Source organism: Lathyrus oleraceus, chromosome 6, assembly GCF_024323335.1.
Source record: "Lathyrus oleraceus cultivar Zhongwan6 chromosome 6, CAAS_Psat_ZW6_1.0, whole genome shotgun sequence".
Classification (NCBI taxonomy): domain Eukaryota; kingdom Viridiplantae; phylum Streptophyta; class Magnoliopsida; order Fabales; family Fabaceae; genus Lathyrus; species Lathyrus oleraceus.
In genome coordinates, this window is record NC_066584.1 from 445,034,566 (window position 1) to 445,106,654 (window position 72,089).

At 36.1% G+C, this 72,089-nt stretch overlaps 1 protein-coding gene and 1 non-coding gene across 2 annotated transcripts; both read left to right on the top strand.

Moving 5' to 3' along the window:
- The first annotated feature begins 13,298 nt into the window (after positions 1-13,298).
- LOC127099718 (small nucleolar RNA R71) lies at positions 13,299-13,405 on the top strand. Its single transcript, XR_007794194.1, has one exon. It is a non-coding gene; the product is annotated as a small nucleolar RNA R71 (small nucleolar RNA).
- A 3,873-nt stretch (positions 13,406-17,278) lies between these two features.
- LOC127096175 (uncharacterized) lies at positions 17,279-52,755 on the top strand. The gene is made up of 2 exons (XM_051034783.1): positions 17,279-17,758; positions 52,627-52,755. The coding sequence occupies exons 1-2, from the start codon at positions 17,279-17,281 to the stop codon at positions 52,753-52,755; spliced, it is 609 nt and encodes a 202-aa protein (XP_050890740.1).
- The last annotated feature ends 19,334 nt before the right edge of the window (positions 52,756-72,089 follow it).

A 72,089-nucleotide genomic window follows, 5' to 3' on the forward strand; every position in this document is an offset into this window, starting at 1 on the left:
ACAGTAGTATAAAACTCAATGGAAACTAAATCTAAAACTCAATAATACATATACATGAATAAAACTTAAGATAAAAGTATATAATATGAAAATGAAGAAAACTAACAAGCAACAACAAGTAACAGTAACAGTAAGACAAACCAGAAAATAAAATGAAAGATGTACGGATAAACTCTTACACAGTGAATCGGCGACCGAAAGTAGAAACAAATTGTTGAATGTGTGTGGTAGGAGTTGTTGTGTGAATGTTGGTTTGAGTTGTATAGTTGTTTATGTGTGGTTCGGCGGTGCGGTGAGGTGAAGGGTTGTTGATGACGGTGTGTGAGCGAGATTTTCTCTGGAATTGGTGGCGGGTGGAGAGAGGATGGTGAGTGTGTGTTGTTGAGGGCGTATCTGTGGTGTTTCTGGCGACGTTTTTTTGGAAGTGAAGGCGGAAGGTTGGTTCGGTGGTGAACGGTGTGCGATTGGCGAAGAAGAAAACAATCCTATTACCTGTTTCTTTTGTCTTTTTCAGAGAGAGACATTAGATAGTAGATTGAAAAAAAAATGGGAATGCGTGATTTTATAGAGATCTGCTTTAGCCCTCTCATTTTCTTTTCTTTTTGAGGACCAGAGAGAGAGGGGTAACGTGTTAGCTGTCTGCTTTTTTAGGGTGGCTGCTCTATTTTTTGTTTTCATTTTCTTTTCAAGTGACCGTTGGGAGACCCTCTCTCCACTTTCTTTTTCACCAGTAACATCCCGCCACGTGCTCCTATTTAGAGGATAAGAAGGAATCTTCTTTGTATTAGCTGTCAACAACTGATGGAAGATATTATTTGGTTCTATTCTGATTTTTTAATTAATGTTATTATTATTTCGATTAGTTATAATTGGTACACACAAACACACATGGATAACTTATTATAGACCTTTGATTAAAACAAATGTTAATTAATTCTAAAGATGCAAAAAGTACCCTTTTTTAGATGTTTCAATCAATTTAAAATAATTTAGATTAATTGAATCAAATAAAAATTCTCACGTCTGAAATAAGCATGATAAAAAATAAAATAAGGATATGGAAAATTCTATTTACTTTTTTTGAATATTTTGGTGAAAGAATAAAATTAAAACTATTAAAAATGAATAATAGTCGGGCGAAAATTTGCTCGAAAAATTAAATCGGACGAACTAGAACGATCAGCACGAAATATACTTATTGAAAAAATACAACGTTTCTTCAAATTTTGAAATAAATTTTCATCGGTTAAAAGGCTCAGGCGGGTCAAAATGCAACCGAAAGAGTCGCTGAAAAATATAACGAGCACACCAGGTTAAACTACGTGAACTGTAGATTAATAATATTGGTGTCTATAATTTTAATTTTGAAACTTTTTACCCGCTGATTTGTGCATGTTCTTGAGAAAATGATTCAATCGATTTGTCTGTATTTTCAATAAATTTATTCTGACTGATATTTTAGTTATTATTCATGATGGAATGCATGTCATGTTGTGCATATGATGTAAATTAAAAATGAAATCGATTTTACAATAATTTAAATATGCCCGGACAAAATTGGGGTATGACATTAATATTTATTTATCATTGTCCCTTAAACCCAAGAAAAATCATCAGTCTTAGATTTACGTAGTAACATTAGATAACGGTAAGTTCGATTTTTGGTCCTTTGGGTTCGATAATCTTTAAAACTACACGATAGGACTGCGCACTTGCAGTCACAAATCTTATATACATACTAAGTCGCGATCAAGTTTTTAGCGCCGTTGTCGGGGACTAATTAAATCAATATCATAACTCTAGTGTTGCGCAGTATAGACTAAGGCAAACAAAACTATTTCCCTTTTAAATTGTCGATTGTATGCCAAGTACTCGCTCTCAAGGAGAGTAATTAGAGCTACCATTCGACGAACCAAAGTGTTATCTAAGATTAGAATGCTAGATACGAGAATACCGTATTAAGTACAATCTTCCCGATCCTAATATCCCTATTCCCAAACCAGTTGTAGAACTAGAGATGGATGAAGGGCTGCAGAACCATCCTCTCAAGTACTATGCCATACCTTCGCATGATGAACCACATAACAACATCGCTTCCCCTGCCATCGAGGCAAATAATTTCGAGCTAAAACTGATCGCGACTTTATGAGTCGATTGGGGTACTAACTGCAAGTGCACAGTTCTATCGCGTAGTTTTAAAAGATATCGATCCCACAGGGACTTATGAATCGATATACCGTTTTCTAAGGTTACTTCGTAAAGCTAAGGCGGATGATACTTTGATTGTTTAGGGGAAAGGTTAAAACTAAAATAAGATCTAGGTTAAATATCAATTAAGCGGATATCGGTATGTAGTTCGTCGTAATTAGGGAGTCAAATCTTCGTTGGTTTCTTGGTTTTAAAATAAATCCTTTCAGTAGACACTATTGATTAAAAGCCTTTTCTCAAACTCTCGCTCTGTTGAATAGACCATGACTTTAAATTAACGTAGCTGTCACTTATTAGTTAAGTCCAAAATCACTTTTTGAAAACAATAGAATCTATAGAAACTCTTTTTAAGAAAATACTAATCGTTTAAACACCCTCGTCTCAAACTCTCGCTCTATTGACTTAGATTATATAATTAAATTCAAATGCTTAACTCTCGTCCTCACATTTAACTTTTAAAAATACTTTTTGAAAAAGATTAGAATTTAATTAACTCTAAAAATTGCTTTCGCCCTGATCTAGAATTAATGTCCAATTTACACTGTCCAGTTAAAAACTCAAACTTTCGTTCTATTGATTTTAACTTCTTTAGTCTTTTACTCTCGTACAAAAACCTTGGTATTAAACCTGTAAATTGAGACCATAAAAAGAGTGATTTTATTTTTAAACGTAATTAAACCAACTTAGTTTTGATTCCTTCATTCCGCTTACTTTACATACCGATACCTAAATAAATTAGCCGGACATGCTAAACAGATCTAAACAATCATCATGCTTAAATAAATCCATCTCAGGCAAACAATATAAATAAACAATAATGCAGGGCATATATAAATTCAAACAATAATTAAAGAACCTGAATAATTAATAGCAATCTTGAACACTCCACCACATACCGGTTGGATTTGTTCTTGAATTCTTCAATCGGACAGGAAAATAAAAAGTGAAGGAATAAAAATCTAGGATCTAACGTAAGGTTAGATCCAGTAAAAGATACACAATAGTTTCCGGTGTAGAAACTATTGTGTGAAAAATTAATTAAGTGCTGAAAGATTGACTGGAAAAGAAAATAAAAATTGCAAATAAAGTAAAAACTGTAAAAAGGTAATGTTGTAAAGTATGCTTGCACGGCCGGAAGAGAAAAAAGGAACAAAGAAAAGGAGGAGACTTTAGGGTTGGAAGGAAGTGACTATTTATACTAGTCTCCTTTTTAATGGTTTCCAAAGCTTTCCGTGTAAAATCCTCACGTTCCAAGAGTCAAGCGAAATAATAGGCTTCAACGTGCCTCTGTTGCGTTTCTGAAGCCAAAAATATAGGAGAATGGTGTGACGTCCGTCACACCATGTGTTACGCTCGTAACACAAGGCAGCAGGGTGTGACGCTCGTCACACCTTGTGTGGCGCTCGTCACAGGCTCAGCGCTCATGGCTTGTATTTTTGGGCTAGGCTTTGGTGAAATTGCTTCTCTTCATTTCTTTTTGCACCTCCTTTTCTTCCTTTTTCACTTATGCTTCAAATAAGCTACCTGAGGTAAATAGAAGGAAAAATACCCAGTAGTATCGAATAAAATGAAATAAATTGAAGCGAATAATAATATAATTTAATTAAATCGAGTCCAAGAATGTGATATTATTTCATGTTATCAAACTCCCGCATACTTAGACCTTTGCTTGTCCTCAAGCAAGATACAGTATAGAAATCGTTAAAAATTTAGCCAGATGAAATTTCAAAACACACATTAATTCGTATCAGGTTGCAAGTAAACCTTGTTTAGAAGTAACCTGGGTTTAGTCTTGACATTAACAACTACCGTTACAACCTCATATAACCTCACCTTATGCAAACCAGTTCGAGTCATGCTATTATAATTAGCCTAGTTCCTTTACTCTTATTTTACCCGTTTTCATTCTAGCGAAATCACATTAAGCCCTTTATCGTTTCGCGCACATAGTGGAGTGACCGGTTAGTGATTTTGATCCCTTTTTTAGCTTGAAGCTCTGGTACATAAGTTGGATAACTTCGTTATTTAGTCCATTGCAAATTGCGGGGGATCGGACCGTAGTCCGCCCTACCAAGTTCAGCACCAGATACCTGCTGAACCAACTCATAATGGATCTTTCGTATTATGTTTTTGTATGATCTGCAACCTTTAGATTAAATGATCTGGTAAGGATCACCTAACTTAGTTAGTGCATTTCCTGATATATATATTTTTTTGTAATTTTTGGGAATCATTCACTTATATTCATCGGCCCTCCACGTAGTTTGCTATTAAGATGGTGCTGACTTCTTGTATAAACTACTCGGGGTTACTATAAAACTAAAAGTTCAAGGGATTGGTATAATAGGTACTTTTCTGATCTAACATGTTGAGGTTTGTTTAGAGCGTTGGTATGGTAATAATTTGTCTTGATTTCACTCAAGTTTTGTAAAATAAGCAACCTTTATATTTATTGATTGTGTTAAATTTTTGTTATGGCTCAAGAAAATTGAAGGGGATAGATAATTGAAATTTTTCACACTAGGGACTTAACTTAAAATGAATATATATTATAATAACTAATTTTTTATTTTTTTATTTTTTTATATAATAAGGAAGGGAAATAACAATGAAAGGGAAAATAACATACTTGAAGAGGGAAGGTTGAAAGAAGCAAGGTTTTCCCCCCACACTTAAATGGAACATTGTCCCCAATGTTTCAAATAAAACAAAAGAAATAGAAAAGAGAGAAAAAACTAAAATCAATGTTGCCTGCCGCCTCTTGTTCTTGGACCTGGTGATCGTTGACGTACTTCTAAGTCGTCAAACCTGTTGAGCAACTCAGCGAACCGCTGATCGGTTACTGCATTCCTCGCTTCCTATTGTTGTTGCATCTGGCGCATCATCTGCATCACTTCGAGATTCTGCGCTTGCATACCATCGATAGCATCAATGATGTCGTCGTTGGTTGCTGGCCTTCTTCGTCGACGACGTCGTGAGGATGGACCAGCTGCATTATCGGAAGGGTTGAGCGGGACTGATTGTTGTGCAGGAACCTGATCACCTTGCTCCATTTCTGCAAACTCGTTTAGAGGCGGGTTTGCTTGCGTAGGCTTGGTAGCTTCGGGAGCATTCAGATCATAGATGTGGCGGTTGGGATTGGTGACATCTGTTAGGGCAATGTTGGGTAAAACAACGCTTGGGACTTCCTGGTTGTTCACCATAAGGTAATACCCTCCGCCTACCCTGTTTTTGATTAGGCGGCTGGACCGACAGTAGCTTATATCCATAAATAGGGGTGGGAGAGATTGTAAACTTTGAATTCGATCCCCAAGATTTAAGCCAAGTGCTATGGTGGTGATTAATCCACCAATTACAAAAGGTTGACGGCCTCTAGCACATAGGGTGCGGATATGATGAAATAGGAAGGAGGCAGCGTTTACCTGTGTATCTGCTGCAAAGACGCAATGGAGGAAAAATAATTCCTTGGCGTTGACTTTGTTGTTGTTCGGTCGACCAAAAATAGTGTTTTACAGGATGCGGATGAAGTACCGGATGGTTGGGTTATGTATATGCGAAGCAAGTAATACATCCCAGTTGTTGGTTTCCACACCGGAAATTTTTCTAAAGAGGTCGAAGGCGTTTATATGCCACTGGGAGTTCGGAGGTATCCTAGGGTGGACTTGACCTTCTACAGGGAATTGTAGCATGGTGCTCAATTGGTTTTGGGATAGTGAGTATTCGGTGTTGAACATGCGGAAGGTTGCAATACCGGTTAAGTACTCATCTTCACCGGTAGGAGTGTTGTACGAATAAGAACTTAGAAATTCTAAGGTGAGTGATGGATAGGTAGGTTGATTGTGTGTGCAAAGAAAGGTTAAATCAGCAAGGCGGAGCATCCATTCTATACCTTGAAGTAATCTTAATTCTTGTAAACAATGTAAATCAGGATACCTGGTGGATAGGACGCCTCGCTGTTGGAAGCGCTCAAACTGCTCCCTTTGAGAATTATCATCTTCGGATCGAAAGATGATATTTCCGAAATCTTGGTTTCCCGCCATACCGATAAGTGGTTTGAAAGAGGTAATAAGGGGAGAAGGGAAATGAAATTGATTTTATAGAATGGTTTGTGGTGTATGAAGAAAGGTATGGTGGGTATTTATAGGAAAAGATTTGGAAGTTGGAAAGGGAGTGGTTGAAAAGTAAATAAATGTGGGTAAATATGAATAAATGGGGAAGGTAAAAAGTGGGTGGTGTAACGGTCGTGTCTCCAACGGTTAGTAACGTTCACATAGTCTGAAGGTGTCACGCTCGTGACAGGGGTGTTACGGGCGTCATAGGCACTTGGTGTGACGACCGTAATGGATTGTGTGACGCTCGTAACACAATCATTCTTGCAACGTACTTTATATTTTATTGTTGTTATTTTGTTATGCATATGTTTATTTTATTTTGCTATTGTGATACTTTTAAATTGCCTTGCATGCTATTCTACTTTCATAATATATATATATATATATATATATATATATATATATATATATATATATATATATATATATATATATATATATATATATATATATATATATATATATATATATATATATATATATATATCTTTAATAAGTTATGTAGGTAGCAACAGTAGAGAGCATTATTGATAGATATTGCATAAGTCATAATAAAGTAAAATAAATCAATAGCTTCATAAAATAATCATAATGTAACATTGGAAGACAAAAGCAAACATGCGAAAGAAAAACAAATACTAAAATAATTTGAAACAAAATTAATGAATAACCTAAACTAAAACTAAGTAACTAAGAGAAACAACTTCTATCCATCTGCATGATCTCTGGCCGGAGGAGCAAAGGAGTTAACACGGTTTAGCAACTCGTGGAACTGATTTGTCATACTGTTCATGTATCCCAGAAATTCTTGTCCCATGTTAGCTAACTCTTCTCTGAGGGCGTCTTGTTCTGACATCAAGGCTTGAATGATGGTGTTATAATTATCTTCGGGCATATGATTTCTAGGATCGGGTATTGCCGACTCTTCGGTCGGGATAGGTTGAGGAGGGTCAATATCATAATAACCAGATGGTGTCTGAGGGTCAGATTCAGCATAAGGGATCTGGTCGTCACAAATCTCATAGTCCTGGATGGATTCAGTAGATCTAGCAGGAGAGGGTATTCCGTTCAGATTGTAGAGCCAGTTATTGCGGTTAAGAACACTAGTCCTTGGACTAGGCAAGGTGAATAGGCAAAGAACTTGGTTGTTAATTATAAGCTCAAACTCTTCAGGCCCTAGGTTTGCTATAAACATAGTGTTGAAGAGGAAGGGTATACTCATAGTCGCAATGCCACAGAAAGGGCTTAGGTCAAGCATAGGTTGACGTAATCCGATAGCATTACCAATCATGGTTATCAAGCCGCCTATTTGAATTGGTGCTCGTTCATCTTGGATAAGGCGGTCAAAATTTTCCAACATAAAAGTGGCACCGTTTACTGGACGGTTCTGGGAAGCACAAAATATGATGAAGAGTTCATCACGTGAAACTGAGGTACTGTTTGACTTCTTCCCAAATAAGGTGTGGGCCAGGATCTTATGGAAATAACGAAAGGCCGGGTTATGTATGTTTCCAGAAAGAAACTCATGTTCCTCGGGATCATCATTTCCAGTCAAGCTTCCCCAAAAGTGTTCAAGTTCTCTATATTCAAAAAGTTCTTCTTGGCTCACTGTGAATGTATCAAAAGAGGTAGGGAAACCTAAAAGGTTGGTAAAGTCTTGAATGTTAAATTGATACTCCATGTTGAACATTCTGAACTGGATGAAACCTCTGCTTATTCCTTTTCCATGGCTGGGTAGATAGATCAGAGAACTAAGGAATTCTAGAGTCAGTCTCCGGTAAGTGACAAATTGTCTACGGATAGGAGTGGTTTCCCACCCTATTTGACTCAGCAAATACAAGACACTCTCTCTTAGTCCAAGGGCAGTCATTGCCCAATCATCAGCATACAAACTAGGTAGCATCTCTCTCTCTGCTAGTTCCTCAAACTTTTGTTTCTGAGCTTTCCCTCTGAATTTGATACCCATACGATCAATTTGTCTCATCAGGTTAGTGTTAGCTAGAGAAAAGAAAAACAAGAGTTTTAGTCAGGATTTGGCCAAATGCCGAAAGAAGAAAAGAATAAAATTTTATAAGTTAAAATAAATTAAGAATGAATACTAAATAAAATTTAGAAGAATAATTAAAGAAGAAATAAATAAATAAATAAAAATATATATATTTGTGGGTTGTCTCCCACGAAGCGCTTTGTTTAATGTCGCAAGCTCGACATAAAAACTATCAAATATAATCTATAACTTTTGAAGGCATTACGTCTAAATGCAGGACTTGTGAATCTTCATTGTTCTCTGCATAGTGATAATGTTTTAGACGCTGCCCGTTTACGATAAATGTTTCCATAGATTTGCCTTTAATTTACACAGCTCCACTTCGAAAGACATTGGTGATTTGGAAAGGGCCTGACCATCTAGAACATAGTTTTCCTGGGAATAACTTAAGTCTAGAGTTGAACAAAAGGACTATATCGCCTTGTTTGAAGATTTTTCTGGATATACGTTTATCATGCCATTTTTTCGTTCTTTCTTTGTAGATTCTGGCATTTTCGTAGGCGTCTTGTCGAAGTTCCTCTAATTCGTTTATGTCAAGAATTTGTTTTTCACCAGCGGCCTTATAGTTTAAATTTTGATTTTTGATAGCCCAGTAGGCCTTATGTTCTAATTCTACCGGGAGGTGGCAGGATTTTCCATAAATAAGCTTAAATGGGGTTGTCCCTATGGGAGTTTTGTAAGCGGTTCGATATGCCCATAAAGCTTCTGATAGCTTCAATGACCAGTCTTTCCTTGAAGTGGCGACTGTTTTTTCTAATATTTGTTTGATTTCTCTGGTAGACACCTCCATTTGTCCACTGGTTTGAGGATGGTAAGGTGTCGCTACTCTATGCCTTACGCCATACTTAAACAGTAGTTTTTCGAGTATCTTAGATATGAAATGTGATCCGCCATCACTGACTACTATTCTTGGGACACCAAATCTTGGAAATATTATATTCTTAAAGAGTCTAGTTACTACTCGTGTGTCGTTTGTTGGAGAAGCTATAGCTTCAATCCATTTTGATACGTAGTCAACCGCTACGAGTATGTACTTGTTACTGAAAGAAGGTGGAAAAGGTCCCATGAAATCTATCCCCCACACGTCGAAAATCTCTACTTCCAAAATGCCCTTTTGTGGCATCTCGTCACGTCTAGATATGTTTCCTGTGCGTTGACATCTATCACATTTCTTGAGAGCCGCATGCACATCCTTCCATATGTTTGGCCAATAAAGACTGGCTTGTAGGATTTTGGAGCAGGTCTTGGATGTACTTGCATGTCCACCATAAGGAGCGGAGTGACAGTGTTGGATTATATTTTCTATCTCTTCTTCAGGTATACACCGACGGAAAATACCATCGGGGCCTCTTTTGAAAAGTAAAGGGTCATCCTAGTAATAATGTTTTATGTCATGGAAGAATCGTTTCTTTTGTTGGTAAGATAAATTAGGTGGAACTATTCCGGCAGCTAAATAATTGACGAGATCAGCGTACCATGGTGTAACACATATAGCTAAGGTGGTTTCTACCTGTTTATCAGCTTTATTTTCTTCCAAAGTAGCTATAAGTTTATCGTACGAGAAATCATCGTTGATCGATGTTCTTTTCGGTTCCAGGTTTTCAAGTCTAGAGAGGTGATCTGCTACTACGTTTTCAGTTCCTTTTTTATCTTTGATTTCCAGATCGAACTCTTGTAGCAACAGGATCCACCTTAGGAGTCTAGGTTTAGCATCCTTTTTTGTTATGAGGTACTTGATAGCAGCGTGGTCGGTGTAAACGATTATTTTAGCTCCGACCAAGTAAGAACGAAACTTATCTAGTGCAAACACTACTGCTAAGAGTTCTTTCTCGGTTGTGGCGTAATTCATTTGTGCTTCATCTAGAGTTCTACTTGCGTAATATATGACGTGAAGCTTTTTATCCTTTCGTTGTCCTAAAACAGCGCCCACGGCGTAATCACTGGCATCACACATTATTTCAAATGGTTCATTCCAATCTGGTGTCTGCATTATGGGTGTGGAGATCAATGCTTGTTTAAGCGTTTGAAAAGCTTCTAAACATTTATTGTTGAAGGTGAATTCAGCATCCTTCATCAATAGTCCGGTTAAAGGTTTAGTTATTTTAGAGAAGTCTTTAATGAATCGTCGGTAAAAACCGGCATGTCCTAAGAAGCTTCGTACTTCTCTCACAGTTTTCAGAGGTTGAAGGTTTTCGATTACTTCTATTTTGGCTTTGTCTACTTCAATTCCTCTATTTGATATGATGTGTCCTAAAACAATTCCTTCTTGTACCATAAAGTGACATTTTTCCCAATTAAGTACTAGGTTTACTTTTACACATCGTTCTAGAACTCTTTCTAGGTTTTCAAGACATTCTTCAAAGCTTTGTCCGCATACGGAAAAGTCGTCCATAAATACTTCCATGATATTTTCGAGAAAATCGGCGAATATTGCCATCATGCACCTTTGGAAGGTTGCGGGAGCATTGCACAAGCCAAACGGTATTCGTCTATAAGCGAAGGTGCCAAAAGGACACGTGAATGTTGTCTTTTCTTAGTCATCAGGATGAATTGGTATTTGAAAGAAGCCTGAATAACCGTCTAGATAGCAGAAATGAGAATGTTTTGCTAATCGTTCTAACATCTGGTCTATGAATGGTAAAGGGAAATTATCTTTTCGGGTTGCTTTGTTTAGTTTCCTATAGTCAATGCACATTCTCCATCCCGATTCGATTCGTTTGGTTATAGTTTCTCCTTTTTCATTTTCAATAACTGTTATACCTTATTTCTTTGGTACTACGTGTACAGGACTAACCCATTTGCTATCAGATATAGGATATATGATACCTGCTTCTAATAACTTTGTTACTTCCTTCTTCACTACCTCACTCAGGATCGGGTTTAGTCTCCTCTGATGTTCCCTAGAGGTTTTACAGTCTTCTTCTAGCATGATGCGATGCATACAAATAGAAGGACTTATCCCTTTAAGATCGGTGATGTTGTATCCTAGTACGGTTGGATATTTTCTTAAGATATGTAGGAGTTTTTCGGTTTCGAGTTTTCCTAGGTCTGCATTAACTATTACTGGTCGTTCAAGTTCTAAGTCTAGGAATTCATATCTCAGATTTTTGGGAAGTGTTTTCAGGTTGAGGGTTGGTTTTTTAAGACATTGTGTAGGATCCGGTGTTATTGCTAAACATTGGTTAAGTTTGTCTTCTACATGATAGTCAGGCAATTTGTCATTTTCTAACTTTGTTTCTTTTATGCATTCATCGATGATATCTATGAAGTAACATGTGTCTTCTATTGCAGCTGCTTTCAAAAATTGGGAAAGAATGAACTCAATTTTCTCTTCTCCTACTTCGAAAGTGAGTCGTCCTCGTTTTACGTCTATGATTGCACCGGAGGTTGCTAAGAATGGTCTTCCCAATATAATGGGTGTAACTTCATCTTCTCTAATGTCCATAATTATAAAATCTGTTGGAATGTAGAATTGACCTATGCGCACGGGAACGTTTTCAAGAATTCCTACAGGATATCTAACGGAACGATCTGCTAGTTGCACAGACATTTTAGTTGGTCTTAATTCTCCCATTTCTAGTTTCTTGCATATGGATAAAGGCATAACACTAATACCGGCTCCTGAATCGCATAGAGCCTTATCTATGACAAATTTTCCTATGTGACAGGGTATAGAGAAACTACCTGGATCTTTAAGTTTAGGAGGCATATTCTGGATTATAGCGCTACATTCAGCAGTGAGTGTAACAGTTTTTCTCTCTTCAAGTTTCCTCTTATTAGAAAGAATTTCTTTTAGGAACTTAGCATATGAGGGCATCTGTGTAATAGCTTCTGTAAACAGAATTGTGACGTTTAAAATTTTCAGTGAGTCAACAAATTTTTTAAATTGGCCCGCATCTTTGGTTTTAATAAGCCTTTGAGGGTAAGGGATAGGTGGTTTATAAGGTGGTGGAGGTACATAAGGTTCTTTCTTTTCTACGGTTTCCCTATTACTCTCTTCCTTTTCCTTAGGTTTACTTTCTTCCTCAGTTGACTTTTTAGAGTTTTGGTTTTCCATCCTTGGATCAGACGGTCCTTCTACTTCCGTTCCACTTCTTAGTATGATTGCATGAGCGTGGCTTTTCGGGTTAGGTTGGGGCTGTCCAGGAAACGTACCAGTTGGGGCAGCAGTAGGCGCTTGTTGTTGGGCTACTTGTGAGATTTGTGTTTCCAGCATTTTGTTATGGGTAGCCAGGGCATCTACTTTACTTGCTAGTTGTTTAATTTGTTCGCTAGTGTGTACATTCTGGTTTAATAAATCTTTATTGGTTTGCTGTTGAGAAGCTATGAAGTTCTCCATCATGATTTCCAAGTTGGATTTCCTAGGAACGTTATTGTTAGGTGTAGATGGGATCGGCTTTTGATATCCCGGAGGTATAGCTGGGGCTTGATTTGGAGCTTGTCCTGGTGCGTATAAAGCATTATTACTCTTATATGAAAAATTAGGATGGTTCTTCCAGTTTGAGTTATAGGTATGCGAGTAGGGATTTCCTTGAGCATAATTCACTTGCTCTGCTTGGATTCCTGTTAGGAGTTGACAATCTGCAGGAGTGTGACCTTGGATTCCACAGACTTCGCAATTCTGAGTTGCGGCAACCACGGTGGTTGGAGGTGATACATTTAAACTTTCAATTTTCTAGGCCAGAGCTTCCACTTTTGCATTCACATGATCAAGGCTACTTATCTCGTACATGCCACTTTTCGTTTGAGGTTTTTCTACCATTGTTCGGTCGCTTCCCCACTGATAATGGTTTTGGGCCATGCTTTCGATAAGTTGATAAGCATCGGCATAAGGTTTATCCATAAGCGCACCACCTGCGGCGGCGTCTATTGTTAATCTTGTGTTGTACAAGAGTCCATTATAAAAGGTATGAATTACTAACCAGTCCTCTAAACCATGGTGTGGACAAAGTCTCATCATGTCTTTGTATCTTTCCCATGCTTCGAAAAGAGACTCGTTATCTTTCTGTTTAAATCCATTTATCTGGGCTCTCAACATAGCTGTTTTGCTTGGAGGAAAATATCAGGCAAGAAAGACTTTCTTCAACTCGTTCCATGTGGTGACTGAGTTTGAAGGAAGAGACTGAAGCCATCTTCTAGCTTTATCTCTTAACGAGAAAGGAAAAAGACGAAGTCGAATTGCCTCTGAAGTGACACCATTAGCTTTAATAGTATCAGCGTATTGGACAAATACGGATAAATGAAGGTTTGGATCCTCGGTAAGATTTCCAGAGAATTGATTCTGTTGCACTGCCTGTAGCAGCGAAGGCTTAAGTTCGAAGTTGTTTGCTTCGATTGCGGGTGGAGCAATACTCGAATGCGGCTCATCTTGCGATGGAGCGGCGTAATCTCGAAGAGCACGAGCTGGTTCTTCCATCTCGGGTATCGGTGAAGGAAGAAGATTTTTGAGGTCGGGCACTTCGATAGGAGGGAGATTGTTTGCAGCACAATATTCCCGAATTCGTCGTAAGACTCGGAGATATAGTTCAATATCGTTGATTCGTAAGTAAAACGGCTCGCCTTGTGAGCGAGTGTGTGGCATACAAATCAACGAAAGAAAGAAATAAAATAAAAATTGCCTTAGTCTCTACAGCGTAACAGAAGAGTTACGATATCGACTAAATAAAAGTCCCCGGCAACGGCGCCAAAAACTTGATCGTGACTTTATGAGTCGATTGGGGTACTAACTGCAAGTGCACAGTTCTATCGTGTAGTTTTAAAAGATATCGATCCCACAGGGACTTATGAATCGATATACCGTTTTCTAAGGTTACTTCGTAAAGCTAAGGCGGATGATACTTTGATTATTTGGGGGAAAGGTTAAAACTAAAATAAGATCTAGGTTAAATATCAATTAAGCGGATATCGGTATGTAGTTCGTCGTAATTAGGGAGTCAAACCTTCGTTGGTTTCTTGGTTTTAAAATAAATCCTTTCAGCAGACACTATTGATTAAAAGCCTTTTCTCAAACTCTCGCTCTGTTGAATAGACCATGACTTTAAATTAACGTAGCTGTCACTTATTAGTTAAGTCCAAAATCACTTTTTGAAAATAATAGAATCTATAGAAACTCTTTTTAAGAAAATACTAATCGTTTAAACACCCTCGTCTCAAACTCTCGCTCTGTTGACTTAGATTATATAATTAAATTCAAATGCTTAACTCTCGTCCTCACATTTAACTTTTAAAAATAATTTTTGAAAAAGATTAGAATTTAATTAACTCTAAAAATTGCTTTCGCCCTGATCTAGAATTAATGTCCAATTTACACTGTCCAGTTAAAAACTCAAACTTTCGTTCTATTAATTTTAACTTCTTTAGTCTTTTACTCTCGTACAAAAACCTTGGTATTAAACCTGTAAATTGAGACCATAAAAAGAGTGATTTTATTTTTAAACGTAATTAAACCAACTTAGTTTTGATTCCTTCATTCCGCTTACTTTACATACCGATACCTAAATAAATTAGCCGGACATGCTAAACAGATCTAAACAATCATCATGCTTAAATAAATCCATCTCAGGCAAACAATATAAATAAACAATAATTCAGGGCATATATAAATTCAAACAATAATTAAAGAACCTGAATAATTAATAGCAATCTTGAACACTCCACCACATACCGGTTGGATTTGTTCTTGAATTCTTCAATCGGACAGGAAAATAAAAAGTGAAGGAATAAAAATCTAGGATCTAACGTAAGGTTAGATCCAGTAAAAGATACACAATAGTTTTCGGTGTAGAAACTATTGTGTGAAAAATTAATTAAGTGCTGAAAGATTGACTGGAAAAGAAAATAAAAATTGCAAATAAAGTAAAAACTGTAAAAAGGGAATGCTGTAAAGTATGCTTGCACGGCCGGAAGAGAAAAAAGGAAAGAAGAAAAGGAGGAGACTTTAGGGTTGGAAGGAAGTGACTATTTATACTAGTCTACTTTGTAACGGTTTCCAAAGCTTTCCGTGTAAAATCCTCACGTTCCAAGAGTCAAGCGAAATAATAGGCTTCAACGTGCCTCTGTTGCGTTTCTGAAGCCAAAAATATAGGAGAATGGGGTGACGTCCGTCACACCATGTGTTACGCTCGTAACACAAGGCAGCAGGGCGTGACGCTCGTCACACCTTGTGTGGCGCTCGTCACAGGCTCAACGCTCGTCACAGGCTCAGCGCTCATGGCTTGTATTTTTGGGCTGGGCTTTGGTGAAATTGCTTCTCTTCATTTCTTTTTGCACCTCATTTTCTTCTTTTTTCACTTATGCTTCAAATAAGCTACCTGAGATAAATAGAAGGAAAAATACCCAGTAGTATCGAATAAAATGAAATAAATTGAAGCGAATAATAATATAATTTAATTAAATCGAGTCCAAGAATGTGATATTATTTCATGTTATCAAAAACCTTCGTTGTTGTCAGTCGTACAACATAACCAATTTTACGGTAGTCCCACGGAGGACCTGAACCTACATTTGTAAGTGTTTCTGCAATACGTGGACACAGAGAAAGAAAATGGTGCCATCCCCGAAGCAATAAGACTACATCTTTTCCCCTTCTCATTAAGAGATAGAGATAGAGCTTGGCTCCAGTCTCAACCATCCAACTTTGTCACTACGTGGAACGAGTTAAAGAAAGTTTTCTTAGCATGATATTTTCCACCTAGTAAGACGACTATGCTAAGAGCCCAAATAAACGAGTTTAAACAAAAGACAATGAATCTCTTTTCTAAGCATGGGAGAGATACAAGGACATGATGAGGCTTTGTCCAAATAACGGTCTAGAAGAGTGGTTGGTCATCCATACCTTTTACAATGGTCTCTTGTGCACTACAAGATTGGCAATAGAAGTTGTCGCGGGTGGCGCACTGATGGATAAACCCTACCATGAGGCTTATAACTTATCGGAAGTATGGCCCAAAATCACTATCAATGGGGAAGTGAAAGAACCTCCATAGAGAAACCTACAACGAAAGGCGGTATGTACAAAATAAGTTGTCTTGACCATGTCAATGCTAAGGTAGATGCTCTGACTCACAAGATAGAAAACCTGACCATAACACCCATAGCCACCGTGGCTGCCATAGCTCCTAACTACGAGTTATGCGGAGTTCCTGGGCATGCTACCTCTGAATGTCAACTCTTGGCAGGAATCTCCACAGACCAAGTGAATTATGCTCAAGGAAACCCTTACTCAAACACCTATAACCCAGGTTGGAAGAACCATCCGAACTTTTTGTACAAAACCAATAACGCATTATATGCACCTAGCCAAGCACTTGCTGTACCACCAGGATATCATAAGGCTTCCACAAATGCTCCAAATGCTTATAGGAAGTCAAACCTTTAAATAATGATGAAAAACTTCATAGCTACCCAGACCCAAACAAACAAGGATTTCCTAAATCAAAACATACACACTAATGAGCAAATTAAGCAATTAGAAAACAAATTAGACGCTTTAGCCACCCATAATAAAATGTTAGAAACACAAATTTCACAAGTGGCACAACAACAAGCACCTACTACTGCCCCTGCAGGTACATTTCCTGGACAGCCACAACCAAACCTGAAAGGTCATGCAAATGCTATTACACTACGAAGCGGGACAGAATTGTACGGACCAACCGACCTTAGACTTCAAAATCCAACCATCTACCAAGACCCTGTTAAAATAATTGAGAAGGAAAACGAACTAAAGGAAAATTAAAGCGAAGAGGCCATAGAGAAAGAAGAACCATATGTGCCCCCACCACCGTATAAACCTCTTATCCCATATCCTCAAAGATTTGCTAAATCCAAAAGTGTAGGGCAATTCAAGAAATTTGTAGAGCTTCTGAAACAATTGAATATCACAATACCTCTTACAGAAGCTATCACTCAAATGCCCTCATACGCTAAGTTTCTTAAGGAGATATTATCTAACAAGAAGAAGATCGAGGATAACAAAACCATTACACTTACTGCTGAGTGTAGCGCTATAATTCAAAATAGTATGCCTCCTAAGCTGGAAGACCCAGGGAGTTTCTCCATAGCCTGTGTAATAGGAAAGTTTGTTATAGACAAAGCTCTATGCAACTTAGGAGCCATTATTAGCTTAATGTCGTTGTCCATATACGAAAGGCTTAAAATGGGAGAGTTAAGGCCAACTAAGATGTCTGTACAACTAGCTGATTGTTCTATTAAATTTCCCGTAGGTATGCTAGAGAACATTCCAATGTGCATAGGTCAATTCTATATTCCTACTGATTTCATAATCATGGACATAAAGGAGGATTCCAATATCCCTATCATATTAGGAAGACCGTTCTTAGCTACTGCCAGAGCCATTATAGATGTAAAGAAAGGAAAGCTAACCTTTAAAGTTGGTGAAGAAAAAGTCAAATTTATTTTGACGCAATTCTTAAAGGCACCATCTATAGACGATACATGTTGTCTGCTAGTTTATGATTATGCCATTTTCACTTTGCTCATTTGAGCCATATATTGTGATTGTATGTATTTGTTTGTGTATTTTGTTTGTGTTTGTGGTCTTAGGACGTTAAAATACTTAATAAGCAACAAAAACCTTAAAAAATATTTGTGTGGACTGTTGAGCTTGATCTGAATTTTTGGACTTAGAATTAGGCAACATTCCATATGCAAAAGGACTTGGCCAATGCCAACATTCAGAGACCAAGTTATTGTGAATTGAGCCTTCATCTGATGCAAATCTTGGGAGTTATTTAAGTTCATCTGCTACATTGTCTTGATGCCAACTGTTATTTTGATCTTGTGTCTAATGTCTTATTCTGGGTTGATCAAGGAGTATTTCATCTGATACATGACAAGGCAAAGAAAAATGCTAGCTATGGATTTGCTTGCTTGGATGTGGCCATCTTTATTTGATGCTTTGATCTTCATATTGCTAATTGCTTATGGATAACTTCTTGATTCAAAGTCCAAAGGGAAAATGGGTATTCTAGATGACATTCTTGTCTATTGGATTGCATCCCATTGTTCAGATCTTTTCAACTCTTAACTTTTAATTTTATGCTTAGGATAGCCTCTTCATATTCCCCCACTTCGTAAATTTCAAAATCTCTCCCCCTTTTCAAAAACTTTCTTTGCTTGTGATTTCAAACTTATACATGTTTCAAGTTAGAAACTTTGGCCTCATGTCAATGAATTTTCAAACTTTTTCCTAAATCAAATTTCCAAATAAATCTAATCATATTGACTTAAAATTTCAAAAGACAAAAATAACTAACACTCATTCAAACTCTTAGGCCTTTGTGTGCCTCTTTTAACTTAAATTTTGTTAAAATCAATTCACTCACTTTGAAATTGTTACCACGAACTACGAGGTTTTGATCCCTCATTTTTATGTTGGTACGTAAGCACAAGTCCAAAGGACTTATCAAACACAAAAATATAATCAATGAATTCTTTTCTCATCCCCACACTCTATTTTTCTCAAACATCTTTTATACCAAATACACTTACACACATAAAAAGGGCTCCCTAGGAGTACCTAGGACACTTTAGGTGCTAACACCTTCCCTCTGTACAACCACCCCCCTTACTTGTAATCTCTGGCATTTTATTAGTTTTGATTTGAAAACTTCTTATGGGTTTTGTTCGTACTTTTCCCTTTTCCTTTGGAAACAATAAAAGCGCGGTGGCGACTATGGCTTTATTGATGTTAAGTTCATTCATAGCTTAATGGTCATGAATTTACCGCTACAGAAATTAAGTGGCGACTCTGTTGGGGAGTAGTCCTCAATGGGTTTAGCCTACTTTTTATGTGTATATGTGTGTATATTTGATGTTGGTATGTTTTTTTGTGTGATATAATTTGTTTTTTATGCTTGGTGATCTCTGAGTGGTGAGATAAGTTCTAACCCGAACTTGAGTGAAATTAAGATATGGGGATGGTATATTCATGTTCGACTTGTGTGGAGTAGTCCTTAACAAGTTGGTTTGAGATCTATCTACTCAGTGGAGACCCTTTTGGAGTTACTGATGTCACACAAGTTATTTGTGGGTAGCAATTACTTTCTCTAATTTGGGGTCCGAGAAGCTAAGAACCGTAGAACATTTAACCCAACTTAGCCTATTTAGGACGTAGTGCGGAGACTGTTCAGGTGTAGACTTGATAACAGTTGTTACGCGATACTACACTCAGATAAGTTTCTCTTGAGAATATAATGGGTTGATGAGTCAGTCATCCTAACCTATAATATCTAATAGATGGGATTAAGACTCTGGGAACTTTTTAGAACATAATCTACAGGTTGATATCCTTAGTACACTCCTTTGGGATGGTTCTTAACCCGACTCCATGCTCGTGACTCACAACAAACCCTTTGGTTCTTGGTTGATCCAATCAAGTCTTGTCAATATCAATGGAACTTGGGTGTTGATAAGGTGAAAACCATAATCCACCAAAATGGATGATTGATATTGACAATAACTTGATTCATCCATTGACCTTTGTTTGTGTTTGCCTTGTGTGTGATCCCTTGTTTGTGATTGTTACATTCATTCATACATGCGCATCATGACATTCACCAAAGAAAGAAAAATTCAAGGAACTAAGGTCTTATTTGTAAATATTTTCAGACCATGGATTGTGGACGAAGGAACACTAAGAAGTGCAATTTCAGATGTCCGGATTTGAAAGGGATAAGGAAGTTGTCATCCTTTGTATTAGATCCCTTGGACTTCAAGCAACGTCATGGGAAGTTGTTATCTGTGTTATCTGCTTATGTAGTTGAAGGACTTATGAGTGTGCTGGCTCAGTTCTATGATGCTCTCTACCGTTGCTTCACTTTTCCTGATTATCAGCTTATTCCTACATTAGAGGAGTATGCTCATCTCTTGGGAATACCCACTTCTGACAAAGTGACGTTTAGTGGATTGAAAGAGATTCCTAGATCTCACATCATAGCTGAAGCTCTTCACTTGAAGAAGTATGAGATTGAGACTCATTGGGTGAAGAAAGGAGGAATGTTTAGGTTGACTTCTAAGTTCCTCATTGGAAAAGCTATTGTCTTTACTCAAGCTGGTAGTATGGATGCTTTTGAAGCCATCTTTGTTTTTCTCATCTATGGTTTGGATTTGTTCCCTTACATTGACAGTTTTGTTGATGTTAACGCCATTAGAATCTTCTTGATTGGGAATCCTGTTCCTACTCTGTTGGGTGATATGTATTTCTCTTTGCATTTGAGAAATTCTAAAGGTGGTGTGACTATTGTTTGATGTGTCCCTCTTCTATACAAGTGGTTTATTTTGCACTTGCCTCAGACGCCTGCTTTCTTGGAGAACAAACAATGTCTATGATGGTCTCAGAGACTTATGTCTTTCACCAATGATGATATTGTTTGGTATGATTCTGCCTTGAGTGGTGTGGATATTATTGATAGTTGTGGTGAGTTCTCTAATGTGCTTCTCATTGGTACACAAGTAGGAATCAACTATAACCCTGCTTTGGCTCATCGTCAACTTGGGTTTCCCTTGAGAGACAAACCTAATAACTCTCGGTTAGAAGGTATTCTCTATCAAGAGGGTAAAGATCCAGAACATTTGAAGCAGAAGATGATACATGCTTGGCATAATGTGCATAGGAAAGGAAGATCCGAGCTTGGTCCGTGCAACTGTGTAACTTTGGAAGCTTACACTATTTGGGTGAAGAAGAGAGCTTTGGAGTTGAAGATGTCGTATGCTTTTGAAAGACCTATATCTTTGGTTGTAGCTGAGCCATCAACTCTCCCTAACCAAGACGTAGAGGAGTTGGAAGACGCACTCACTAAGATGAAGCAAGAAAGAGATATGTGGGAAGAGCGGTTCCATGCTTTGAGTCAAAAACATGAGGAGTTGTAGCCTTGAATTGAAAAACAAGGATGCACTTATTGAACTTCTTGAAGACCAAGCAATAAAGAGACAGAGAGAGCCAGAGGGTTCATCTTCCTCTAGTATGCCCCAGCCTTCCGGTGTTTGGAAGAAGATTGTTGATCAGCTTTTCCTTGAGAAAGCTCAGATGAAGACATCTTTTGAGTCCGAGATTCAACGCATCCAAAGGAAATACACACCCATAACTAGATCATCTGACACCGTTGCTAGGGGATCCTTAGGATGATTAGTTTCCTTTTCTCTTGTACTTTGTATTTTGGTCTCTGAAACTGTACTCAGTGTAATCCTTCCAAATTTTATAAATAAAAAGATATTTTTATGGTAAATCAAATTGTTACTATTGTTATTATTTAATATTTGCAAATAGAATTTCATATGTTCCTTGAAATTGAAAACAAACAAAAACATCGCATTTCATGCATCATTTGCATAACAGGTTTTCTTCTGCCAGATTGTCTTATTGGTTATTCTTCTGTGCTTCAACCAAGCTGACTCACCGATACAACACTCGCACCAATCAACCCAAGATCATGGAACATTTGGAACAAGAGAACAGAGAGCTGAAAGATGAGATTGCACGGTTGACTGCCATGATGGAGTTTGTCATTGCTGCGCAGAGCCAATCTTCACCAACTCCTACAACTCCTCCCCAGAGGACGGTTATTTCTGAGGTTGCTACCTCAACTGCTCACATTGCTGCCAGCCAGTTCGATCCTTCAATGCCAGTTGGATTCTCGTGGGGAATGCCACCAAACTTTATGCCTGAAGGGTTTGCACCCACCTTTGCTTCTATGCCGGCATCTAGCCCAATCATGTTTGTGCCACCTCCAGTTGTTCATACCTTGCCTCGTGTTAAGGACACTATATACCACTCTGAGCCATCTGAGGGTCCATACGTATATGAGAAAATGGACGAGATGAAGGATCAGTTCCTTGAGCTACGCAAAGAGCTGAAGACTCTGAGAGGAAAAGACCTGTTTGGGAAGAGTGCTGCTGAACTCTGCCTGGTACTGAATGTAAAGATCCCGATGAAGTTCAAAGTCCCTGACATTGAAAATATAATGGTTATCCTATAGTATTGTATTAAAAGGCTAGATGGATACTGGAATTTGTGAAAATTAATTATTTTACTTGTTATGTAATAGTTGATGGTAACGAACGAATGGTTAATTATTGTGAATGAATGAATTAATGATGAAGCGGTGATAATATAAATTAATCTAATTGAGTGATGTGTATATGCTTATTAGATACGTGAATATATGATGTGAATTGAAAGATGATTATGTGAATTATTGTAGATACTTGTTGATGATTATTGAAATGTGTAATTAGGAGTGAAATCTATTATTGATGCATTTTGATGCATGATTGTTTATAATCAGATGTGGGGCGGTAATGATTGTCGTGTTGTTGTCATTGAATAATTATTTACAATTAGATATGGGGTTGTAATCATTTTGTTGTTGTTGTCGTTACATTATTGTATGTCATTCATCATATGTTGTTATTGTGAAAGAGGTGAGTCACGAGTTCGGATGATGGGACTAGTGACTTGTCCCAAGCTTAGATGTTAGGGATTGGAGCTCAGATGTTGGGGCTAGGATTTCAAATGTTGGGACCCATTTCGAATGAAGAACCATTGTTGAGTTAGTACCACATGCATATATAGTCAAGGTGTTATCACATTGCATATAAGTTTCCATTTGTGAATTGATGATTGTTGTGTGAATACATTGCATATTGATGATTGTTGTTGTTATTGTTATTGTTGTTTAGGTTACTCTTCATGATCTTTTGCACCACTAACATATTTGAGCATATTCTCACCCCTTTTTTGTTTTGTTTGTGTGTTGATGTACGAAGTGTATAGATACTCTGGAATAGGGATAGTAGTTGTCGTGAGTTGGAAGATAGCCTTAGAGATCATCTTCACATATTTTATCATTTATCAATTTAGTTGGTTAAATGCTCTGATCTATAACATCTGGAATGGGATGTCTTGTTTTATTTTGCTGTTGAGTTAATTGTTGGATGATGACATCTTAATTTTTTATTTAAACTTGTTGAGATATTTAAAGTTATGAAAATTAATTTGAAATTCCGCTGGGAGTATTTTGATATAAACGTAAAGTATGCATGTTGTTTGAGAGTAGCATCCTAAATATGTTGAGCGATTATTTTTATATATGTTTCGGGGTTTAGGGTGTTACAGGCTTTGTTACGTTGCCCAGAAAAGCGAGGTAATAATTTTTTTCCATCCGAGCTAAAATAGGTTATTCATAGTAGTGTTATATACAACATCCACACTCTTCAACCCAACAAGACACATTTTCTAAAGGAAAAAGTCGTAAGGGGTGTCACACCCAAAGAAGAAAATACCCCGTAACCACGGTGGCATGGATTTGAGGTTGATCAATACGTATTTTGTACACACACACACACACACATACACACACACACAGATATATATATATATATATATATATATATATATATATATATATATATATATATATATATATAAAGTATAAGTGTTTGTGTCACTCCTTCAAGGGCAGGGATACTCAGAGACCTTAGTAGGTGTATAGCAAATAATGAAGGTTAGAGCTTGCCCAAGGTGACCAGAAGCTATGCGTGGTGGTGTTTTATGGTGGTTTAGAGGGTCTTCGCACGTTAGGTGAGAGGCTATATGGATGTGTTGAGTGCTTAATATAATCTTCTGAGTTAGTCCCCTTCTTCCTTGGGGGAGAGGTATTTATAGAGGATTTTTGGGCCTAGGGTTTAGGAATCCCTTAGAGGTGTCAACTGCTCCCTCAAGACTAGGGGAGCTAGGTGACCACCTATTCTTTAAAGAATCATTGTGGACTTTCTCTCATATGGACAAAGGCATTACGTACGTCATTTGTGCCAAGGGTAAACCTATTTATTCTGTAGTAATATTGCACAGGTGACATCAATCTTAAACGAGGACACCATCCCCACCCTTGTTTAGGGATCTCATAAATATAATACTACATGGACCCTTAAGCACGAAGGTTTTATGAAGCGAACAGTGTTTTTCGAGGCCCTTTCCCTTTGTGAGGCATGTCTCTCATCCCGGGGAGAGTCTCTCATCTAATGACGAGTCTTTCGGCTTAGGACGAGTCCAACGACTAAAGGCAACTTTTTATTAAGAGGCGACTCCCTCAACAAGATGAGTCCCTTGGCTGAAGGCGTATTTTTATTAAGAGGTGAGTCCCTCAGCTTAGGGAAAGTCCCACAACTGAAGGAAACTTCTTAGGACTAGTGTTTATTTCTAAGAGGGTTCCTCTCAGATAACTACATGATATAGGGGTAAATCCAATTTCACCTTGACTGGATTCTGAGATGTAAAAATGTCAATAAATCTTGAAAGCTTGAGTGATTTAATGGGAAAAAGAGTGTGGTAGGATTTAATGTACCTCATGCTGGTGTTTTTTCGAAAAATCAATTTATCCTCTTTTGCTTACATGCGTCTTCTAGGTGTAAAGGCTTTACCGCTTCCCATTGAGGTTACCCCATTAGGTGAATGTGTGGCTTGTGCTATTGGGTTTCCTCTATATTATTTTGGGGGAATCCTTTATTTTCTTCCTCTTTCCTACTTCTCTTTTTCCAGAAATATATATCAGTCGAAGGTAGGGCAAGTAAAGAACCTACTCTTTTTTCTTAGGGTAAAATGTTTTATCTCCTACTTTTCCACCCAAGGTAGCAATGGGAAAGAAAATTAAATTTATTCACGTTCAAAACATTGTGTTCCTGTATTATGAATATGGATATTATCAACAGGAATTATCATGGCATTAGGTTTTCTAGCACATGACATGAGGCTAATGTGATAATTGAGCCTTGTTCAGGGAGAGAGAGAGAGAGAGAGAGAGAGAGAGAGAGAGAGAGAGAGAGAGAGAGAGAGAGAGAGAGAGAGAGAGAGAGAGAAAACATAAATACCTCAGTCGAGCCGTTTTCTCCTTACTTTTATATCCACCTTCCCATTAATCATGAGCTGAGGGTTTTAGTTCCATATTTCAAAGTGGATTTTGTGATGGCTATCAACGTTTCCCCTTCTCAGATTACTCCGAACGTATGGGGTATACTTAGGGATTTTTCATATAGTTTGTTGTAGCTTGGGCATGTCCCCCATTGTGAGGGTGTTCCTTCCTTTCTTTAGAAAGGTGGTTCTTCCTAATAATGGTTAGATAACATTGCGCCTCTTCTTGGGTGGATGCATGTTGAAGCCCTTCGTGAACCCTTATGAGGATTAGAATGACAAGTTTATCCGAGTGAGAAGGCAAGGTGAATCCTCTCCAGTTATTGTAGGAGAGAGGGGAAAACCTCTTTTCCATCTATCATTGACATTATATCCTAGAATTACTCAAAATGTGGACCCGGGTGTTCTTTCCCCCCTTGATCGCAAAGTAATTCAGATTTTGAGAAGTTTTCGTTCTCTAGACTCTCGTATCTTTATTACTTGGGATTGTGAAGACGAATATGAAGTGCAAGCGTACTTAGGTATGAAAAAATACCTTTATTTTACCTGATCTCGTACCTAATATTTTAGATGCCCTCACAACATTTCTTTCTCTATAGGGGATATGGCAAAAGTCTCTCTTGATGAGAGAAGATAGTGATTGATTAAGTTGCATATGGTCTAGCAGCGGGTGATTCTTCCCTCTCCCTTCCTCTATAACATGGCTATTGACATGGAGGAGATGAAGTGTGAAACCACACGGGTTGGCGAGGCCCGTCCTCTCAAGATTCTGCGGCGGGAGGAGGGCCCCTTTAGGTCGTGAGGTAGTAGAAAGGGAGGAGAAAGTCAGGGATGAATATATCCTTCCCGGTCCTCTTTATGTAATAATCATTCCTTTATGAGGTGGATTTTCCTGATCGCCACTTTTCCTTATTGGAGAATTTTCCAGGTGATTATCACTCGCTCCATCGCATGTCCTCCACTAGGTTATTTGATCTATTGGAAATACAACTTTTGATATGTCTTATAGTGAAAAGAGCTTAGAGGGAGAAACATATCTACACTATCCAAGGATTGTAGTGCAAGGTGAACCATACAAAAATGTATGCTTATGAAGGTGGGACGACAATAATATTATTGAGGGAAAGACAGGATATTATGAAGGAGCTTACCAAGAAAATGGCCACTGAGCCTCTTGCCCAGTTTAAAGTGGTAGGGTGTTTGAAACAATCGCTTAAGATGGCTCACATCACCCTGTAGAGCATGAAGGGGAGGGGGAGAGGGAGAGAGAGAGAGAGAGAGAGAGATTGAGAGAGAAAGAGAGAGGCATTTTGCTCCCTTTTATCCTGATTTAGATTTAAGCATGATGGATCCCTTTCAAGTTGTTTCGGGATGGTCAAATAGTGGATGATGAATAGTTCCTTCTACATTGATCTTTTTGTAACATACTACTTTTATAATATTGATTGGATTTTGCCTCCTTAAATGTCATTGATGGGACCTTATATATATATATATATATATATATATATATATATATATATATATATATATATATATATATATATATATATATATATATATATATATATATATATATATATTTCAGTGTGTAATTACCCTTCCTGTTGTAGCAAGGATCTTTTTTAGGGATCCGACATTTTGTTTGCCCCTATGGGCGACAAGGGTCACCAAGGGATCTAACATATTGTTCCCCTCTAAGGGCGGAAAGCATCCCATTTAGGGATCCATTATTTTGATCTCCTCAATTAGCGACAAGGATCCGACTTAGGGATCCAACAATTTGATTGCTCCAATGGGTGGTAAGGATCCCACTTAGGGATTCTGTGTTTTATTTGCCTCTACGGGCAACAAGGATTCCACTTAGGGATCCATCATTTTGATCGCCTCAATCGCAACATGGATCCCACTTAGTAATTCAGCATTTTGATCGCCTCAATGGGAGGCAAGGATCCCACTTAGGGATTCAGAGTTTTCATCACCTCAATGGGTGACAAGGATCCTACTTAGGGATCCATCATTTTGACTGCCTCAATGGGAAACAAGGATCCCACTTAGGTTTCTAACATTTTTGTCATCTCTATGGGCATAAAGGATCCTACTTAAGGATTCAACATTTTTATCGCCACAATGGGAGACAAGGATTTCACTTAGGGATCCAACATTTTGATCGCCTTAATGGACGACAAGGATCCCATTTAGGGGTCCAACATTTGGATTGCCTTTATGAGCAATATTTTCTCCGGCTTGTAAATTTCTTGCTAAAGGTAATAACCAACAAACACAAACTCTCTAAAATAATAATGTGAGAAACCTCATTAAAAACCCTCGCTCCATGAAAAAGTGTGGAGGGAAAAGAGTGCACCCCATAAAACAAAACTTGTTCTTACAATCGGTAGAAATTTAATACACGCCTATAAAATCAACAATAAGGTAGCCAAACGGTAATAAAAAAATAACAACAGAATAGCTAAGGGGATGACTCTATAGGGCCCCCTTTCTGGACCCTCAATCTTTGATCTCCTCAGTGGTCGGAGGTGGAGCCTCCTCGTTCTTGTATATTTTTCTCAGTGGCTTTATTCTTAAGCCCACTTTCCCGGAGTTCACGCCTAGAGTGTGACCCCTTTTCCAACTTAATACTCTTCATGTAACACTTTCTGGCGATCTCTTGATAACCTTGGATAACTCTCACCTATTCATCAGGAATCAGGTATTTCATGGATAAATACAAATTGGACAAGGTGATGCCCAATTGGTTAAAGGATAGTCACCTTATAATCATATTATAAGAAGAGGGGGCATCAATAACCAAATACTTGACCTTGATCTCTTTGGCCTAGTCATGCACTCCAAAAGTGGTCTTCTATGTGATATATCCTTTTACTTGTACCCGGTCCCAAGAGAATCAAACCAGTGAACATTTGAAGAGCTTTAAGTCTTATGGGTCGAGGCGAAGCCTTTCAAATGTCTCTAAGTACAAAATGTTTGCAGAACTTCCTTGGTCTACAATGACTCTTTTGATATCCCATTCGTCACATCTGACGATAATGACCATGGGGTCATTATTATGAGGGTGAATGTTAGTTGCATCTTTCTTAGAGAATGTGATCATGACTTCTGGCACTTAGACCTTGCCTTCTCCTTCGACATCGGGAAGATCTTCTATATTTAGGATTTTGCGAGCGTACCTTCTATGGGAAAAACTAGTTTCTCTACCTCAATCGAATCCTTCTACTATGGTGTTGAGTGTGTATCACATGACTTTTCTGCCCTCGCCTTGGGACATCTCATTCGCCTTGTTTGGCTTGGGACTCCCCATGTTATTCGCCCGCGAGAGCTAGACTTGTTTGGTCCTTGAAAGGAGTCATCTTTCACGTATTTCTTGACTCAATCTCTTTCTTGAGGTGGAAGCAATCCTTAGTGTGATGTCCTTTGAAACTATAGAACTTGCACCATCTATCAAACTCTAGACCCATTACGTTTATTATCGACGAATGAGGCATATGAATGTTCACGACAGATGTTCAGGGTCATGAAGTTCTTTGTTTCCTTGCCTACTTTCTTGAATGCAGACTTGTCTTTTATGGGAGTGGTATAATTGCTCTTCCTCTAGTGGTGTGAACCCTCGGTGTTGGAACAGGTTGCTTGATATCACGCGCCTTCTTTTGAGCATTGCTAACCTCACCTTTTATATAACATTTTTCTAGGGTGACCACTTCCTCCGTCGAAAGCGTTAGCTTCTGGGCAAGACTCTCATTAAATTATCCCACTTTGAGTCCATTTTGGAATGGTCCCACAAACATTTCTTGGTTTGGAGGGACAAACCTAATGGTGGCCTCATTAAATCGGGTGAGGTATTCCGTCAATGACTCTAAGGGACCTCGCTATATGTTGAATAAGTTGGTAGTGGACATCTTCTTGTGAATGTTGGTGGCGAATTGGTGTATAAGTTTCCTTACCAACTTATAATATCCGGCGATGGAGGCACGGGGTAGACCCATATACTTGGCTACCATCATAATTTGTGTGGGGTAGATCCATATGTGGGTGTGCTCACAAGGGTCACTTCGCTCATCATACTTGGCTAAAGAGGGAGGTTTGAATCCCTCAGAGAAAGATGCTCTCCATATCTCTTTTGAGAGAGGATGGGGATCCAACACCCTCATTTCTTCCCGAGGATTGGACTCCTGTCAGCGATATCTAATATCTTTGGCATCATCCTCCAATGTCTGATTATGACAATGTTATTCATTCATTGCGAACACATCTTCGACATGGCGTTGATATCACCACTACCGCTGATACCTTCTAGCATAAGGGATGAGGTCCTCTTGTTAACCATGGTTGAACGTGGCTAGGTGTGGAAGTGGAAGGTAACCGTGTGTGGGGTGATGGTGATGAAGAAGGTGTGGTCCATGTTTGTGTTGCCCCTGCAAGGGCATGAATGCTCTGAGGTCTTACACTCAAACTTACACTTACACCATATGCACTGTTCACAAATAGGACGAACAATGTCGTGAATAGTGAAACCGTGCATGAATAGTGGCGTGAACAATGTGTGAATGAACAGTGCGTGAACTATGTCATATGAACAGTGTGTGCATGAACAATACCCTTATGAACAGTGTTCGTGCACAGTGCATGAACTGTGAATTTTTATAGTAAAACAAAGTTGGTTAATAAAGTGATGAAGTTGATTAATAAACGTTCAGATATTAAAAATAGTTTTTAGTGGTAAAACAAAATTGATTAATAAAATTTAAAAAATTGGTTAACAAAGTTATGAAGTTGGTTGATAAACACTCAGATGTAAAAATAATTTTTAGTAGTAAAACAAAGTTGGTTAATAAAATGTTAAATGTTGGTTAATGAAGTTATAAAGTTGGTTAATACTAAGTACTCTTTAATCCAATATATATATATATATATATATATATATATATATATATATATATATATATATATTTTTTTATTATTATAATTTTACTATTCACCGTATTTCTGAACAGTAAAATACGGTGTAGTGTATCTTTTGATGTAGGAATTATATTTTTCATATATATATATATATATATATATATATATATATATATATATATATATATATATATATATATATATATATATATATATATATATATATATATATATATATATATATATATATATATATATACTAACAGTATAAACTATTTTTATACTGTCAACTAATAAGGCACGTGTATCGCGCCAAGTTATCTTTATATTTTAAAATATTGATCACTACGCCAAAAACTGGAATAGACAGCGCCCCTTAGAGGGCGCTTTATTACAAAAGTGCACTCTAAAGTGAAGAGAAAAAATAAGGAGCATACTACTGGAATAGACAGCGCACTTTAGAGGGCGCTTTTGTAACAAAGCGCCCTCTAAAGTGAAGCGAAAAAATAATGAGGAAATGGAGGGACACCAATAGAGGACGCTTTATTGAAAGCGCCCTCTAAAGGTAACCTTAGAGGGCGCTTTTAAAAAAGCGCTCTCTATGTCCATGTACATTTCCAGTTTAGAAGGCGCTTATGGAAAGCCTTAGAGAGCGCTTTTAGAAGCGCCCCCTTTAGAGGGCGCTTTTGTAACAAAGCGCCCTCTAAAGTGAAGCCAAAAAAAAAATAATGAGGAAATGGATGGACACCAATAGAGGGCGCTTTTGAAAAAGCGCTCTCTAAGTCCATGTACATTTCCAGTTTAGAAGGCGCTTTTGGAAAGCCTTAGAGAGCGCTTTCAGAAGCGCCCTCTTAGGCCCCCTTTAGAGGGCGCTTTTTTTACAAAAGCGCCCTCTAAGGTCCCCTTTAGTAAACATTAAAATTATAACATATACTGCATGTCTCTTTATTTTCCCTCTCTACAAGCTATTTCGTTTACGTAACTGGGTTTTCTCTCTACTGCGATTACTCTCTACTGCGATTACTCACCGTCGTTCTCCCTCCCTCACCGTCGTCGTCGCCGTCGCCTTTTTCTGCTGCTGCGTTCACGTTCACTGAGTTATCTGCGTCCACCGTCACTGTTGACTTTCTTCTCCATCGTTACCGTCACCTTGAAGGTATTTCTCTTCTCCATCGTTACCGTTCACTTTCTTCATGTGTTTGATTAGGGCATTTTCTAAACTTAGTTTTACATTTTGTGCATTATGTTGATTAATGTTGTTTAGGGCAAACTGAGTTTTTTATTTCTGATTGAAAACTGATATCATTTGAAGTGTGTTTGAGCTTGTGCTTGGAAGTTTGATGATTATGTGTTCCAAACACCATAAGTTTGCATTGGTCTTTTGTATGCAGTAGGTGTGTGTGAGTTTGTATTCAATAATGATAAAAAAAAGAGTTTAGATTGTTGTAACATGAGAGAAATGGAAGGTATATGAATGTGTTTTTTGTGTAGCTTCACGAATATGGTCATTGTCTTACTTGGGTCTTATTGAATCATTTCTATATTACAGATAAAATGGCTAACCAAGACGATACCCATGACGCGAATGGATCACGTAACAATGTTGAAAAAGAAATCAAACGAGGATTGACTGTTATGAAGTCAATCATTCGTGCAAGAGACAAGGGTGTAAATTTTGAAGTACATTGGAGTGCTGAAGACCAACTAATTGAGCCTAACGGTTCAATGTTGGCAAGTTACATTGGTTTCCTTGTTCGACAACATATTCCGATTACATGTGATAATTGGAGAAGTCCGGAATTGAAGGTTGGCAAAGAAAAAATATGGTCCGAGATACAGGTACTTACCATATATTGTTATATGTTTTTTTTGTTGACTATTTGTTGACCATATATTGTTATAATATTACTTATAATAACACACTCCATGTGTATGTTTTTTAGAGATCCTTTCACATCGATGAAAGCCGGCAAAAATATTGTATTCAATTGGCCGGAAAAAGACTCCGAGGATTTCGATCCTTTTTGTCCAAAAAATTTCTCAAGGATGAGGAAGGAAAATTTGTTGAAGCAGAACGGCCAATGAAGTATGCCGAGATTATTTCAGCCGATGAATGGGATAACTTTGTCGCCAAACGAAGAAACGAAAAATTCCATGTAATGTCTATTAATTATGGTATTATACAATTGTTAAGTTACTTGGTTCTAATATGCCTTAAACTTTTTTATCCAGGAAGTAAGCAACAAAAATCGGAAAAGGGCATCAAAACCCGCGTATCCGTACAAAAAAAGGCGTACGGGATATGCACGGTTACAACAAAGAATTGTGAGTATATTCAAATGCTATGAGCTTATACATTGTCACAATATGTTATAATTGATGATCTTATAATCTAATTCAATGTGTAGCTAGCCGAGGAGAAAAGTGACGCAACATCTCTTCCGGAGCACGTATTATGGAAGGCTGCTCGGGTTGGGAAGGATGGGGTTGTCGTTGAAGCGGTCCAAAATGTTTATGACGAATGTGTAAGTATATGTAACATTATTTCTTTAATTATATCGAAAATTTTGTTAGACATATAATTCATTTTTAATCTCCTCTAATAATATTTCAGGAGACTTTATCCCAAACCTTACCTTCAACCGAGGTCCAGGATTGCAGGAGCGTACTTAGTCGAGTACTAAATGTTCCTGAGTATTCCGGTCGTGTGAGGGGTAAGGGTTTTGGTGTGACTCCGTCGTCATTTTATAAAAAACCAAAAACAAAAAATCCTACCAACAAAGAGGTGATGGAGACCTTGGCGGAGTTAAGGGCACAAGTACTCCAACTGCAAAACGAGAATGCAAGGTATAGAGAGGAAAGGTGCGCTTCCGAGGTAAAAGATACTAGTGACCGAGCTAGTATCAATTGTCAACCGAAATTTCCCGAGGTAATTATATATGTTATTATAAAATTAAAATAGCACTTTTTTACTTGACACATATACACGTTAACAATAACATTTATTATTGGTTTAGGGCATTTCACCTTGTCAGCTGTATCTATCGTCACCAACTTATCGTATAGTTGGCAAGGGAAAAGTGCACAATACTTCGGGTGAATTACTTCACCATAATCCCCTCCCGGTGGGATATATGAAAGTTTCGGTTGACCTTGTATTAGATACGGACGCCCTTCTACCATTACCTGACGTTGTTTCAGAGACAACGTTGATGCGAGATGCAGTCGGATCCTTTGTTGGTTGGCCGTCAGATCTAATTTTCCCAGATGCCGAGGTATATATGTTCTAAATGATTATGAATATTTAGTATTCACATTTCAATTCATCTACAATTATGATATTTAATCAATCCTTATTACATGGTAATGTTAGACTCCTACAAGACCCACACATAAAGCTGGTAAAGGGATTTCAAGACGCATCGAGTCGGTTGCATCTCAAAAAGAGGTACAAATATATATACCCATTTAATTATATACGCAACGATTCTGTTGCATCACAAAAAGTCATGATTTATTTTATATGAATTTTTAGGTTCCCGGTCGAAAGTTGAAAAGCGCTGATAAGGATATTCCAACGACGTCCGGGACAAATTCTCAAATTATGATGCATCTTGAGAAAATGGTGGAAGAGTCTGATATTATGCACGGGGCCATTCGTAGTATAGATTTTGATGAAGGTGTTTTCGGAATTGCTCATTTCGAAATAATTGCAAAGGAGGACATGCAACAACTTTTTGAACACGACGAATTGGGCATCGTTGTCATTCATACATACATATGGTACTCCGATCAATCTATAATTTACTTAGTTGAACAATTTATTTACACATTTCAATGAGTAGTCTAATGTTTATTATGTTTCTATTTAAGGTATATGTATGTAACATTGATGCGGGGAACTGAATTGTGTAACCGTTTCAATTTTATTGCTGCTTCCCGTATCAACGCAACGTTAATAACGAAAAATCCAACATCCGTAAAGAATGATCTAGTCGATAGATTCATGGCGGCCGGCGATAATACTACACCCAATTTGTATTTTTTACCGTTTAATTCTGGCAACGGGTTAGATTTTCTTTCTAATAATTTCATTCTAATCTATGTATATCTTTTACGTAGAAAATTTTCATTCATCTAAATTTTTGTTTTATTTTACAGTGGTCACTGGGTGTTGGTTGCTATGGATCTTTCGAGACTCATAGTGTATTATCTGGATTCGTTATCGGGTGATTGGAGTAAATATCCGAGTATGAAGAAGACGGTTGACGCGTAAGTGAAATTCCCCTAAATATTCGTGTGTATTTGTATATTTAATTATGTATGTCAGATTGATCTCAATATACGTTTTTATTTTGTTAGGGCAATACTAAAATTTAGATCGAAAAAGAATTATCGTAATAGGAAGGACATTACCTGGGTCAGAGTTGAGGTATATATTAAGTATCTTATTTTTGCTTAATTATAATAGTGTTTATTTTTTGCTTATAATAGTGTTTGTAAGAAATTAACTATATATATATTGTTTGTTTTTCTGTGTAGTGTCCTCAGCAAAACAATTCGGTCGATTGCGGATTTTTGTATTGAGATTTATGAGAGATATCATTGCGTTGAATCGTATAGACATCCCAAAAATGGTATGGAATAATAACTTAGGGTTTATTTTAATATTATCGGATATTTCATCTAATTTGTTACTAAATCTTGAATATGTTTTATTCTCTTAATTGTAGTACTTTGACGAATACAAATCTTACTCAAGAGCTCATTTGGATGAAATGAAGGATGAATTGTGTCAATTCATTATTGATCAAAGAATCATATAGCTAGGTTGTATATTGTTGTACATATATGTATGGAATGTTGTTGTTGTATGTTGTTGTTGTATATATGTTGTATATTGTTGTTGTACTAGTTTTACTAAATCATGAATATGTTGTTGTATATTGTTGATCAAAGAATCATATATTAATGTTGTATATATGGAGGATTAATGTTGTATATAAATGGATTCATGTTGTATATATCAATGGATTAATGGTGTATAACATTGGATTAAAGGATGAAATCAATATGAATTTTACACTTTTGCAGCATGCGAACAGGTTCCCAATTAAATACCCACTGCTTTTCAAACAAATTTTTTTAAAATAACTAACACTTTAGAGGGCGCTTTCTGCAGGAAGCGCCCTCTAAACACTTTACATTGACAACTTTAGAGGGCGCTTTGTCCAGAAAGCGCCCTCTAAGGTGGCTTTACATTGACAACTTTAGAGGGCGCTTTATCCAGAAAGCGCCCTCTAAGGTGGCTCTCTAAGGTGGCTTTACATGACAACTTTAGAGGACGCTTTATCCAAAAAGCGCCCTCTAAGGTGGCCCTTTATGGACCACTCCAGAGGGCGCTTTTTTCTGAAAGCGCACTAGAATGTGGCCCTTAAAGGGCCACTTTAGACAGCGCTTTCTCCAGGAAAACAAAGCGCTGTCTTTACCTATGCCAGCGCCACTTTAGAGGGCGCTTAAAAGCGTTGTTATAGGCCAAAATAAACGCCCTCTTTTCCCTTATTTGGCGTAGTGGATATTGCATATCTCAATACTAAAATTTTATTGGATTATGGTGTGAAATTAGTATTTTATTGGAAGATGGTGTGAAACTACTCTATAATACCATTTGTGTAATAAAAAAAGTCGAATTTATACTGTTCTCCTATGATAGCACTACAATCAGGCTGTCTTTTAAGGTATGATGCTCGATGTTGCAAATTTGCAATAGTAATTTGAGAGAAATAATGAGATGCGACAAAACTGCACCATTGAGCAAGCAGAAGATTGGAAGCAAAACAATTAGGAGTATTATCAGCTAGAAAAACCTACAATATGATGATTGTCCAAAAGATTATGGTACATAAGTAACTACTAGTCTACTAATACTAAACTCAGTGAATACTACTACTACTAAGCTGCAAAATACATTATCCATTGCAAAATCACAATTTACTTTTCCCCTAGTTGAGATCTCTAAATATAGACTCAATGATTAAAAATGAAATCCATCCGTCCCATAAATACAACTTTCTTTGTCTCAAATTATAAATCAATTTATCAAAAATATTTATTCTAAATAAATTACTCTACAATACTAATGCAACATAACTTTTTTCCCAACATATTTTCTATTATTTATTATTTATTTTTTTTATAATTTTTAAAAAATTTCTTTTATCTATAATAAATAAAAGTTAATATTAAAAATCATTCATAATTTATCTTTCTCATACAACAATCATTCTCTTAATTCTCATACAACTATATTATATTTTGCAAATTATAAAATTTAAAAATTATTATTTTGATTGTTAATAAAACTTTAACTTTGATTTTTTCCAATTGTAATTTATAATTAATATAATCTGTATTTCATTTTAAAGTAACTATTCGACTCTTACTATCATTCTTTCAATTCTTTCAGGAAAAAATAATTGATCATTTAATATATGAGAAAAAAAATTAATTATTTAGGATATTAATTTTCATACAGGAATATAGGAGTGTTTATTGATTCGAGCAAATCCAAAATAAATTAAAATTTAAACTAAATCATGGTGTTTAGGTTAAGTATATTATTAGTTCAAGAAAAAAAATGAATTAAATCAATAAATTTCTATTTGAATTGGTTCGGGTAACGAATTTTTAAAATCTATCCACAAGTCCATCTATCGGAATCAACCATAATTAATTCAGAGGATATCTTAATGCATCATTAATACTTCTTAGTCACCACGCAAAATTATTTAAATGTCCATTCGTTCCGAAGATGCATCTTCGTACGCATCAATTTCTGAATAAACATATAAATATTTCAGAGATGCATCTCCGGAACAATTAAAATATTCAATACGTCCCACTAATAAGCAATTTTCATTTGAATTGTACCAGAGATGCATCTCCGTAAATACTCTGAAGATGCATCTCTGAGATGTATCAGAACATGTATTCATTGGTATATGTTTTTTATTTGTATTCAGATGAAGATTTAAAATATATAATACAATCGGGAAAAAATATACGTACATAGTTCCAGATGGACCAAAAATTTCATACAAAAATAAAATACGAATAAATGTCAAAAATATCGTACAATCGAGATCAATAAGATAGTAAGACCGTCAAAATAAAGTACAAATCATAATACTACAGCTATATAATAAGACACTATTGTGTGTGTCTGACAACTTCTCATTTACCTCCTCTTCCAGCTCTACCTCCTCGGCCATCAATCCTCCATGTCCTCTAACGTTGTCTCTGGTACAACAATGCCCCTTATGCCTCCATCATGATGACATCTAGGACCTACCACATATCAGACCCATTAGGGAATATACCTTTGTCAATGCCTACACGCACAATCTCCAATATGCAACAACACCTAGGCAAGACACCCTCAACATGAATTAGTTGTGTTTGTTCCTCCTCAAGTATCTCCTGATGAGTTGGTCTCGATGGATCTCCTAGACCAACATGCTCCATATATGAATGTGACACCCTGAAGAACCATCTTATGTACTCGTTGACGTAGCTCCAGTCGCTCTCAGTTATGGTAGCTCGTGCCTCCTCCAGTACCAGATGACTCTCATAATCATAAAACATGTCCTCTACCTGTCTACGCGTCAAGTCATAAGGTGCAGAGACATTAGTGTGTCTGGGAATGGTCTGACTGTAACCAAACTACCGCATGATGCGCTCGGGTAGATGAGGAGCAGTGAGACACGATCCACAAGCCAACCTTCTAGAGTATAACATTATCTCGTCAAATGTCTGCGTCTGACGGTGATCAACATAGTTGTGGTAGTGCATGTCCTTATCAACCAAACAGTCAAGATAGACTCTTAAAGGCTCGGCCTCCTGGTTCCCTCTGAGCAGGATAAAAGCAGTAGTATATGACATATCCTCAGTGTACTCAAGCACACTCGCCAAGCCAGAGATACGGGGGAAGTGTTGAAGGATCCAAGCCTGAAATGAAATGTTTGGAACATACGAATCTTCAATAATGGTTTTGCAAAGATGAAATAAAAATGACAAAAAAAACATTCAAAGACCAATAATTATTATCGTCAGTAGTGTCAAGCTGCCTGTGACCTGCTTCGTCTTCCATATACAACCCTTTCACAACTTCGAATATAAGTAGTTGTATAAGTGGAACTCTTGTCCACAAATATCAAAGTGACAACCAAATAAATCAGGTATGCTCTAAATGCATATGATATATGGAGCGCCACCCACTCGTCATCACCATCAGCCTGATGTGCTCTCTGTAGCTCAACTGTGTATATCTTCTTCAGGTACTCAAACCTAGCATGAGTACCCCTGGTCGTATCCAACTCGTTCTTCGCCTCCCCTGGGTCAGCCCCCAGATGTTCTAAGTACTTTATGTTTTGAATAATTGTGTGTTATATTTTCGTACAACAATTATGTTATGCTATATGTTTTTATGTTATGTGTTGTATCTATAATTTATGGTTCATATGATATATGTTTTACATGTGCTAAATTCATACAACTTATGACGTTTCAATTTTTAAGTTTTTTCCCTTCCTTTTTGGTAATGACAAAGGGGGAGAAGTATTGTTATTATGTTGTATGCTTTTTCTCTAACAAAGTGCAGCTAGCAAAAACTCTTTTGAGCATTGATTAAGGGCGAGCATTTTATGTTAGATAAACAAGATTGAAGCAAACTTTCAAGATATGGTTGTCATCATAAAAAAGGGGGAGAATGTGAAGGCATGCTTCTCAAGTGTTTTGATGACGACAAGATTCTACAAAGCAAGAATGGATTGACAAAAAGAAATTGCTGAAAGACTTCTAAAACAAAGACAAGTTTCATATTCTGTCAAGTCTTGAAGAAATACTTATGGATTGATCATGAATGATAATGTATATAGCATTCAATCTTTCTAATGAGTATACAAGTGTTCAAGTCCTCATACATTCATATCATGTTTGTTTAAAAAGTTTGGATGCATCTTGTCAAAGTTTTTCTCTTTGAAAAATAACTATTTTTGCATTCTGCAGGGCTATTAATCAGTTAACAGCATTGTGCTAATCGATTAACATGCAAAAAAAATTCAAATCTTTTGCACGTTATAAGGGTGTAGTTGATTAAACACTTTTGGTTAATCGATAGTTCCTGAAAAAATTACATTTTTTCATTCCTTTGATTTTCAAAACTAGTTCTTGAAGCATGGCATCCTTTCATGGTTTGTACTCATTTGTAGAGGTGCATTAGGGCTATATAAACACCATTTCTTTAGATTTTTAATCTCACCTCCTTTTGTAAATTTTCAAACATTCAAATATTATCTTTCTCTTTCAAGAATTCTCTAAGTGTTCAAAAATAGATTTTTGAAAATAAAAGATAGTGTGCATTATTAGTTGGGTTAATAAAAGATAGTGTGCAAAGTATGGATATGAGAATATTAAACCCTAATTAATGAAAGTTGAGTTTTTGAAAATAATATATATATATATATATATATATATATATATATATATATATATATATATATATATATATATATATATATATATATATATATATATATATATAAAAGATTAATAGGTAAATGGGATTAGATTAAATATCAAAATAAAGCCTAAGAAATATATTTGATAATCAGTTTGTGTGGTGCGATCAAATCGACGGCTGATGGAGGGCGGGGGGTCATCGGTCATGGCGGATGGAGGTGCGGGACCCGCGGTCGGATCCGGGACCTTTGTAAGTGGAGATCGAATCATGTTCGGTGGCGAGTTTTGGACTCTGTCTTCTTCTTTTCTTTTACATTTTTCGTGATCGTTATGTTGTTGTTCTGTGATTTTTCCTAAACGAAATTATTGATCTGGTTTCCTTGAGTTGTTTCGTTTTTTCCACTTATTCTTTCTTGTTGGTGTGTGATATTGACGTTTATATTTATTGTTGCTGTGAGAATGAATGGAATAAATGAATATGAATCAAGTAAGCGCTAAACCTTGAGAGAGCTTCATGATGTTGTGATGTGTCTCTTTTCTGAAGAAAAAAAGTAAAATCAGAGAGAAATCAAGTGAGGACTTGAAATGTGTTGTTGTTGTTGTTGTTGTGAGAAGATGAAATATGATGAGGTTATCATGGTGGTAGTGATGAAGGTTTGAAATGGATCAATGATTTTGTTAATGTTTTGATTTTAAGAAAAGTTAATACCATTTGTATTTGAAAATATATTTACGGTGAAACTTGGGGAGTTTTTTCCTGCCATGCCCTACTATTGAAAATTATTTCCCTCTATGCCCCATTTTGAAAATTATTTCCCTCTATGCCCCTGTATACGTGCGTTTTCGACGCCATGAGATTTGGTGTAAGAAATGATTTTTTCGACAAATGATGACATGGGTTGAAACGATTTGATTAATAAGTATGGTTCGACACTTCGACAAAATGGAAGTTTCGTCATTTCGACAAAGATGTTTGCACCTAGGAAAAGCACTTTTGACAGATAGGGAGAACATTGCAGTATGTTGATAATTCGACAAAAATCCTGAAGGAAAACGTCATTTCGACTTAAAAGTAAATTTGAATTTAAAAGGTTGTGACGTTTGGCAGAAGACGCGTGGAAGCATCTGGCGAAAGGAGGAGAGCCATGTGTCATAGTTTTAGGATTTAGTCGTTAATAACAGTTATGTTATTTGTGTATATATAGGGTAGTTATTATCTAAAAAAGGGTGTGAAGAATTACTTATACAAAATTCCTGAAAACACTCAAAGTACCCGTGTGAGAGAAAAGAGTCATATTTGGAAAATGTATGTGTAAACAAACACCAATTCCTTCAAAGTTTATTTTATAAAGTTCAAAGTTCTTTACAAATCTCTTTTATGTTTTCCAGTCATTTATCTTTCTGCACTTTATCCTTTTCGACACTTTACATTTCGTCAGTTATTTTCCGCCATTTACTTTATCTTGTTAAATTTACATCCACTTAACATTGTAATCAACATATTTCGACGTAAAACACTTAGAGAACAGAAATGAAAGATATGAAAGTGATTTTAGACATCTTCAAGACCATCTAGATTTTGCACATGTCCTAGGATTTGTGTGGTTGATCCTGCAAGTGACCCAATTCTACAAGTTTTGGTAAACCAGAGGTTGTTCGCCAAAATTCACAGCGAACAAATTGGCACGTCCAGTGGGACTGTGCAAAAATTTAGAAAGTTAGATAATCGCTAGTCAAAATCTGTCCTTCATTTGTATGAGACTGAGAAGCGGTAAATTAGCCGTATCCGAAGTAGAAATACCTAAAAGAACAAGAGTAAGGAAAATGGCGAACCAGCCAAATAATCCTAACGAATCCATCCCAGTATCTAACCCTGTCCCTTCAACAGAAGGCAATATAGGATCGGTCCCTGTGTCAGAGGCTGTACCTTCGTCAGCGGGGTCGATACCAGCGGTTTCGATGTCACAAAACGCGCCTAGTTCGTCCTTCAGGGCACAACAAATGCCCATTGGGACACCCCTCCCCTGTGGGAAACACTTCTAGGCCTTTTGTAACGAATTTCACCATGCCTCCGCCTGGTAGGGAACAACCCTTCGGAATGCCAACTTCGGTGATGGCAAATTTACATAACTCCCCGTTAATATATTCACACTCGATGGCCAACGTGTCTTCACCCTTACAAGGGTCAGGATATGGTGGAAACGTGAGTAGACTGAATCAACAACCACTTTACGTGCCGCCGATAACAAATAATTCGGCGCAAGTGATTAGACAGCAGATGGACGAGAGTAATCATGATATGGTCCAAATGTTGACGCAACAAATGGGAGCGGTGTTTAATCCACTGATACAGAACACCACTCAAACAAACCAAGCGTTGGCAGCGCAAATGACGCGCATTGCTGATTTCTTTGGAGTCCCTCAAACTCGACACAGAGAACAAGTGGTTCATAACCCAGCGGTAGCGGTCCAAGAAGAACCTACGATAAACCAGATACCGTTAGACAATCCTCAAACGAACGTCAGAAACCGAGAGGATGTAGTCGAACAGCCTCGTGTCGAAATCCCCATTCCACAAGAGCCTAGAAGGATAGTAATCCAGAGAGGCCAGGACGCGGATGTTGTATTGCAACAACGGATGCGGTATAATAATCCGCCTGTCGAAAATAATTTGGCAGCCATGGTCGAAACGATAATGGCACAAAATGGGATGAACATGGGTTTACAAAGGCCTAGTTACGCATCCCCACTATCAGAATATATTCTGCAAGAAGAATTGCCACCAAGGTGGAAAGTCCCTAAGTTTACAAAGTTCTCAGGGGACACTAGTGAGTCCACTATAGAACATGTGGCACGTTACCTGATCGAGGCAGGGGAGATAGCCCGTAACGAAAATTTGAAAATAAAATATTTCCCTAGTTCCTTAACAAAAAACGCGTTTACTTGGTTTACATCTTTGCCTGCAAACTCAGTATACACGTGGACCCAATTAGAAAGGCTGTTCCATGAACAATTCTACATGGGACAAACAAAAATAAGTCTGAAAGAATTAGCCAGTGTCAAGAGAAAACACTCCGAACCAATAGATGATTATTTAAATAGGTTCAGATTGCTAAAGGCTAGATGTTTCACCCCAGTGCCAGAACATGAGTTGGTCGAAATGGCCGCAGGGGGACTAGACTATTCTATAAGGAAGAAACTAGATACCTAGTATCTGAGGGATATGGCACAATTAGCGGATAGAGTGAGACAGGTCGAAAGGTTAAGGGACGAAAAATTCAGGGCAAATAAGAATAAAAAAGAGAGGGTAGCCTACGTAGGGGTTCGCCAAGATGATGAGTTCGACGAACACGAACCAAGTAGCTTCGACGAACAAGAAATCGACCTAGCAGAACTAAAACAAGGGCCACCTTATTCGTGCAAAGTACTAACTCCGTCGAACGGAAACCCAGTCGAAACCAACGATAAGTTCCCCAAAAGGACTTATACGTTCGACATTACCAAATGTGACGAAATCTTCGATCTGTTGGTTAAAGATGGTCAATTAATAAAACCACCAGGCGCTAAAGAACCGCCTATGGAACAACAGAAAAAGAGAGGTTTTTGTAAATACCATAATTTTCTGGGCCATAAGACGTCTCGTTGTTTCCTTTTCAGGGATCTCGTTCAAAATGCTATCCGGGACGGAAGGCTGAAGTTTGGTGACAAACCAAAACAACAGATGAAGATCGACTCGAATCCTATGCAAGCAGTCGAAGCCCACTACGCTGAACCATCCGTCGTAAACATGGTGGAGGCCGAAGTTGCTCCTGATGGCAATTTGGAAATGGTGGAAGCCCCTGGAAGCTTCGACGCAAATGTCAACATGGTCGAGATTACTGATGATCTCACAAGCCAGAAAAGAATAGAAACTACTGAAGGTTTCGACAAGAAGGACGGTGACAATGCTGTCGAGAATGTGGAGTTTCGACAAGAGGAGAATTGGGACCGCTTGGGACAGCCAAGTGGGAAATATGATTTTCTTGTGAAGTACAACGCGCCGGCAAGCTCTCAGATCGACATCAACACAATCCAACCAAGCGGTTGGGGAGATGCCTCTTCAGAAAACAATGAGGAGACAGTCGACGCAATTGAGCATGCCCCTAATACGAAGGGGAGGGTTACTGAAGACCCAGCGATTGAAAACAAGGCTGCTGAAGGCCTTGATTCTAACAAAGCAAAGAAAGGTGATATCGCCAACTGCGTCAACACCATGGGGCCTTTCAGTGAAGAGGTCACAAAAATCAAAGCGGAAGCCGCTAACGGTCCTTCGAAGCCCATGATCAGTGGGATTCTACGTAGGACAATGGAAGACCCCAGAAGGAATTGGAACAAATGCTGTTGCAAACATGGTCCCAGGACCATATCTTGGTGCTGTTGCCCAGAGAAAGAGTTCGACCAGACACCAAAAGGCGTCGAAGGCGAAGAAGAGAGGCTCATCAGGAAGATGAACGAATTAAGCATCGCCGACGAACAAAATGTTGGGGTAAATATGGTAGAAATATCTCAGAAGGACCAGGTCGAAGAGGGCGAAGAGCGTCGTCAGAAAGAGTACCAAAGGCTGGCGTACCCTAGAGAGGAGGAAAACTTAATGGAATTCATCAAGAGGTGCCAAAGGATGAAAACCGAAGTGATGTTGTGCCCACGCTGCAGCGCAGTCTTCGACAGGAAGGCAGCAACCAACCTGGAAGCGGTGGATAAGACCAAAAGGAAAGAGAATTGGGGAACAGTGAGATATGACCCAAGGAGAAGTGATCACCACCAGTGGAGGCACGGAGAGAGACGCCAGAACACCTATAAACCATCTGACAAAGCGACGGACGACAAATGGGTTCAACCCATTAGGGACGCGCAGGGGCAGAAGAAATGGGGAAAGTTCGAGGTTCAGAGAGGCGCGTCGATGGAGGGCAAGAAGGAAATGGAAAAACACAAGCCAAGACCATACCCGTCAGAGAATTACAAAGGCAAAAATCCCATGTCCAGGTCCCAATGGAGGAGGTTCCAAAGGCAGAAGAGGGCAGAAATAGAGATGGCGAAAAAGAACATGAATGGTCCAAACGAAGCAGAATCTAGCAACAATCGTCAGACAAGGAGCAGGAAAGAGACTCCCCTCCAGATCAATCCTAGCAGAGTTGTCGAATCGGTGGCGTCGAAAGAGAAGATGCGGGAAGATGATGAAGTAACCGACAGTTTTAACTCTGACTCAGAGGCATCCTTCAACGTGATTTGCAACGTGGTCTCTGTTCTCCCTAGAGACTATGATAGAGTCATGGAAATTGAGGATGAAGGAGACGAAATGGAGGAAGAAACAATGGCACACAAGCCCGTCTGCTACTATGTGATGAACAACGGATGCGTCGAAGAGCAGAACGCTTTTTTCGAAAGACCAGACGACTCCATGAAAGCGCATTTGAAACCTCTGTTTATAAAGGAAAGGTGGAAAATGTCGGCGTGAATAAGATACTGGTGGACGGGGGAGCGGCAGTGAATTTGATGCCCCACTACATGCTGAAGAAGATTGGAAAAGACGATTCGGACGCGAAGCCTCACAACATGGTGCTGTCGAATTACGAAGGGAAGATAGGGACAACTATGGGAGTCATCCAAGTGAACTTAACTGTAGGAACCATAACAAGACCTACAATGTTCATAGTCATCGCTTCGAAAGCCAACTACAACCTGCTGCTTGGTAGGGAATGGATTCACGGCGTAGGAGCTGTACCCTCTTCAATGCACCAGCGGATAGCCATATGGAGGCCAGATGGAATCGTCGAAAACATCGAGGCTGACCAAAGCTACTTCATGACCGAGGTAAACACTGTCAACAGCCAAAGCTTCGACAAAAACCTGGCTCATATACCTCCCTGCAGCCCGGCAGAATTCGACTTGAAGACGACAGACAATGCCTATTGCTCCATGTACCTACATCCAACGCATGGTTTCCAGTGGGATAAAGAAGTGATTGGCGAAACTTACATATGGGGAACCACTCATATAGCGCCGACGGGATGGGGTAGTGAATTTGACGATGACGAGTGAACAATCAGCGATCGAAAAGATTACGGCTTACATGGCCGAAAACAAACTAAAAGAGGCCCTTGAGGCTGAGGTAAAAAATATGGCTGTCGAAGCCAACCAAGAGAACTCCAACAAACAATGTCCTCAAGAAGACGTTGCGGAAGATCATGTCACCAACCAAATGGGCGGATGGCAACACCAAAAGCTTGACGCCATTTACGACGACGAACCTCTGGGGTTCGAAAAAGATCCAGTGTCAACTAACGAGAAGATGGTGGCGCAGGATCCTTTAGAAGAGATAAACATAGGAGCGGGGGCAGAACATAGACCAACGTACATAAGCGCAAAAATGGACCCCCAGTTCAAGGTCGAAATAGTCCAGTTGCTGAAAGAATTCAAAGATTGCTTCGCATGGGATTATGACGAAATGCCTGGTCTTGACAGAAGTCTGGTCGAAATGCAGTTGCCAATAATGGAAGGGAAGAAGCCAGTAAAGCAGACTCCGAGACGCTTCGCACCAGAAATCCTGTCGAAAATAAAAGAAGAGGTCGAAAGACTTCTAAGATGCAAGTTCATCCGCACAACCAGGTATGTCGAATGGATTGCAAATATTGTTCCAGTAATTAAGAAAAATGGCAAACTTAGGGTATGTATTGATTTTCGAGACTTAAACTCGGCTACCCCAAAGGATGAATATCCTATGCCAGTGGCAGAAATGCTCATAGATTCTGCAGCCGGCCATGAGTACTTAAGTATGCTAGACGGATACTCTGGCTATAACCAAATTTTTATCGCTGAAGAAGACGTTCCTAAAACGGCTTTCCGTTGTCCTGGAGCCATAGGAACGTACGAATGGGTAGTAATGCCTTTTGGTTTAAAGAACGCTGGAGCGACTTACCAACGTGCCATGAATTCCATCTTTCATGATTTCATCGAAACTTTCATGCAGGTGTATATTGACGACATTGTGATTAAGTCTGTTTCAGGAAAAATCATATAGATCATCTTCGACAATCCTTTGAAAGGATGAGGAAGTTTGGTTTGAAAATGAACCCACTTAAATGTGCTTTTGGTGTGCAGGCGGGTGATTTCTTAGGCTTTGTGGTCCATAAGAAGGGGATCGAAATAAACGAAAATAAAGCCAAGGCCATAATGGAAGCGAAAGCGCCATCAACCAAAAAGGGGTTGCAGTCTCTGCTAGGGAAAATCAACTTTCTCAGAAGATTCATCTCCAACCTCAGTGGGAAGACACAAGCTTTCTCTCCTCTACTTCGACTAAAGAAAGAAGACTTCGCATGGGGGCAAGAACAGCAAGCGGCTTTCGACAAAATCAAGGAGTACCTGGCTAATCCCCCAATCCTGATGTCTCCTTGCAGAAAAAGAAATATGAGATTGTACATTTCGGCATCAGACAAAACATTAGGAAGTATGTTGTGTCAAGAAGATGAGAATGGCGTCGAAAGGGCCATTTATTATCTCAGTAGAGTCCTGAACGATGCCGAAACTAGATATAGCATTATAGAAAAGTTATGCCTGTGTGTATATTCTCTTGTATCAAACTAAAGCATTATATAAAACCTGTCGATGTATATATTTCTTCCCATTTCGACGTAATAAAGTATATGTTATCTAAATCTATTTTACATAGTCGAATTGGAAAGTGGGCTTTAGCTTTAACAGAATACTCCTTGAAATATCTGCCTTTAAAAGCAGTGAAAGGACAAGTGGTCGCTGATTTCATAGCGGACCACTCTATAAACGAAGACGTGGAATACGTCGAACTGGAGCCTTGGAAACTGTACTTCGACGGTTCCAGTCATAAAAACGGAACGGGCGTTGGGGTGTTGATTATTTCTCCTGAAAAAATTCCAACAAAATTCAAGTACAAAGTTGAAAGTCTGTGTTCAAATAATGAAGCAGAATACGAAGCTTTGATCGCTGGACTTGAAATCTTGTTGAAATTGGGGGCAACGAGAGTCGAAATAATGGGTGATTCCGAACTGGTAATAAAGCAGTTGACGAAAGAGTATAAGTGCGTGAAAGAAAATTTAATCATGTACTTTGTAATAGCCAATAGACTTCTCAAAGCATTCGACAACGTCGTCTTCAGGCACATTCCCAGGTTGAAGAATCAAGAAGCGAATGATCTTGCTCAACTAGCGTCCGGATACAAAGTGTCGAAGGAAAAGTTAAAAGAAACCATGATGTGAGGAAATGATGGAAGTGGATTGTGAACGTGGGCTAGACGTGACATTGTGGAGAAAGTGTAATGATGAACCTGCATTGGGAATTGAGATTATCAGACTTGCATTTAATGAAGATTAAATGACATGGCATCAAAACACTGATTGACAACAAATGACTGTTTCTCCAGAACAACGGTCGAAACGTCTTTGCTGGGGGGCAATTTGTATACGTGCGTTTTCGACGCCATGAGATTTGGTGTAAGAAATGATTTTTTCGACAAATGATGACATGGGTTGAAACGATTTGATTAATAAGTATGGTTCGACACTTCGACAAAATGGAAGTTTCGTCATTTCGACAAAGATGTTTGCACCTAGGAAAAGCACTTTTGACAGATAGGGAGAACATTGCAGTATGTTGATAATTCGACAAAAATCCTGAAGGAAAACGTCATTTCGACTTAAAAGTAAATTTGAATTTAAAAGGTTGTGACGTTTGGCAGAAGACGCGTGGAAGCATCTGGCGAAAGGAGGAGAGCCATGTGTCATAGTTTTAGGATTTAGTCGTTAATAACAGTTATGTTATTTGTGTATATATAGGGTAGTTATTATCTAAAAAAGGGTGTGAAGAATTACTTATACAAAATTCCTGAAAACACTCAAAGTACCCGTGTGAGAGAAAAGAGTCATATTTGGAAAATGTATGTGTAAACAAACACCAATTCCTTCAAAGTTTATTTTATAAAGTTCAAAGTTCTTTACAAATCTCTTTTATGTTTTCCAGTCATTTATCTTTCTGCACTTTATCCTTTTCGACACTTTACATTTCGTCAGTTATTTTCCGCCATTTACTTTATCTTGTTAAATTTACATCCACTTAACATTGTAATCAACATATTTCGACGTAAAACACTTAGAGAACAGAAATGAAAGATATGAAAGTGATTTTAGACATCTTCAAGACCATCTAGATTTTGCACATGTCCTAGGATTTGTGTGGTTGATCCTGCAAGTGACCCAATTCTACAAGTTTTGGTAAACCAGAGGTTGTTCGCCAAAATTCACAGCGAACAGCCCCATTCTGAAAATTATTTCCCAATCTATCCCTTTTTCAGTTAGGGCTCGTCACTTGAAGTGACGAGGGCATGAAGATGTTTTTTCGCTGTGTGAGCTCGTCACTTGAAGTGACGAGGAGATGAAGCATTTTGTTTTTTTTATTTTTTAATATTTTAAATAGTTTATTAAATACTAATAAGATTTAATATAATTGATTTTTAATTATTAATTCTATATTTAATTAATATAATTGATTTAATTAAAAATAATAATTATTATTTTATAAAAAAATATTTAAAATAAATAGTAAATAATTATAGTTTTTCATTTTATTTTATTTTATTTTATTTTATGTAAATTTTCTGTTATCTATATACTTAAATATTTCAAATTTAAAAATATCTATTAATTTTTATTTGTTTATTTAGAATCAATCTAAAGTCATAAACATTATTTTTTTTAATTTATCATAAAAAAAGTTATTTCTAAATTATATAGTTAATTTGAATTTTTTTGTTTTTTTAGTATCTTTATGAGTTGAGAAAATATCCTTCAAATTTTAATAATTCATTGACTATTCATTTAATACTATAACTCCAATATTTTTAATACATGACTCATTTGAAATAATGATATTAAATATATACTACATGATTAGCAATTAAGGAATTTAAACCAAAATCATTTCAAATAATCTGCATAACTTATATTTAACATTGAATGTAATTTATTTATTTATTTTCTTCTTAAAATAAAAAAAAAACAAAATGCTTCATCTCCTCGTCACTTCAAGTAACGAGCTCACACAGCAAAAAAACAAATATATTTTTTTATAAAAAAATATTTAAAATAAATAGCAAATAATTATAGTTTTTCATGATAATAAAAAAATTTGTGATATTATTATTTTTGAAATATTAATAGTAAAAATGAATAATTTTTAGAATATTAATAATAGAAATAATTAGTTTTTTTAAGAATTACAATGGAAAAAATACATTTTATTGATATAATGGAGTATTTAATAAAGTATTTTATTTTATTTTATGTAAATTTTCTGTTATCTATATACTTAAATATTTCAAATTTAAAAATATCTATTAATTTTTATTTGTTTATTTAGAATCAATCTAAAGTCATAAACATTATTTTTTTAATTTATTATAAAAAAAGTTATTTCTAAGTTATATAGTTAATTTGAATTTTTTTGTTTTTTTAGTATCTTTATGAGTTGAGAAAATATCCTTTAAATTTTAATCATTTATTGACTATTCATTTAATACTATAACTCCAATATTTTTAATACATGAATCATTTGAAATAATGATATTAAATATATACTACATGATTAGCAATTAAGGAATTTAAACCAAAATCATTTCAAATAATCTGCATAACTTATATTTAACATTGAATGTAATTTATTTATTTATTTTCTTCTTAAAATAAAAAAAACAAAATATTTCATCTCCTCGTCACTTCAAGTAACGAGCTCACACAGCGAAAAAACAAATATAATTTTTTATAAAAAAATATTTAAAATAAATAGTAAATAATTATAGTTTTTCATGATAATAAAAAAATTGTGATATTATTATTTTTGAAATATTAATAGTAAAAATGAATAATTTTTAGAATATTAATAATAGAAATAATTAGTTTTTTTAAGAATTACAATGGAAGAAATACATTTTATTGATATAATGGAGTATTTAATAAAGTATTTTATTTTATTTTATGTAAATTTTCTGTTATCTATATACTTAAATATTTCAAATTTAAAAATATCTATTAATTTTTATTTGTTTATTTAGAATCAATCTAAAGTCATAAACATTATTTTTTTAATTTATTATAAAAAAAATTATTTCTAAATTATATAGTTAATTTGAATTTTTTTGTTTTTTTAGTATCTTTATGAGTTGAGAAAATATCCTTTAAATTTTAATCATTCATTGACTATTCATTTAATACTATAACACCAATATTTTTAATACATGAATCATTTGAAATAATGATATTAAATATATACTACATGATTAGCAATTAAGGAATTTAAACCAAAATCATTTCAAATAATCTGCATAACTTATATTTAACATTGAATGTAATTTATTTATTTATTTTCTTCTTAAAATAAAAAAAAACAAAATGCTTCATCTCCTCGTCACTTGATCCTCGTCACTTCAAGTGACGAGCTCATACAGCGAAAAAACATCTTCATCCCCTCGTCACTTCAAGTGACGAGCCCTAACTAGAAAAGGGGGTAGATTGAGAAATAATTTTCAGAATGGGGCATATAGGGAAATAATTTTGAATAGTAGGGCATTTGAAGCAAAAACTCAAACTTGGGACTGGTGTGATTGATGTAGTTTAGTTATAGTGGTAAAATATTGAATGTGAATTGGTAAGTTTCTTTGTTAATAGAAAGAGTAGTAATTTTGCAAAGAAAAAAATGGGATAATTCAAATTTATCATTACAAGATAGCTTAAAATAGTATAGTAAAAATACAACTTAGCTTGTGTACATAAATAAATTGAATAATATGTTAATACTATGTTGTAGCAAATTGATTCAAGTCAATGTTAAAAGTTATTACTACTATGCATGAGTATTGAATAATAACATAATATCTATGATGCATGTCCCCTTTCAAAAATTAATTTAATAAAATCATACTAAAATTGTAGTGACGTGAGATGTGTAGTGATTGTGGCATATTTAACAAATAAATTTGAAAAGAAAACAAATCAATGATTACTAATGAATAAGTAATATTTTCCAAAAAAAATATTGAGTTTATTTTGAAAAGAAAATGAATAAATCTATAATGGATAAAAAATGATTTTCAAACAAAAAGAGTATAAGTTTTGGAGAAAAAAAGAACCGTCAGGGAACCATCATTTGGTTAAATGATAAAAACGAAAACGTGAAAAATAAAGTTGGGATCCTTTAAAATAGTTTGAGACTCTGTAAAACTGTGTAGAACTCTCTGTGTAAAAACTATGTGTAATCATGTCCGTGTAATTTTTCTCTCATTGGTGTCCCCAAAATTATGATAAAAAGAGTCATATTTATAAGACAAATTAGGTCACTACAAATGGAAGGGATTAACTGTGACAAAGCACAACTAATCAGAAACCAGATCTGGAAAAACTGACCAATCGGAAAAGATTATGACAACATTTATTGAATCTCGATACTTCTTGATATTTTATTTATTTTTAATGTTTTTTTGATTATTTTCTTTATTAAATAAAAATAAAAAAATAAAAATTTAAAAAAATAACTTATTAGAAAACCAAAATTAATTTAAAAAATACATTTTTTGTGAAAAAAGGTAAAATGAGAAAAAAAACCATAAAAAAATGAGAAATGTGGGACTCAAACTCAAGACTTCCCCCGTTGTAACTCCTTACACATGCTTTTCTACCAATTGTGTTATTTCATTTATTCGAAATAAAGCGGCACTTGAAAGCATATGAAGGGTAGGCAAATTTTGGGGTACGACAGTTTGGTCAGAAGAATCAGGGGTAGAGAGTTCATTGTTTCTGATTTGTTCATGAATGCGTCAATGAAAAGTTCATCAATGATAGGTTGGGGATGAAGTTGGTGGAGCGGGCGTGTCTTCTGAAAAGGCACAAGCTTTTGAAATGGTTAAGGTCATTGAAGTTGGTGTGGAAAATGCAGAGTCAGAAGAATGGGCTTTTGTTTCCATAGGTTAAGGGTTAGTATGTTCATAACTTGGTGGTGGTAATTATTTAGATGGTTGTGTAGTGGATATAATGTGGGCTATTTTAGAGGTGGTATTTGAATTTAGGATTTGTGAGAGTAAAGTTGGTGGTATAATGATTGTGGGTTCAGAATGAGTTAAAATGGTTGTGATGGTGGTTGATTCAACAATTATTGGAATAGGTATGAGGAGTGTTACATTAACAGATGTCATAGGTGTGGTGATTGTTTTAGAAGGAATGTATGTTGGTGGAGAAGGATGTAAAGGAATATATGAAGTATAGAGATCAGAACTAGCAGAATAAAAAGTAGTCTCAATCACATGAGACTTACCATGATCCCTAGAAGGAGTCACTTCAGAAGGCCTAGCAGGCACAAAACTGACAGCTTCTGTTTCTGGTCTCATTGTATCTCTTATAAGTCCAAGTGCATAAGTCCTAGCAACTTTGATGGGGGGTCTGACAGATCCAGAAGGTCATTCACTAAAATATTTAGGCTTCCTTTTTCTATTAAGGGAGTACACGTCAATAGGGTGATCTGGGAGTTCCTCATATGATAACACGACTAGAGTTACACTTGTTACCAAGCAATCAACTATATATAGTTCCAGAACCTCTTTAGATTCTTACTTGGAGAAGAGAGGATAGTCATTTACTAGAATCCTTCTAGAAATAACAAATGTCCTATTCAGAAGCTCTGAAGGGTCAACAACAGTTGTGATCAAGGACATGTTCTTCAGACTACGTCCATTGAAATTCTTCCCAATTTCAAAATTTATTTCCTTTGTCATTCCAACTTCTATCAGCTTCTGCACTAGCTTGCTTTCAAATAAAATGTCAAAAATTAACCTTCTTAGAGGTATCCATTTTCTGAGCTTAGGGGATCCATTTCTTGTATCTTTAACCATCTTCCTCAGATACTTGAAGAGAATATAAGACAAGTTCATCTTGTCACCAGATGATAGATAATACAACATGTACTTTTGATTTGTGTTAATAAAATCTGGACAATTTGTAGAAGGTATGTGATGAATGCAGCCCAGAATTATCTTGAACGAAATCCTAAGATGACGGTGCAGTTTCTTAGGGTTGGAGGAGGGCTTTCCATCCTGAAAGATAATATTTGCAATTTCCACCATTTTACTCTTCTTAGCCAGCATATCAAAGCAACATTTTACAGAACCATCATGACTGAGAAGTTTAGCATTGGACTTCTCAGAAATAGTAATCTTGTGCCCTAACACATAAGACGTTACTTGAAGATTCGTAGCTGAAACAACTATCCATAATTGCTTCACTAACTCAGTGTAAATAGGTCCTTTGAGAGGTTTAAAGTAACCTTCCCATCCTTTAGTCCTAATAGCTTTAGTTAAATCATACCCATTTTATTTGAGGTTATCAACATCCACCATTAACTCACAAAGACCTTCTAGTTTATCAACTGGGGTAGAAAGTGTAAGTTCTTGAGTTCCTTGTTTGATTTTCTCTTGTTGTTGAGGTTCTTGTTATTCTTGTTGAGCATATTGTTTTTGAGAAGCCATTGTTGATGAAGAATAAAAGGTTTTATGTTGCAAAGAGTTTTAGTCTTAAAGAGAGAAAGTGTAGGAAGTTAATATAATGAAAGTGTGTGAAGTGAATAAAGTGGGTTTATATAAGGATTTTTTCAATCATGAGAAAAATATTTAATATTGCAAAAAAATCTAACAAGGGGTAAAAAGATTTTACCTAATCCCAAGAAATTCATCCACCTAATGTGTCACTCAACAGTTTAGAAACAATTCAGTTTTCTAAGACAATTGTCTTTAAAACTGTTCTACTAATCGAGATTGATTTACAACTATTTAATGCAAAAATTGTTTAGTATGCAGAAGATAAAACTTTTAACCAAACACGTTATGACTGGATACTTCTGAACTTATGAAAGCTTCTCACTTTAGAAGACTTAAATGTTCAGAGTCAAAATATCTCAAAGTCTCATTAAACCATTTTGAGAAATTAAAAATTATGAGATAATTATCTTTTTCAATTTGGACATAAATCCATTTTTAAATTCTTCAGAATGAAAACAAACATATCTTTAGCAAGGGGTTTTGTAAACATATCAACCCATTAATGGTCTATATCAATAAATTTTAAGTTTAAAATTCCCTTCTGAACATAGTCATGTATAAAGTGATGTTTAATCTCAATATGTTTAGCTCTAGAATGCAAAATAGGATTCTTAGATAAACAAATAGCATAAGTATTATCACAAAGAATAGAAATGTTACTCTCATATATATGAAAATCTTCTAGATGACTTTTCATCTAGAGCATTTGAGTGTTGTATCTAGAAGCTGCAATGTATTCAGCTTCAGCAATTGATAGTGTTATTATTAATTGCCGTTTGTTGGACCACGAGATCAAGTTGTCTCCCAGAAACTGATAGCTTCCAAAAGTTCTTTTTCTTTCAAGTCTACATCCAGCGTAATCAGCATCTAAATAACCCACTAGCTTTTAGTCTTTATATTTTCTATAACACAAGCCAAGGTTAATTGTACCTTTCAGATACCTGAAGATACTTTTAACAACTGTTAAGTGGGATTCTCTAGGATCTGATTAGAAGCGAGCACAAACAAAAACTAAATAAAATTTCAGGTCTAGAAGCAGTTAAGTATAAGAGAGAGACAATCATACCTATATATACCTTTTTCTCTACCTTTATACTTACCTCATCCTTCTTAAGGATACATGTAAGATGCATATGAATCTTTGATGTCTTGCATTCTGACATGTCAAACTTCTTCAGAAGTTCTTTAGTGTATTTACTCTGATGGATATATGTTCCTTCTGAACTTTGATTAATCTGAACTCCCAGAAATAACTTGAGTTCTCCCATCAGGTTCATCTCAAATTATGCCTACATAGACTTAGCAAATTCCTTGCACAAAGCAACATTAGTAGAACCAAATATGATATCATCTACATAGATTTGAACAACAAGGATATCATTTTTTAGTGATTTACAGAACAAAATTGTATCAACCTTCCCTATGGTGAAATCATTTTCTAAAATAAAATTGCTTAGTCTTTCATACCGTACTCTAGGAGCTTGCTTCAGACCATACAATGATTTCTTAAGTTTGAAAACAAAATCTAGGTTCTTAGGATTTTCAAAACTAGGTGGTTGGCGTATATACACTTCTTCAATAATGTAACCATTCAGAAATGCAATATTAACATCCATATGATACAAGATGATGTTATGATTGACAGTAAAGGAAATTAAGATACTAATAGACTATAACTTGGAAACTGGCACAAAGGTTTCTGTATAATCAATCCCCTCTTGCTGACTATAGACTTGTGAAACCAGTCTGGCCTTGTTTCTTACTACATCTCCTTGTTCGTTCAGCTTGTTTCTGAAGACCCATTTTGTTCCAATAATATGAGTTCCTTTGGGTCTTAACACAAGATCCCACACGTCATTTCTGGAGAATTGATTGAGTTCTTCTTGCATAGACAAAATCCACTATGTGTCCAGAAGCGCTTCATCAACTAATGTAGGCTCTATCAGGAACACCAAACCTAGAAGCGTCTCTTTATAAGGTTTGAATGAGGATCTGGTTATGACTGGTTCATATTTATCTCCCAGAAACAATTCTTCAAAGTGTGAAGATCTTTGTCTGTGCTTCCTCAGAGGAGTCTGAACTTCAACAACTTCTGGTTGAGTAGCTTTAGAGCCTTTTTCCTCAACATATTTTGCTTCTGAAGTTTTACCTTCAGAACCTGAATAAGTGATCTCCAGACCTGCAAATTTCTCAACTAGCTTTAACTTTTCAGAGTCAGGCTTATCATCGAATGACATGGACTGACTCTTCAACAATTTGTGTTTCAATGTTATATACTGAATAGCCTTTTGAGCATTCAGAGTATCCTAACATGATGCACTTATGTGCCTTAGAATCAAACTTGTTCAGATTGTCCTTAGTGTTCAACATAAAACAAGAATATCCGAAAAGATGAAAATATGAAATGACGGGCTTCTGATTCTTCCACAATTCATAGGGAGTCTTACCCATAATAGGTCTTATAGAGATCATGTTTTGAATGTAACATGTTGTATTGACTGCCTCTACCCAGAAGTGTTAGCCCCATTAGTCTCATTGATCATGGTTTTGGCCATTTCGTATAGAGTCCTAATCTTCCTCTCTACAATTCCATTTTGTTGTGGATTTCAAGAGCAGGATAAATCATGGGAAATGTCATATGTATAAAAAAATCAAAATCTTTGTTTTTAAATTCTCCACCATGATCACTTTTGACTTTAACAATTCTGAGATCCTTCTCATTTTACACTTGAGAGTAGAAGGTAGAAAACATAGAATGTGAGTCATCCTTGTGTCAAAGAAATTTCACCCATGTTCATCTACTATAGTCATCAAGAATGACTAGTCCATACTTCTTACCATTGGCAGAAGCAGTTTTCACTGGTCCAAACAGATCAATATGCATAAGTTCCAATGGTCTAGAAGTGGAAACAACATTTTTAGCTTTGAAAGAAGTTTTAGAAAACTTGCCTTTCTGGCATGCTTCACCAATATCATCTGAATAAAACTTTAGATTTGACAGGCCTCTGACTAAATTAAGCTTATTTAGCTGAGAAATCTTTCTCATGCTAACATGGGCCAATCGTCTATTCCACGTCTATTTCTCTTCATTTACAAACATAAGACATTTTATATTTTTATTTTTCAAATCATAAAGTCTTATTTTATAAATGTTGTTCTTCCTCTTTCCATTGAAAATAACTAAGCCATCCTTTTAACTGGCAACTTTATAGGACTTTTGATTGAAAATAATGTCATCACCATTGTCACTTAATTGACTTATGGATAGAAGGGTATACATTAATCCTTCAACTAATAAAACATTAGTGATGGAAGGGAGAGAACTGTTACCTACTATTTCCAGAGCCAGTGACCTTCTCTTTTTGATCACCTCTGAAACCAATGATGCCTTCAGGCTTAATTTTTAGGCTTTGGAACATATGCATTATTCCCATCATATGTCTGCTAAGGATGTCTTCAACATAGATTATCGTATCCTTAGGTACCCGCAACTTTCTAGGTCCTTTTTGGTTAGTTTTCCTAGAGTTTTTAACAAACTTGGGCTTTTGTGCACGATATTTATACATGTATGCATAGTTGAGACGTGAATGAGCTTTTTCTTTAACATTAGTTTTTAAATAGGTTTTACCTTTAGGCACAAAAGTATTTTTTTTTACCAGGAGAGACAAAATGGGAATGAAGAATTTTTGGTTTATCAACTTTTTCAGAATTAGATTCTTCATCAGAATCATAACCAATTCCTCTTATTTCGTTTCTGCATACGCCATAAATAATTGAAGCTATTACGCTTCTATTTAAGCTTCTAGCAAGAAGGTTCTGGAAGGACTTATCATATTTCTTTATGAAATTATCAGATTTATAAAGGCTTCTGAAATATTTTTCTTCTCAAGTTTTAAACTCTTGCTATGAAGCACAGAGTTATTGTTTTTCAAAATAAAGTTTTCTTCATTTAAACTTGAGAAACATTTATTAAGCTTACAGTATGCTTTTGACTCAAGTACATGAATCTTTATCAGATCCTTGTATCTGTTCAGAAGCTTCTGATACTTATTCAGAACTTCTGACAACACATGTTTCAAGTTCAGAGCGAGAGAGTTAAGCAAATTCCTCTTCAGAATCTGAATTAGATTTTGATTCTGATTGAATCTTCTATACATGAGCTTATGTGTATACCATTAGTACCGCATTAAATTTATCTTCCTCAGAGTCGTCTTTTGAGGATTATGAATCATCCCATGTAGCCATTGGGCCCCTCTTCTTTCCTCTGAAGTCCTTCTTCTTAGGTATGTTTTTCTTCAACTTGGGACATTCGTTCTTGAAATGGACTGACTCCTAGCACTCAAAGCATGTGATTTCTTTGTTGGCTCTAAGTTTCTTGAACCCAGAAGTAGACTCATAACAACCACATGTCTTTCTTTGTCCTATGAATTTGCCTTATCTTTTCTTCCAGAGTTGGTTGATACGTTTGGAAAGAAGAGATGATTCATCTTCTTCTTCTGATTCCTCTTTTGAATTTTCTTCTTCTTATATTTAAAGAGCTTTTGTCTTTTCATACTTTCCCAAAGACTTCAGAGCAATGGATTTTATCTTTATCTTGGTCTCATCTTCTTCAAGCTCAATTCATGACTTCTTAAAGAAATAACAAGTTATTAAAGAGAGGTGTTGTTCAGATCCTTTGATAACTTCAAAGCAGTTACCATATGTATCCATATTTTAGGTAATCTTTTGATGATCTTCTTCACATGATCAATAATAGAATACCCTTTGTCCAGAACCTTAAGTCATGCAACAAGACTTTGAAACCTTAACAACATGTTCTCAACAGTTTTATCGTCTTCCATATTGACTGCTTCATATTTATGAATCAAGGCAAAGGCCTTGGTTTCTTTAACTTAGGCATTTTCTTTATGAGTCATCGTCATAGAATCAAATATGGACTTTGTAGTATCTCTGTTGGTGATCTTTTCATACTCAGTATATGAAATAACGTTCAAAAAGATAGTTCTAGCCTTGTGATGATTTTTATAATCTTTCTTTTGTTGTTCCGGCATCACTTTTCTTTCTATTTTGTTGCCACTAGCATCTACAAGGTGTATGTAGCCATCAGCTACCATATCCCATAAATCTATGTAATGACCTAGAAATAAGCTTTTTATTCTATCTTTATAGTAATAAAAATTTTCTCCATCAAAAGCAGGAGGTTTAATGTTATAATGATCTATATCATTTACATGAGCAACTGGTGGTGGGAGAGTAACCATTGTGTTTCACAAACTGGATCTTTATCTGACACGGTTAAGTGTTTGATAATCTTATTAAGACTAAAACCAGATCTCTGATACCAATTTAAGGTGGCAAGAAACACAAGAAAGAGGGGGGGGGGTTGAATTGGTTTTGTAAGATCAAAACTTTTTTCAACCCAACACAATGAAACAGTTAACAACGAACAAAAACAAATGACATAGTTACTTTTATACTAGTTCATTGTTAACTAAGCTAACTCCAACCCACTCGTCAAGGTGATTTTTCCTTATCAACAAGGACTTAATACAGTATAACCAAACGGATTACAGACATACCAAGACTACTCGTCAATGTCTTCTCGAGTCTATCTAACTAAACCCCAATCACTCAAGGAGTACAACTCAAACAATGAGATTACAAGAATGTGTTTACAAGATCGCTTCTAAGAAAGCAGAATAACACAAGTTTTAGTAAAATGAATTTATCACACACTAACGAACAAAAGCTCTATGTGTGTTTCTATTTCTCTATACACAATAATATTCAGTTCAGCAAAAGCATTGTGTAGTAGCATGGTGCATTAGCGTAGAGTATTAACAACTTGTCCAATCTTCCAAGTCTCCCTTATATAGGAAATGAAAATATCCATTGAAGGGTAGAATTGGAATACCAAAAGAAGTTGTAGCCTTGCATAGCGGCTTGCATAGCAGGAGGCAAAATGGTACAATAGTACAGTCTTTAGCCCACAAAATCAGCATCGTGGAATGAACATTTGATCTTGTATTGTGTACTATTTTCCTTATGCAAAACCTTTTGATCTTATATTCTAATCTTCAGAGGCTTATGAATAAATGATATTGAAGCATGTTTAGATGGATCGAGAGTCTAGTTGAAAGAATATTCAGAACCTTGGTCTTCAGAGTCTTGACACAATTCCTCAGAACCTGGTCTTCAGAGTCTTTAGAGTTCGTTCTTCAGAGTCTTTAGAACTTGAGAGCGTAGAATCTTGGAGGCTTGATAATCCTCTAGAGACTCTTCTATCAGAGTAACAATCATAAGCTTTAGCATAAATGTTCATCAGAACCGTTGTCTAAGAGTGTTCAAGAACTTGACATCATCTTGTAAATCACTTTTGTATCTCTTCAGAGTCAAAGTGTGTCAAGTTCATAATCTGATGACGTCACACGCCAAATCTTCAGAGACAGAAACTATTAGCAAAAGCTACACACTAGACAAAACCATTAGGGTACAAAATTATTCTCTAAGAAACAATATATTGTTATCATCAATACTAAAGGCCAGATGCATAACTAAATCTTGTTCTTACAATTAATACACGCAAAACACGAGTAATACATTAGTGAAAATAAAATAATGTCAAAAACCACAATTAATACTTACATGGGGTTCTATAAACTTTAGCTTTTTACCAAGTATATTACGTTTCACAAAATAGTCCATAGCTCTACATGTTGGTAAAAATTAAACATGAATAAAAAATATTCAAAACTAAAGATAAATTTTAAGTACTACAAATAATACCACTTACCCTCTCAAAATATTTTGCATATTTTCATCAAGATGATAGTGTAATGAGCATAACATAACTACAATATTTTTCTCCGGACATTGAATAATTAGTTTCCAATGTTCCCCGCATAAACACTCAAAATAATCAATAATGTGTATAAAATTGATTTATAAATAAAAGACAAATTAAAGCATATACTTACTTATGGGTAAACGGTGTCATGTAGCAATATTTATTCTCCTTAACCAACTTATTTTGTATGTGCATCATGATAGTGTTTGCAGAATTACCTTGAAATTGAATGTTCAATGGATCTATGAAATAATACTTTTTTTATTTCCTTTCAACACACATCTCATGCATGACCTTAATTAAAAGTTAATGCAAATGTCAAAAATTTATGTTAAATTATGAGAACAATGAATATAAATTGAAATCACCTTAAGAATTATACTTACGAACACCACAATTGTATTGTAGGTATGTCTAGCCAATCACACCCCTTCAAAAATTCCACAAGATAACTCTCATGAAGTATATATTCTTATTCTGGTTCATGTTTTAATTTAAACTCGCAGACGTCTGGAATCTCGTCTATCATACTAAATAGTCTTTAAGTGTCATCTAGTTGAAGTGGTGTGGTCTCAATATTGTGAACCGAGGCAGAACAACTACATTACGTGCTTGTACCACCCATAAAAACTTTCTCAACTACTTTCTCAGGCATGTCCAACTGATATGGATTTGAGTGTTTGAGTACACCCATTGATTTCAATTTCTACATCGTAAAAACAACTAAATACAATACACAAACAATAACAACAACATGCAGCACATATATTTTAAATTATACTTATACCTCAATCACATCACGGGTACACTTCTCTCAGTCAACCTCAGCCAACCTCTCTCGCTCCTTCCGCACCTCTTGTAACATCTTCTCCCGCTCCTCCTACAACTTCCTCTCTCGCTCCTCCTGCAACATCCTCTCTCGCTTCTCCCGCTCCTCCTGATTCCATTTATCCATTTTTTCTCTAATACCTCCCCTATCTTTTTAGCAACTATTCTTCGATTTCTCTCCTGCATTTTACTTTGTTAATTGATTGTGATGGTCCAAAGTGTAGCTTCAAGCCAACGCCTCTTCCAAGACCACAAACACACCTAACATGCTCCTCAATTACAATCGCTTCTACCAAGATGTCAAGATGGGCTTGTGGAACGAAGCTACCAACTTTGGTTTGTTCAACTATTACATCCTACAACACATTGACTTAACTAAAATAAGTAATGTTGAAAAAAGTATCTCCTTACAATATTTTCAGCCACTTCGAATGTAGCCTCTGATGTGAACGAGCCATATGGTCTTTGATCTGCCCTCTTCCAACTCTCTTGGTGTGGTGGTGGAGATGGAATGCGATCAAGGCTTCTAGAAGGATCTCTCAACTCTAGTTCCCTTTTATTTTCTTTTTTCGTTAATAATTTTATGTTTAAGTTTATCATATCCTCCATGAGACAATCTATGTGGCTAGATATTTCTAGCTCTATTCTCCTTTCCTTTTTGACTCTTAGCCAAGAATTCATGAGTGGTGCGAGACTTTACAAAATCCTCCCAAACTTTCTTATAAATAAATGAATACTTCACGTATGGAGGAGCTACATTATCTTTTGGATTTTTAATATATTCATCTGTGAGTTATATCTTAAAGCCCCTCAAGTACTCACCAGCATATCCAAGCATTTCTTTTTCAGTTTACTATCCTTACACTTCATAGATTTACATAATTAATAGAGTTTATATTAGTATTAAACCAAAAAAAAATGGTCATATATACTTGTAAAACAAATAATTTTTTTTATAATAAATACTTTAATATCGGTCTGTATGCTATATTTCAAATCACCATCAACCCCATGTCAAATATCTATCAAAATACTCACTTTGTTTCTACCTTGTAATGTCATATAACCCTTAAAATCATCAGTATTTTTCCATAAGCCTTTCGGGTTCTCAAATCAAAATTAACCAAGGAACGAACACCAATTTCATGGGCTTTTTTAACCTTCGTACACATCATGCACCTCTATCTTTTCTTTTAATTTTTATATTAACAGAGGTTGAAGAAGAAGTTGTATGAGAGATACTTGCTGAATTACCCATGTCTGTGTAAATTAAGAAAAATAGCAACACATATATCAACTGCAATAAAAAATGTTACCAACTAAACCCAAACCAATCTATTCCTCATTATTCACATTAAGGTAAGTTTAGTGTGTTTGTGCATTCACATTAAGGTATTCAAAATATCTTGAAAATAATTTGTTGTGAAATATTTTGTCTTTTGTGTTGTGAAAAGAATTCACATTTTGAAACAAGAAACAAATTAAATATTTCACATTTGTCTTTTGTGTTTAACTAGAACATAGAAAGAACAACAATATAAACATACACTTAAGTTCTTGACAAGTGTGTTATTTAAAAGATGGATAGAAAGTTGGACATTAAACACCAAGATGGATTTTAATGACAATGTGACAAACAAAACTTTATAAACTTTGTCTATATAACACTTGTTTTTACAAAGGTTTACATTGGTTTTCTTAGTAAAATGATGCTATCATATGTCTTGTTTTTCTTAGTTTGGACTACAACAACTAAACCACAATCGGACTATAACAACTAAAACATCTTAGTCGTATTACATTTGAATAATATTACATTTCAAAACTACTAAACCACAATCAGAATACAAGTTATGATGAAACATATATGGTAGTCATTTGGGTTCTACGAACATTTCAGTGGTATTACATTTCAAACAATATTTCAGTGGTAACTACATTTCTAACAATATTTTAAACAACATTTCAATGGTATTACATTTCAAACAACATGTCAGTGGTAACTATATTTTTAACAATATTTCAGTGGTATTACCATTTTTATGAGAGATGAAAATTTTAGTGGTGAGTTACATATCTCAAACGTGATGGCGAAGCTTTGACGAGTTTTGAAAAGAGATGATGTTCGAGTTGATGTTGGAAGGATTGACAATGAAAAGAGATAATGTTCAAGTTGACGTTGGAAGAGTTTTGATGAAAATTATCTAGAGTTTTTTTAAGAGAGTGACGACGAAGTTAAAGTGTTCGTTGATAGGTAAATGGAAAGTTAGAGTCTAGTTCTATGAATTATTCATGCAAAAGATCAAATATGTCAGTTTTTAGGCAAAATCGAGAGAATTTATCAATTAAAAATTTAAATTTTTTATAAAAGCCTCATATAGCGCCATATTTTGGAAATTCATTTAAATTAACTATCACGTTGATTTTAAGAAGCAACTGAGGTAATAGATTAATTAATAATTAAAATATATATATAAAAAATATATAAAAAAGTTATTTGAAAATATTGATGTAAAAGATATTACTCTTTAATTGGCCAACATAACTGAGGATAATACAAATAAAAATTAAAATAAATAAAAAAGGAAAAGGAAAAGAGTTATTTGACCCTAAACCAATTAAAAATAAACATAAAATATAAAATGCAGTAACTGGGATTCAGAGTGAGCTTCCTCGTAGTTATATTCCTTCGGTTTAGGGATAACCAAGGGTATAGATTGTATATATATATTTTTTTATAAAAATGATGGTGTTGCAGAGATATATACCTCGGTTATTGGTGAGTCGAGGTGAAAGTTTTGTTATAAAAAATATTATTTGTAGTAGTGAATGGTTCTTCGAAAGATTAATTGAGAACTTTTTCACCCTCTCAGATTGGCTACAAAATCTTATCTTTCATATTAATCAATGGAGATTTGAAATTTTAGTCAATTTTAAGAAGTTGTGTTCTTTTTTATCCTTAGGTGGTTTTTGATTCTATAATGGTGGGCCTAATGGCTTGAATTTTAGCTTGCTCTTCTTCATTAATTTAGGCCTCTGAGGATGGGGAATTACTTAACTTTAGTTAATAACATGAACGAATAAATTATTAATGTATATTATATTGATTTAAGAGGATAATTTTTTAAGTAAAGTTATTAAAATCACCTTAAAGCAAAGCCACTAAACTTTCTCCCCGATGATGATGCTTATTTTGGAGTTTTTCTTTTTGTAATCTGTTAGCTTTGACAGCGTAGTTGTTCTCTTTTTATGTTGTCTTATTTTATTTTATTTTAGTTGATATTCTTGATTTTTTTTAAATAACCACGTTTTTCATTTAAAATTCTAAAATAACCTAATTTTCAAAATATTTACAAAAATAACGATATTTTAGGAAACATGCGGCAGTTAGACTGACGCATCTATTTATCATTTAAGAGAGGTGTCAATGGCTTGGGTGCATGCATTGGGACATGCATGTGAAGGTGCCACATGCAATGGTGCATGCATGTAGCCATCTGTGTGTGCGTCCAAAGCAATGGCGCATGCATGCAGCCATGTGCGTGTGCGCCCAAAGCAATGACGCATGCATGTGTGCTCATCTATAAATACAACATCTCTCCCATAATTTTTCACACAACTTCTTACCCCCTTCCATTTTCTTTCAATCTCCTTCAATTTTCTCTAAAATATGTGTATATTCATACTTATGTCCATATATTCACAAGAGAAATGTTGATTTAATCTTTTCAGCAGTGCAACCTCCGATGAAGATTCGACTTTGGAATGTAGATACGTTCGAACATCTTAACAGGACCTTGAACCATTTGTTAGATGGAGACATTGCAGATGGTGAAAAGATTAGAAGATTTCAATGACTTGATACGACGTTCAACCAAAATGGAGAAGTTTGTTTCTAGGTGGATATTAAAACTGACGGAGACGTTCACAAAATGATGTATACTCCTCTCAAAATTGTTTTGATGGTTGTAATCGCATAGTTATGTTGTTCATGTGTTGTATTAGTTTGTGATGGTATTTTATTTGTTGTAGTTTCTTGTGTTCTATGTGTTGTATTTGTTTGTGATGATATTTTCCCACAAAGTTATCATATGAAATGAATGTTGTTTTTAATTAAAGCAAAAGAGTTACAATTAAAATTATCTTGTTGTGCTTGTTCCAACACCGGATAATTTAGTACGATTATGACGGGCTGACAACATGAACTACATAATCTAACCATTTTATTCGCCATATCCATTTCGGTTCGAATACGAGTGATGTTTGGGCGACCCTTTTTCTTTCTTCGCATTATTTCATTGTGCTAGAGAATGTCCCATTGATATGCAAACCAATAATCCTCTTTTGCTAACACTGAAAAGCTAATTTTGTAAACATTGCAAAGACTTATGACTTTTTAAATGTCAGATAGTAAGTTGGAAAGATCTCGTCGAACCTTTGAACATGCCGTTATGACATGGGAGCAGGGCATACGAAATGCTTTGAACTTTCCGCATTCGCACCAGCCTATATCTAGTTCCATTTGATAGTGTCCCCTATGCATGCCTTCATTGTGATCCATTGAATCAATAACACTGTACTAACCTTTAGTACGGTCAAACATCGTGATCACATGTGTGTTAGCTTTGGAAGCTTCCTCTTTAATGAATTTCATTGAAGCATCACTGAACAACTGCCTAAATTGTAACACTGAATTCCATTTGGAACGTCTGGTCTCAAACAACACCCCTAGCCTGAAATAGGTTGCTTGCACTAAAGCGGTCATAGGTAGATTTCATATACCTTTGAAGACAGAGTTCATTGATTCCACAATATTTGTTGTCATGTTGCCCCATCATTGATTGTTGTCGTATGCCCTAGTCCACTTCTCTAATGGAATATTGTCAATCCACCTTACTCCATCTGCGTTTGACAATATGATGTCTTCGCGATAGTATTTGAAATAAGGTTTTGTTAATGCATATCCTGCATTGACAACCTTCTTCCGTAATGTTTTGTCTTTAATCTCCCACATGAAGTTTTGAGTGATATGTCTAATGCAGTAGACATGCGTCCAAGGAGGATCCTGTCATCCATTATCAATGTTTTTGTAGGAACTCACTATTGAAGGGTGCCGATCTGAGATCAAACATAAGTTAGGCTGAGGAGAAATGTGCAATCAAATATTTTTTAGGAAAAAACTCCATCCCTCAACAGACTCCCCTTCAACTAGGGCAAAGACGATTGGAAAAATGTTGTTGTTGCCATCTTGTGTCACTGCCATCAGTAGATTTCCTTTATATTTCCAGTAAAACCATGTACCATCAATTTGTATAATAGGTTTACATAAAGCAAAACCTCTGATGCATGATACACCCAGAAGAGCCGGTGGAATATTCCATTATCAATAGCACAAGTCCCGTCTGGGGTATACGCCGACAATGTTTCCAAATTGACAATAGTCCCTGGAGCATAATGTTTAATAGCTACCAAGTATTTCGGAAGTTGTTTGTATGACTCATCCCAATTGCCAAACACTTTTTTAGCTGCCTTAGTCCTAACTATCCATGCCTTCCTGTATGAAGTATAGTTGTATTGTGTTATAATATGCGAGATTATTGTGCTCACCTTTAACGACTGATTGCCACTAATGATAGATAAAATTTCATCGCATATTAACTGAGAGTTGAGTTTGCGATGGTCTTGCATTGTGTTCGTGATTCAGCATGTGTGAATTGGACCCATAGAACCTATCTCCCAAGAATCACTCCTCTTCCAATAAGATGCTGACAACCGAAACAGGCATAGCTCATTTCGATAATAAATCTTATACCCCGTTGCATTAGTTCGATAAATCATAAAATCAGCTGATAATTTCATGTGATACTTTTTCATGGCTCTGACACAGTTTTCTTTTGTGCGAAATTTGTTTCCTTCTTTCAATGATCCTTGAATTTTCACATTAGGATTGTAAAATATATCTAATGAAGGTTCATATGTACCCAAATTAGAGCTTTTCATGTGTTGAGGTGGACAATATACATGACTAGATGATAATGGCTCTTCTTATTCTTCATAATTCACCAGGTGTCCCAAACACCCTGTAGTAGTCTATCACAATCTTTTAGACCACATTGAACCAGATGATGTATTACTACTAAAAACTCTACAATTGATTTAAAAAAATTATCCAATTACATATCCTCTAATCATGTCAAATTCTTATACAGTTTATCTGGAGGCCGTATCTGGGTCTTGATCATCAAATTAACCATAATGATGCTGCTGTTTGGACAACAAAAACACCAATTATCTGGTTCACTACTGTGGAGATGCACCAAAGTGACCGTGTAAAACTCCAGTTCGGCATGCAACAACAAATTCCAGAACCTCCGACGTGTTTGGGAAATTGGCATCAACAAAGAGTCGATAGTCAATGGGATTATTCCGATTGAAGAGACTTTGCAAAAGAGATGTGTCATCATTGGAGAAATCGACGATAACACATCTTAAACGAACCAATCATACATGGTGCTAGACCAACTCAACATTATATGGCATGGTTTAGGTCGGTTACAACGCCACAGTTTGTGTCTGAGCCAAGGTATTTGATTGATCCACGCCAACGAGCTTCGTCATCAAACGCCCAGCAATAAATCCCCGCCCAAGAGCAATGTCAGCCCACTCAAATCCAACAACCAACCTTACACCATTACCATACCATATACACCTAACCACCAAACACCCAACCTCATAACCAATTCATGCCACACATCCAAACTCAAAAACAGGAATCAAACCCTAACCACCAACAACCATACGCAACCACCACAACAGTCTATAGCCCAGATGATTCATACGATTCAACGTCATGCCATCGTGCCCCCCCCCCCCTAATGAACACCCAAACATCTCATCGCCACAACACCCAACCATTGTTTGACTTTAGTACACCACATGAACCATTGTTTCGTTTCCAAAATGATTCAATATCTCAATTCGGGCAACCATACCATCCACAAACCACCAAACTACAACGACTCAACTACGACAACATGAGCACCAAACTCAATTACGGAAGCACCGTTAGTGAAAACCCGTCCACTATTGGGGAGAAATGATGACAAATCTATCAAATACCGCGGAACCTTCCACCGGACCTTCACATCAGCCACCATTGCATCATGTCAGCACTCAAAGACCCCAAACACCTTAGGAAAATCGTGGGATACCTTGAAGACAGATTAACTCACCTGGATGTCGAACAAGGGGACGTTTCAATCGGGCAGTCATTGATTTTCTTATCAATTGTCATGTATTTTAACTTTATATTATAAGATTAATCATTATTTTTCATTTACATATTTAACTTTATTATTTATAAATATAAAATTAAAAATTAAAAAAATATATTGCATAGTGCATGCGGCACATGCATTAGTGCCGACACATGATGTAATGTATGCATGCGTCAATGCAATTGGCTTCGAAGCATGCATGCGCCCAACCAAATGATGCCTATGTTCATTGACAAATTTTAAGACATGCATGCGCCCAATCAAATGTCGCCTCTGTTCATGGAAAATTAGATGCACCAGTTGGATTGACGCATACGTAACGGAATGTGGTTATTTCCGTAATTATTTTGAAAAATAGATTATTTTAGAATTTTATTTAAAAAATATGATTATTTTAAAAAAATCGATATTTTTTGTGTCAATTTTGTTTAATTGTACTTTATTTAAAAAAAATTCTTATATTAATATCATTTTGCTCTTAAAAAATATTTTATTATTATTATTTATTTAAAAATATTGATTTATAAATATCAATCACTTATTCATATAAAATAATTTATAAATAACTTATTATTATTTATAAAAAAAATCATATATTCCTGAAAATGTCAAGCTATCAAATACTATAAGAGTATTTAAAGAATTTTATTAAAATAAAACTTACAAAAATTCAATTCAAACATTTGAAAAAAATAATAAGATTATCATTTTTATATTAAAGTTACTCTTTTTATTTCTTATTTAAATTTATTTAAAGTTGCTCTTTTTATTTCTTACTTTAAATTTATTTAAAGTTAGTCTTTTTATTTCTTATTTTAAACAGTGTTTACTCGAGATGTTATGTGGTACTAGTACTATTTGACGTTACTATAATGATTTATTTATGACATGGAACAGACATAGCTTTGTCACTTCATCTTAGTTTAGGTTTAGTAGCAACTGCTGATGGAAAAGTTTGTGTGAGAAACTTCTATAGAAGTTTAATGATGGATTTATGAGTGATTGAAACGAATGCGTTGGAAAAGAGCAACTGTCATTCAATTTTCACATAGCAGAAAATCTGGAAGTTAAATCAGTGGAGGGATAGATGTCTTGCTCACCCGTCAATATGTACAAGTATGATTATCATGATTACATTTAAAATGTACGGAGTTTTGAGCCATATGTTTCTAATTTGAAGAAAAAAATTGATTTTTTTTGTTTACCTTAATAACCATAATTCTAAACTTTATTGTCCTAATACTTAGAAGTTTTTTTAAAAATAACTACAATTTATAAATTAAATTTCAAAATAATTATTTTTTTAATAAAATTTCCAAAATAACCATCTTTTAAAATAGATATGTCAGATGAACTGGCGCATCTATTCACCATCATGAGGAGGCGCCAAGGCCTATAGCGTCTGCATTGGAAGACTCATGAGGAGGTGTCAATGCCTATGGCACCTACATATTGTCTCGTGAGGAGGCGTCAATGCCTATGACACCTACATGTATTGACATGTCAGGCCCCTAGCCTCTTGGCGCTTGCATTTTCTATCTCCTCTGTATATATACATCGCCCTTCAACCATATTTTTCACAGAATCTTACACTACAACCATATTTTCTTTCATTCAACTCCACTCTCCTTCAAGCTTTTGAGTTTTAACCATGTCTGAATACATTCACAAGCGAAATACCGATTTAATATTTTCCGTCATTACGTCTCCGATAAAGATCCGACTTTGGAATATAGATTTGTTTGAACGTCTTAATCGGACGTTGAACACTTGGTTAGATAGAGAAATTGGAGATGGTGAAAGGATTAGAAGAATCCAATGGTTTGTGTCCACGTTCAACCAAAATGGAGAAGTGCGTGAATGAATGGATATTAAGACTGACCGAGACGTTCATAGGATGATGCATTACATATTCAAAATTGTTTTGATGGTTGTAATCGCTTAGTTATTGTATTGTAGTTGTTTTAATTTTTGTTGTTGTTTATGTAATGATATTTCCTCGCAAACTTATAATATGAAATAAATTTAGTTTTTCATATATTACAACAGAGGTACATTTGAATTTATCTAGTTGTGCCTGTTCCAACACTAGGACAGTTAGTACGATTGTGACCTGGCTGACTGCATGAACTGCATAATCTAACCATTTTGTTCGTCATATCCATTTTGGTTCGAATCCGAGTGTTGTTTGGGCGACCCTCTTTCTTCCTTCGCATAACTTCGTTGTGTTAGACGATGTCCCCTTGATATTCTGGCCAATAATCCTCTTTTGTCACTACGGAAAAATTAATTTTATAAACATTTGATAGGTTGGTGACTTTGTAAACGTTAGATAGCAAGTAGGATGGATTCCTTCGAACCTTTGAGCACGCCATAATGACATGGGAGCAAGGCGTACGAAAGGTTTGGAACTTTCCGCAGTCGCACCAACCTCTATCTAGTTCGACTTTGTATTGTCCCATCGGTATGCCCTCATTATGATCCATGGACTCGGCAACACTATACCAACCTTTAGTGCGGTCAAACACCGTAACCACTGTAAGACCCCAATTTTGACCCTAAGATCCCTCATGGCATCATAACATTGCATTTGCATTGCCTCAAGGATCTTTAGCATCTTGGTTCCCTTTGCCTTTGGGTGGGACTCCTTGTGATTGGTTTGAGATCACCAAGCATGCTTGAATTATACATGTTTGAGATCACTAACATCTTTTGTTTGAAGCTTGAGTATCATCCAAGACACTTTGTGGGTTCTATTTAGATGAT

Excerpts from the sequence above, each read along its gene's own strand:
- LOC127096175 (XM_051034783.1), top strand. The coding sequence starts at position 17,279 with ATGCCCTCATACGCTAAGTTTCTTAAGGAGATATTATCTAACAAGAAG. Across the intron at positions 17,759-52,626 it reads AAGGAAAGCTAACCTTTAAA|GTTGGGGATGAAGTTGGTGG; the intron begins GTTGGTGAAGAA and ends CATCAATGATAG.